General features: G+C 43.7%; 1 protein-coding gene, 1 pseudogene and 2 gene segments (V, D, J or C); 2 read left to right on the top strand and 2 right to left on the bottom strand.

Annotated features, from left to right (window-relative positions):
* The first annotated feature begins 31,285 nt into the window (after positions 1-31,285).
* LOC127576466 (uncharacterized) lies at positions 31,286-34,847 on the top strand (annotated as a pseudogene).
* Positions 34,848-41,676: 6,829 nt separating this feature from the next.
* Positions 41,677-42,227, bottom strand: LOC127576465 (T cell receptor alpha variable 1-1-like). The segment is given in 2 exon segments: positions 41,677-42,077; positions 42,173-42,227. Coding segments are annotated over 2 exon segments (456 nt in total).
* Positions 42,228-56,807: 14,580 nt separating this feature from the next.
* Positions 56,808-57,378, bottom strand: LOC127576464 (T cell receptor alpha variable 9-2-like). The segment is given in 2 exon segments: positions 56,808-57,247; positions 57,333-57,378. Coding segments are annotated over 2 exon segments (486 nt in total).
* A 6,946-nt stretch (positions 57,379-64,324) lies between these two features.
* LOC127576463 (uncharacterized) lies at positions 64,325-67,756 on the top strand. The gene is given in 5 exon segments (XM_052026955.1): positions 64,325-64,397; positions 64,522-64,685; positions 64,687-64,813; positions 65,940-65,990; positions 67,323-67,756. Coding segments are annotated over 5 exon segments (849 nt in total).
* Positions 67,757-72,089: the final 4,333 nt, after the last annotated feature.

Genomic DNA, 72,089 nt, shown 5'->3' with positions numbered 1-72,089 from the left:
TCAGAATGATCCATCGGGGAACCAATTACGACGCATGTTAACGTTATGACACATGTAATGCTGGTCAGATCTTGGAGTTGTTGGGTCGCAATCTCTGGCGTTCTCTCCCTGCACAGTGAGCTGGAAGCAGCTCGATATTTTCTATGGACAGAATCCACAGGTGTTTCCGTTCAGTTACATTTGAGCTCCTACTTGGGCAGAGCTGTAAACTGTACGAGACAGGCCAGAATATGGGGGAGGCAGTTGGTCTGAGATGCGATTGGAACAAAACTAAATGCCAGATCATTGCATTTGTTCATGAAGGAGTCAGATATATCACCTGGGGCTAATAGATCAGGGGATATGTGGAATTCACAGAGGAGACGGAATTTGGACGATCGGCCATTTATAAGTTGAACAGGGACGATTGCCCTAACCAGCAATGTTTCTTATCACATCAGTATAACTCCATGTATATATCAGACCCGTAAATCTCCCACTGCCTTCTGACAATCGGACAAAACGTGAAATAATGGTATATTTTAATTGTTATATTAACACCTTTTACTTCAACTTTTCGTTTATAATTTTACTGCACTGTGCATGGGATGGCCAATTGTCCTACCTTTGATGTGATTCCACGAGAAATGCATCGGGAAAAGTGTGATGGTTAATGGCATGATTACATTTAATATTATACCCATCCACACTCAGTCTGCATCTCTCCTTCATATTCAGTGGCCCGGGTCTAATATTTCACTGTCAGATCACGATGTAACTGAAAGGAAACACCTGTGGATTCTGTGCACAGACATTGATGAGCTGTTTCCAGCCAGCTGCTCAGGAAGAGAAAGTCACCGGTGGTGAAAGGTACCCAACAAGAGAAAAGTCTGCCCAGCAACAGATGTTTCATACTGCCAGCAAACGTTCTAATTGGTAACATGGTACATCATTCCAATTGGATTTTTCAAAGTATGAATTGTGAGCGAGTGGACACTGGGCAGCTGGGATTCATTGAGATCAACCAGCAAGGGTATAATGTATATCTCAAGCTCAGATGCTCTATTGAGTCCGAGTTCGGAGATGATTTGACATGGATCCAGAATGGAGCTCTGATACTGCGAATGATTGGGAGTCACGCATCACACAGTCAGGGTACCTTCCCGATGTTTGAAGGCCGGAGGTGTCCACAATCGCTCCTCAAACGTACATTGACCCTGTGTCAAGGGAGTCAACTTTTCTGTGTGAAGGTCATTGGGCGAATGCAAGCACTTATATGTGAAAATATGAAATATGGCTTGAACGATGTCCCTCAACCAGAGATCACAGCGTTTTTACGATCCGAGCAATGCAGGGTCAGCATGTGCCCCGTGTTCCCTCCTGAAGCAGTCACCTCTCAAGCACCACTGATTACTGAGGTTCAGAGGAATGCTCCATTCGCCCAGAATCTGCCTTCACGCGTGCCATGAACCTAGCAGTGTGAAAGATTTAATTCCATCCCACAAATAGAAATTAAATTGAATGCTTTGCTTTTGGTTGGCCATTATATGCCACAACATTCCAAAAATAAAATCAGTTTGATTGCTACCAATAACATTTATTGGGAAAAAAAAAGTTCCTGTGAGACAAACTGAGCGCACTCATCATTTCCACTGCTGTCTCTCCGAGGGTGATGACAGCCCTGGTGAAATACACATCGATATCCATTAACACTTTTCCTTCAAATACTGTTGAGTCAGCAGAAGAATTGGTGAAATACAGAGCAAACTTCTCATAACTGTATTCCATAAAATACCTCAAGGGCACGGTAACACTTGATCAGAAGCAGAGAAATGATCCATTTACGTTGTCCCATGAAACAGGCCTCGGTAGGGGCAGTTTCCTCAATACTCTCCATTAAATGTAAGTACTGCCGGCAGGGTCATGACGCATTCTATTCAGAGTGAGGCTCCCCCAAATGTCCTTTTACATATCAACTAAATTTGATGCAGGAAAGATGCTGAATACTGTGCTTTCCATGGTAACTCAACATCATTAACATGGATGGCATACAGAATAAAACTAAGTCTTCTATGCCCGGAAAAAAGCATTGACAGGGCAGATAAAGCGTGGCGGTAGAAAATCTTCATTTATACCGTCTCATCAAGCACTCGGAGGGCAATTCGAACATGGGTCACATTGTTGATTTTTTTTCGTTTGATCATTGAAGACATCGTTCACATATTCGTACAAATATCTTGCAATGCACTCCCATCATTTCTGCACATGGGCTGAGATTCTTGCCGACAAATATTTTCCTCAGACATTGACATCTGACATTTGAGGAAAGGCGTTGCTTAGGCGCATGACAGGTAGGCCAATAAAAGGGGGGATATAGAGAGCGCGGTGCATACAGGATGCCTCCATGCACACGTTTGCGGTATGTTCCCATTGCAGGTGCGTATTGGGAATTTTACGCAATATGAACCGCACATAATATCCATGTGATTTTCTGTCAACAGAAGAATATCTGAAACATTAACTCTTGCAGCTGGATCGGTTCAAGATTTGCATTTCACTCTCTGTACTTCTGCTCTGCGTTGGTGGGGATAATTCTATTCTGTTTATGTATGTCTGTGTTCTAATCTCAGGTTTCGATTCTATTTCTGAGATTATTTACTGCAACTCTTCCGTCACGTACAACTGTGCTCACAGTAGAAGTTTACCCATCAGTAAATTTCATTTTTGATTTGCCTCCACTGACCAGAAGGGTTGTTTCATGGTTATTATCAACTGGTGCAAAATGACCTGAGATTCTTCGGGCCGCAACATCAGATTTTGATCAGTGTAACAGAATAAACTGTGGCCACTCCTCCCCCCCCCCCCCCACAATTGCGATAACCGCAACATTAAAGGGTATTTTTTGCGAGTTCCCCAGCCGAAATCAATGCGACAGCTCTGAACAGGCTGCTGTTCCACTGGATGTCCATTTACAGAAACCATTACACTTTTAGACTCGGCAACTTCAATCTTTGCCAGTGCAGAACCGTCCAGGCCAAATAACGCCTCAGCTTTTAACATCATAGATTGTATTATAAATGTTAACATTTGGAAAGAACGTCTCAAATTCGACATGCCTCCAATGTCCAAAAACAGTCTGAAGCCACTGCGATGTTTCTTGAAAATTGTCGGTAATCAGAATAAGGCAATGTGTTCTCAGCAAGTTCCCATAAGCAATATCACATTTGTAAAACGGACAGCTATCGAATAAGTTTTCCCGACGACACGAAGCAACTGGCTCAAATGGACATGTAAAAATGGCGATGGTTGAGTACAAAAAAAAGTGGAACAATCTAACATAGAATCCTTGCTCACCGCTACCGTATGTCTGTGTCACGGTTGAATTCAATAGGCACATCTTATTGCGGCATGGTAACAGTGTGACAATGGGGCTTTCGACCGAACTCGTCCATGCCTAGGTTACTGCGCAAGATCTTCTCCTTGCCGATATAACACCTGGCCTTTGCTGAATTCTAACTGAAGTAGGACATGCGATGATGACACTTGACGTGGTTGACCTGCCTGTTTCTAATAGGGTTTTGACTGATTTTTTTCAACAGAACTAGACCTTGCCACTCTTTATATTATAACAGGCTTCAATTGAGTTATCACTGCATTAAAAATTGTTTGCAAAGGTAACACAGTCTATGAATATACTACTGGGCACCGAGTCTCTCATTCCTCAAACATGTCCCGGACATCGTTTAAACCTTGTTTCTGGTCACATTGCACATGACCCTTGTTATGTTTTCAGATCAGTCTATGGCACTGTTAACATTATTCTCCATCCAGCAGCTCTTAAATATGTACCTCTGGTGCAAAGTTGACTCTTTCTTCATGTGTATTAACCTAGGCGCTATTTGCATAAATTACCATGTTGTTAAATTTCACTGGACCCAAACCTCTGTAAATATTGTGTTGTCTATGATTATATTTGCGCCATTATAACAATTTAACTGTTTGTTTTATTGTGTTTATTGGTTTTCAAAATGCTTGTTGTGGTACCGTTTATTCTCGACCAAGCCATCTGTCTTTCAGTTATACCAGACTCGCTTTCTTTTTAAATTGCACTATCTATTCCCTGCTGGTAAGTATCCTCTTGACCTATCATCCAATATAATTCCCTGTCTGTGCGTATAACTGAGAAATAGAGACGGCACCAGAATAACATCGACAAGATACCAAGACCTTGTCCAGCAGTATCGTCGCTGAGGCATGAGCCTGGTTTCGGTGCTCCATGACTGGGAAATGGAGCACACGATCCTAGCCGAACTCATACTAACTCCGTCCATCTCCATATACCATTTCAACGTGCCATTGTCAGTTCACTCATGACTTCCTGTTTATATCGGAGTGTTAAATGATATCAGTCAGCAGCAGAATCATATCAGGTCCCGATCCTCAACGCACATGCAGTGTCCAGCATCCATGTTTTCATTCTTTTCCCCATTGTGTTGTCAACACATGATCCGGCATTATGTCGGAAGTTGCAGAGGATTCTCACTCTGGTATCATTGAATCAAACAAAGTCTTTGTTATTCAGTCAGCAGCTCTTGTCTCTGTTCTTATGAAACTTGTCCCTGACTTCATTCTAAACTAATTGGGGATCTGCCTCGAAGGCACTCTGTTGGGTGTGACTGATGATTGAAGTTACCCCATGATTCCGATTGCAGAGCTTGTTTCTTCTACAAATACTCCAAAACCTGTTGCCGTGGGTATTCAATGGCTGCATTTTCCCAGGACCACCCCTGCCTCTGTTCGACTTGTACTAGAAAAACGAATATTGCAAAAAGTACTAACTTATCTTCCGCTTGTACTTAAACTCACAGCCACCGTGACATCGAGTGTGAGAAGCTCTTTGTATTACATTAGGCCCTGTCTCTATTGATATTGAACCATACTCTGTATGTGCACATCACACTCGGTCCTCTCCAACGTACTACACACCCTATCGTTGTCCATATCTAACCAGGGGCTTTCTCAATTTACATCCGTTGAGTTTATTGATATTACACCAGTCCTTGTTTTTATTGACAAAAATATTTGGCGTATTGGATTTTTCTGCTGATATGTCTCAATTTCCACATGTGGTCTTGTGAAACATGCAATGAAACCCATTCCATTATTTTTTACTTATTATTCAGAGCATACTCGTGCGGAGATGGCGTGAGGTGGGGTGCGGGTGCACGAGTTGCAACAAAAAAGATATTCTCCATTGTCAGTATGTGGTCAGTTCAAATATCCATCTATTTCGTCTGCGTCTTCCAACAAGCCCGTGCTGTGGGAATGTTATCACACCATGATGCGAGGATGAGGTCCTGCGAGTTCTGAACATGGTAGAAAGCTCCCATTCCGAAATCTGGCACAAGGAAGCCTGCAGCTGCGCCGTCTCGTGTTGCGAAACAATTTGAAAGGAACCTTGGCAATAACAATATCTACATCACAAAGTAAATGACTTGGGGATTGCAGTAAAGTTTGTAGAAGTAAAATGCTACACGACGTATTTATATTTATAAATTTAACTAATATTCATGCTATTCGTTAAGTCTGGAAATATAATCTGAACTGTTACATTTCGGGTGCTTATTCTTTTAGGTGATTCTGCAGCTACGTGTTCAACGAACTGTCGCTCTAATGATTGTTATTGGTGAAAATCACATGGAAACAAACACCTTTGTTGAACATTCCGCAATAATTTCCCCTGGGAAATATCTTGGTTGTGCTTTCGTATTTTACTTTTATTTTAATTATCCCACTGTTTAAATTGGTAAATCGGTTTGTTATTGTCACTTGTACCGAGATACAGTGAAAAACTTTGTTTAGCATGCCAGCCACACTGGTCATGTCATCACAGTTTTGCATTGAGTTTGTACGAGGGGAAGAAAGAACAGACTACAGAATAGTAACTCTAGATATTGACTGTCATCTTCTTACTTACAATGCCAAATGAGAAATGCTGTCAGAACTAACTTCAGAGAGAGAAACTCTAAATTATTCAATTCCGGCAACAATTGGAGTATCCGAAAAATCATTCACAACCTGTAAAACCGAATTGATAAGGCCAGGAATTAAAGTGCGAATTGAAAGTGGAAATGAACACTGATTGAGGCAAAGAAGTGAAAAACAGGATACATTTATCAGGTTAAGTAGTCTGGGAAGAGTGCATTTTTTAGAAATATATGCATCATCATCATCCATCAGAATTGGCTGACAGCATTTTTCTGTGCTCGAAACCATTATGGCGTTATTGGCATAGTCAAAGGAGCTCACTAGCGCTCTGAACTAATTTGGAACTTGTGAAAAGACACGGACAGACGTTTCTGAAATGGTGAAATCCTGAACAGATTCGTTGATAGTTATATTGGAGGCAGATGTTGATCCTTCTGTGAGGGACTTTAACGAACTCAGGTCACAAGATTACCGCATTAATCCTAATTTCATGCATAAAATGCAAGTAATAGATATAGATATCAGGCAGACAGGCAGACAGAAGGACAGATATCTGATTAGACAGACAGATACATAGAGAGCGAGATAGATAGATGGATAGATGGATAGATGGATAGATGGATAGATAGATAGATAGATAGATAGATAGATAGATAGATAGATAGATAGATAGATAGATAGATAGATAGATAGATAGATAGATAGATAGATAGATAGATAGATAGATAGATAGATAGATAGATAGATAGATAGATAGATAGATAGATAGATAGATAGATAGATAGATAGATAGATAGATAGATAGATAGATAGATAGATAGATAGATAGATAGATAGATACTTCACAGTGCGGCATCTGAACTCCTTTGTTCTAATCAAGTTTCTCAATAACGTACAAAGATTGAATCACATTTTAATGTTTTGATGGTGATCGACAGGGACTGTCAAAAGTTGATTCCGGATGGACAGCTGTTTGCAGGTTAAGGGACGTCTGGCAAGCGGGAGGCTTTTGAAAGTGAGAAAGCAAAAATTCGTGGCCAGCATGTTCCTGCTGGACTGAAGGGCACGGCTGGCTGGAGCAGGATGCCCTGGATTACAAGAAATTTTGATGTTTTCGTTAAGAAAATAATTCAGCATATGGAGGGAATGGGTACCTGGGATCAAACGAATCCTTTGGCGTGCACGGGGTGCAGGCGTACACATATGAGTGGAATTAGGAGGGAAAGAGGGACTTGAGATAGATTTGGCAGATAAATCAAAGAAGAATCCAAAGAGATTCTCTAGGTATCTTAAGGGATAAAGAACAGCAAGTGAGAGAAGTGGGCCCCTTAAAATCAGGGAAGTTATTCATCTGTGAAGCCACTGGAGATGGTTCAAGTCCTTGAAAAACTGAGTAATAATTCATTAGCATATTACCGGGACTGGGGGATTGAGTAAAACGGAGAAGCTGTATAGCCTACGACTTCCTTTCTCCAGGACATTGGAGGATGACGGGTGACCTTTCAGAGGTGTATAAAATCACGAGTCTTAGATAAGGTGGATGGTCACAGTATTTTTTTTTTCCCAGAGCAGGAGAATTTAAAACTAGAAGACGAGGATCCAAGGTCAGCGAGGAAAGATTTAAAAGGTATCTGAGTGGAACCTTATTTTCACATAGAGGATGGTGAGTATATGGAATGAACTACCAGAGAAAGATGTAGAGGTGGGCACAATTAAAATGTGAAAACGATATTTAGACAGGAACATGGATAGAAACTAGTTTGAAGGAAATAGGCAGAAAAGAGGCAAATGGGACCAACTCGGATGGAAATGCAGATTGGCATGGATGAGTTTGGCCGAATAGCCTGTTTCTGTGCTATGTAACTCGATGACACAAAATATTTCCATCTGTATTTACCGTGGAGAAAAACCTGAATGTTAGGAAACTCTGGGAAGTTAATAGTTTTGTCAGGAAGAGAGTTCACACCACAGAAATCGGGGTGCTGTTGGTCTTAAATCGCATAAACTAAGTTAAATCCCCGACACACTATCAAATGCACCAAAGAGGACAACACAGGTGTTCCAAGACCAGAAGCCATGGATGCGTCGGAAAATTCACGGCCTGCCGAAGTCCATGACTGCAGCATTCAAACCAGGTGACCATGTCCTTGACAGGAAATCGAGATACGACCTCCATAAAGCCAATAGCAATGCCATATGACAATATTCGGCCAAAATTATGTCCCAGACCAACAATTGGGTGTGCCAGGGCTTACTTGCTTTCGCAGGCTGCAAAGTTAAGTCGGGCAGCATCGCCGACAACAGCGGGTCCTTGTCCAAGTACCTCAACGCATCAAATGCAGGTTTTGAACAGCAGGATTGTGGTCACCCACCCCGACAGCCTCAAATTCATCTGAACCCGTGGTCACCGTTGAGGACGTAATATCCGTCTTCCAGAGCATGAATCCGCGTATAGCATCTGGCCCGGATAGTGCCCCTTCCCTTGTCCTTACATCCTGTGCTGATCAGCTGAACGGGGTATTGGCAGACATTTTAACCTCTCCCTGCTTCAATCTGAGGTTCTCATCTGCTTCAAGAATATCACTATCATCCCGGAGCCCAAGGAAAGCAAGGTAATAAGCCTGAATGACTACCGCCCCCTGGCTGTGACATCCACCTTCATGAAGTGCTTCGAGAGCAGACCATGACACGTATTAATTCCAGCCTAGCAGAAAACTTCGACCCACTGCAATCCGCCTCCCGCCGAAGCAAGTCTACTGCGGATGCCATCTCCCGGGCTCTACACTCACCTCTGGAGCATCTTGATAGTAATGAAACCAAAGCTAGACCATATTTTTTCAATACAGCTCCGCCTTTCATGCTGAAATTCCAAGCAAATGCATCTCCAAACTCCGAGACATGGGACACAACACCTCCCTCTGCAACTGGATCCTTGATTTCCTGACAAACAGACCGGAATCAGTGAGGATAGGCAGCAACACCTCAGGCACGATTATTCTCAAAACTGGTGCCCCACCAGTCTACGTCCTCACCCTCCTTCTCTGCACCCTATATATTCATGACTGTGTGGCGAGATTCTGATATAACACCATCTACAAGTCTCTAAATGATACAAGCTCAGTGGGCCGTATCTCAAATTACGATGACTCAGCGGATAAGAAGGAGATGGAGAGCTTCGTGACATGATGTCATGACAACAACCTTCCCCTCAATGTCAGCAAAACAAAAGAGCTGATCATTGACTTCAAGAAGTTGGTCGGAGCCGATTCACCTGTCTACATCAATGGTGAGTGTTGACAGGGTTGGGAGCTTCGTGTTCGTTGGAGTGAACATCGCCAATAGCCTATACTGGTCCAACCACGGAGTCGCCACGTCCAAGAAAGCTCACCAACCCTTCCACTTCCGCAGGAGGTTAAATAAATTTGGCATGTCACCTTTGACACTCAACAGCTTTCATTTATGGAACATAAAGAGCATCCTATCTGAATGCATCAGGGCTTGGTATGGCAACACCCCTTCCCGGGACCGCAAGAAGATAGACGAGGGCAGCGCGGAAGACGTTGTCGACAAGAACGTCTGGTAAGAGCTTTGACAGGGTACACATGATCAGCTGGCCAGGAAGATTTGATCACATGCGATCCAGGACGAGCTGGCTAATTGGATGCGACTTTGGGTTGATGGTAGTCAAACAGAGGGTTAATACCATCCAGAGGCTGGTGGTAGAAAGTTGCTTTTCAGACTGGAGGCCTCTGACCAACGGTGTGCCGCAGGGATTGGTGCCGCGGCCGTCGTCGTTCTTAATTTATGTTAACCATTTTCATGAGAATGATCGTAGTATGTTTCGTATGTTTCCGGTTAGAACTACTATTGGTGATACAGTGGACGAAGAATAAGGTTCTCGAGGATTATAAATGGATTTTGATCAATGGGGCCAGTGGGTCAAGGAATGCCAGCTGGAGTTTTATTCGAATACATGCAACACGTTGAATTTTCTGAAGGCAAACCAGAGCAGGTCATGCACAGTATGTGGTAGGACACTGGTAAGTGTTGTGGAGCAAAGAATCCTTTGGATGCAGGTACACAGGTTCTTGAAATCGGCGGCACAGGTTGACAGGATGGTGAAGAAGGCGTTTGACACGCTTACTTTAATCGGACAGGGCATTGAATATAAGTTGGGATGTTATGTTACAACTGCACAAGACGTTGGCCAGGCCATATCTGAATTACTGCCTACTGTTCTCGTCGCACTGCAATAGGAAGGATGTCGTTAAACTGGAAATAGTAGAAAAAAAGATTCACCGGGATGTTGGCGGGTCTGGATGGTTTGTGTTATGTGGAGCAGTTGGATACGCTCGGATTTCCTTTCCTCAAGATTAAGATGCTGAGGGTGAATTTTCAGTTGTTTATTAACTCATAAAGGGCACTAAGTCATTCTCCCAGGGTATGTAAGTACAAACACTTGAGGGCAGGGGTTTAAGGTAAGAGGGGGGAATTTAAAAGAGACCCGAGTACCCACTTTTTCAAACAGAGACTGGTGCCTATACGGTACGAGCTGCCAGAAGAAGTAGTAGAAGCGGGTACAATTAAGACATTGAATATTTCGACAGCTACATTTAAAGGAAAGGTTTAGAGCAATAAGGGTCAAATGCAAGGAAGTAAGACACTCTGTGTTAGGCAAATTGGTCGTTATGGAGGAGTTGGCCCGAAGGGCCTATTTTCCGTGCACTCTTGCTCTGTGACTCCAGACCTGGCTCCCAAAGCCTCATTTTCACTCTGAAATTCCAGTCCAAATATACTTCCATCCCCCATCAGGAAGACCTCAGCGCTTTCCTTTTCCCTCTGGATCACAGACCCAACCATTTTCCCTCCACCTCCACGCTTTTCCGTTTGGCAAAACTTGCACTTACCTACAACACCTTATTTTGGCTCCTCCCACTTTCTCCAAATCAAAGTGTCGCCATGCCCACTCGCATGGATCCCAGTTATGCCTGTCTTTTTGTTGTCTACGTGGAGCAGTAGTGTTCTAAACCTACCCGCTGACCACTCCCCAACTATATTTCCGCAACCTCAGCGATTGCGTTGGTACCACTTCCTGCACCCGTTCGGAACTCATCAGTTTTATCAACTTCGCTACCAACTTCCACCCGACCTTAAGTCCACTTGTTCCATTCCGACATCTCTCTCTCCCTTTTTGGTTTCTCTGTATCCATCTCAGTAGATCGGCTGTCCACCGACAGCTTATTCAACCTGACTGACACCCACGGCTAAATTGACTACGTCTCCTTCAACCCTGTCACCTCCAAGGACACCATTCCACTTTCTCTGTTCCTCCGTCTCCGCTGCATGTTTTTCCGAGATGAGGCTTTCCACTCCGGGATATTTGAAATGTCCCCTTTTTCAGAAGTTTCTGTTACCCCACTGGTAGGCATGGAACGCTGAACCGCATCCCGTCTATTTCTTGATATTCTGCCCTTAACCCACCCCCAGAACAAGGATAGGAGATCCCCTGATCTTCGCCAACACCCCACCGGCCTGCTCATCCAACATACCATTCTCCGCAGCTTCCGCCATCTCCAAAGCGTACCACTATCAACCACTTCCTCCGCTCGACTCCTCTCTCCCATTTTTCAGCGATCATTATCAGGTGCCTCCCTGTTACGCCCATCTATGCCCAACAATACACTCCCTCCCCAGGCACTCTCCCCTTCAACAGTAAGAGGTGTAACACGGAGAGTACCTGCAATGAATTCTAGTACCGTCAACGCCCCCAGATACAGACCTCCTCCCTCAGCACACTCCAGGGAATTATATAGCCCTTCCAGGTGAGGCAGCTATTCACAAGCATATCCCCGGTGTCATTATTGAAGCAGTTGCTCCGGTTGTGGCCTCTTCTGCATCGGTGAGACCGGACGCAAACCGGGCGACCACTTCTCCAAGCACCATCTCTCCGTCATCCGTGGCAGTCTGGATCTTCTCGTTGCCAGCCACTTTAATTCTCCTCCCCATTTCCACACGGACATGTGTATCCTCGGCCTCCAGCACTGCCAAATTGAGGCTAAACGATATCGTGATGAACAGCACTTCGTCTTCCGCCTGGGTAGCAACGTTCCGGCGGTATGAACATAGAATTATCCAGGTTTCTGTAACTGCGCCCCCTCTGTCGCTTTTTTTCACCCCGCTAAGTTACCTGAGCGCCATCATTATTTTGCTTTTCTTTCCCCCAGACTCTCCGTCTGCCCATCACCCACACACTCCTCCCACAGTTTACCCTCTCCAGTACTCCCCTCTTTCGTCCCCACTTCCTTACCTTCATTCCATGCTCCACTTTCTTCTCCGCTAAGATTTCACCGTCATCAGCCCTTTGCTATTTCCGCCTGTCACCTTCTACTTTCTGATGCTATTCCCACAGTCCCCTCCCAATCTGCCTATAACTCGCCTCACCCTCCACCCCTTCCATCCACATTTGATACTGTCTATCTCCTCTCTATCTTTCAATCCAGATAATATGCCTCGACCCGACGTCGACTAAAGATTTCCCTCCATAGATGTTGCCTGAACTACTGAGTTCCTCCAGCGCTTTGTGGACAGGTCCACATTCCTGCAGACTCTTGTGTCACCAAATCAGACTGTCCGGTATAAGCTGCTTTTTTAGCATCACGGTCATGATTCGAAGTTTTCTGCCACCATTCAAAATCCCGATCATCCTCGGTTACAGTGAGCAGACAAAACTTCCCTCCTCATCCACAGTCTGTGATCGCGGAATTGTCTCCCTATTGGAAACTGCCTGAAGTCCAGCTCTTGAAGTTTCGACTGGCTGTGAACCCTACCTTCAGCCTCAGCTTTCACGGCATCAATCAGCACACAAAAGAATCAAGCAGAGCATCCTGAGACCTGACCGAGTTTCATTTGAGGAGGGGATCAGGCAGAGCGGATAAACACACAATGCATCGCCTCAACCTCTGCGTAATGTGCGAAGCACTTCTGACAAGCAATTCTTCATCCATCTTTACATTTCTGCTCTCCTTTCTCAATTGAAATTCAAATCCACTCCAGTATATTTTTTCCTTCCCTAAGTATATTCATTTCCTAGACCTGAGCCACAGAAATTCTTAACAGAGCCGCTGTCCTCAGCGTTAAAGACAAAATGAGAAGCAGTGACTTCAAACTGAAACTATGATACCTCCGAGAGCGTCTATAATCTATTTTGCGATTGACAACGCCCAGTGTATTCTGCGGAAATCGTCCAGCAACTATGAAGATAAAGCTGGATTGCTGAAACCCGTTTCCCCGCCGAGCTTGACACCGAAGCTAAGTTCACCAGTTTGACCATCTCGGGGCTGAAGCTGAGGGACTCTTCAGTTTACCATTGAGTCCTGAGCCGTAAGGTGATGGAAACCAGATTAACCCTAGTACATAAACGTCAACAGCTGTTCAGATCTCGGCTCTGCCTGATGCGGCAAATATGTCTTCACGCTGCGCTCTTTGTGGTTGCACGTATTCCTGAGAACTAGCCCCTAAATCTCTCAGTTGTAGGTTATGTTCAGTCTGTGCAGGTGTCGCCGTGGTTATACAGTTCCTCACTGCGAGCTGGCTTTCTTAAATTTCTATCTTCAGATTGTTGCGCGTTTTATGCACAGGGACTCAGAGCTCTTCCACCATGTGGCACCGGGTATCGGAATAACGATGAGAAATCTTTACTGAATTGAGAAAAAACATTTCCGCAGCAATAGCATTAGGGATACAAAAACAATAAAGCGAGCGACAACCGGAATACATATATGGAATTAGCATAAGCGTCAATACAGTTAGGAACAAGGCAATCGGGAATTGCGGAGTAATCCTGATTTGAAAAACTGGACAGTAACCCCAGGTGTACAGCAACCACAACCGCTAAAGCGGGAAAATATTGTCGCAAATTGTCTTAAGTGTTTTCACGTGAATGGGTAAAATTTAAAACACGTTATTACGCCGTTTCGCAATATATATCTAACAACAACAAATGAGAAGGCTTCACAATGCACGGTGAAGTGCACAGTGACCGGCAACTAAGGCAGGCCGTTAACACGAAGTTTCGTCCTGCACTGATGTTATCTGAAATGATCGTATTTCCAGACCTTGTTGCATTCTTTCAGATTTTCAGGATCCGGGCGTTATCGGAGGGGTTGTTGGGAGAGGTGAGCTGAAGTGCGGTCAAAGGGTTAAATGTTACCGAGGGTGTTGAAGGACAGAAGAGAGACACGGAAGAGAAGATCGGAGAGAGGCCACTGACAGAGCGAAGAAAATCAAACTGCTGGAGGACTCAGAGGGTTTAATAGCATATCTGGAGGCAGTGTGATGAGACGATTCAAAGTTGAAAGTTGATGGGACTTCTTGTATCTGATGAAATCAGTGAATCAGAAGACAGCGCCGGAAAATGGCGTTGATGGAAAGAAACAGTCCATCTACACCAGAAAGGCAAATCAAGTCCCAAAGATCTATCCATGCTCCCAAGTTAAATTATTTTATTTCTTCATTTCGAAGCAGACGTCAGTTTGAACTGGATGGCTGGGTTGCTATTGGGATTGAAATGATTTTAGCTGGATTTTCTGATACTCCTGATTAGAAAACCAAACCAGTGGATGTGTTAATAACGTTTTTGGGGGGATTGGTCAGACTTCAGACTCCATGCATTGAGGGGAAAAAAAGAGTGAATGAATATTATGATTGAGACAATTTGGAAAATCTCTTTCCACGTGTTCCGCTTTGAGACAAAACGTATGGGACCGCCAGGACAAAAGGCAATCCCTATCAAAATCTATGAATTACTATGTCAGAGAGCCGGAAGATCTGGTTCCGTTAGAGTTCCGTTAAAAACTGCACAGTCCAGTGAATGAGGCGTTGGGCAGAGGTCTCTTGATGGGAGGCGAACAACCGTCTCCAGAACAATTTAGTATTAAGGCAAAATGAAACAAATACTCCGCTTAATCAGGGGATGGAATTTGAACACAGGCAGGCGTGAATGAGTTGAAATTCCCACCAATAAAATCGATCACTTGATGATCTCCACCCAGCAGCTGGAGGATTCAGCTGTGTATTACTGCACGCTGACTCTGCGCACAGTACCGCGACCCGGAGCAGGGAGAGCGCTGCTCAACAACCTCAATCCACCTAGGATCATGCACACACAGTGACAAGGGGAACTTGTAGAATAAATCAACTTCTGCAAAACTGTTCCCCTCCTCATGGTTCAGCTTAATCTCTCCACAATCAACACTCGTGTCTTTTGAAATAATTCCCTTGGTTCTGTCAGTCCAACTAAACGTAATGCTCAATTTAATAAAATATATAAAACGTATCTTCTATGGAAAGATTCTGAGAAGAAATCATTTCCAGTGGAGAAACCAAATGCAGATAGCACGAACATTTCGCGGAGCGTCTGCACTAAATTCAGGATGGACTCAAAGTTTCCGGTTGCATTGCACTTTAATTCTCAATACCACTGCCGTCCCGACCTGTCAGTCTGCGGCCTCCTCCACGGTTACAGCAAATTCCGAAGGAAACACAAAAATGGGGAATAAAAGGACAGCATATCCTCGAATTTGGACAAAAAAACCACTATGATTCTGTAGGAACTAAGCAGGCCAGGCAGCATCCCTGGAGAAGTGCAGGCGGTCAACGTTTCGCGTCAGGATCTTCGTCAGAACAGAAGGTAGGAAAAGGGGAAGCCCTATGTAAAGGAATGAAAAGCAGAGCATAGATGGGTTGACACAAGAGGGGACGCGGGTTTAGCACAAGGTGGTAATAGGTAGATGCTGGCAAGAGATAGTGATAGGTAGTTGCGGGAGAGGAGAGGAGAGGAGAGGAGAGGAGAGGAGAGGAGAGGAGAGGAGAGGAGAGGAGAGGAGAGGAGAGGAGAGGAGAGGAGAGGAGAGGAGAGGAGAGGAGAGGAGAGGAGAGGAGAGGAGAGGAGAGGAGAGGAGAGGAGAGGAGAGGAGAGGAGAGGAGAGGAGAGGAGAGGAGAGGAGAGGAGAGGAGAGGAGAGGAGAGGAGAGGAGAGGAGAGGAGAGGAGAGGAGAGGAGAGGAGAGGAGAGGAGAGGATATTTTCCGGGAGATACGTCAAAGGAAAGGAGAGAGAAAAAGTGGGGTAGTGCAAAGAGAGAGAGACCAGGAAATGGGAGAAAAGAGAGGCATGGTTGCGTGTGTTTTTGGGGTGGGGGGAAGGTGAGGGGATTACTTAAAGTGGGATAATTCAATGTTCATGTCGTTAGCCTGCAAGATTCCAAGACGGAAAATGAGGCGCTCTTCCTCCATTTTGGGCTTAGACTCGAAGTCCGTCATCCTATCATCCTTCCAAGCTCTTTATAACCTTCTGGTATGAACAGTGTATATTCCAAGTTCAGTCAAAATCTGTATCAACGTTTGCCGTTAAATTGGATCTTTTCCTTTCCTTTATTTGGGATGTAACGCTGCAGGAAATGTTCATTCTGCTCATTACTTGATCTGCTTTTACATGTCTCCTATCGTGCACCAGGTCTGCTTGCAAAACCACCGGCTCTCCAGTTTCTCCCACTCCAGTTCTGAGACAGGGTCAAGGGCCTGAAGCACGTTTCGCTTTCCACAGATGTAAAATTAATGTAGTTTTTATTTACTTTCCAGTTCTGATGTTGGTCAGCCTGCCCTTATTTCGCCATGTGTCCCTCAGTGACACAAGATACAACGACTATCCCGTCAATACTTTGATCTACCAAGTGGTGTTTTTGAAGAAGAGACCTTTTCATGCTGAGTGATAAATTAATGTTGCCGTTGTTGTTGTTGTTGTTGTTGTTGCTGCTGCTAGTCCACATTAAGGACTGGTGGGCAGTGTTAAGATGGATACCGGCCATGATCTAATTCTAAGGCTGCTTGGGCCCCACAAATTTCAGTCTGCTCCTCCGTGCCCGTGGGTTTGTGACAGGATGCTGGAGAAATAAATAAGAGCAATTTTGATTGTACTGAAATTAATCTGGGAAAATAATTGATCCATCCTTAAAATCGGATGGCATTTAAAATATTGCTGGGTGGATAGTTTATTAGTTCGTAGTAAACGCTAAAAACATAAATTATTTCACTGAACAGATTAAGGCTAGTCGCTTTTGGTGCCACCATGAACACTGTGTAAACATTGCTCCGGCGATTGAAGGCCACTCCAGCGTATAAACCCTGTGTGGCCATATTCTGCTCTAAATCCATATGCAAGTTTGCAGATGATCCCATTATTGCAGGTCGTATCACAAACAACGATGAGTCGGAGTACAGGAAGGAGACAGAGTGTTTAGTGGCATGATGTCATGACAACAACAACATTTCCCACAATGTCAACAAAACAAAAGAGCTGGTCATTGACTTCAGGAAAAGGGTTGGTGTACATGCACCTGTCTACATCAGTGGTGCTGAGGACGATTGGGTTGATAGCTTCAAGTTCCTGGGAGTGAACATCACTAATAGCCCGCCCTGGTCTAATCACGTAGATGCTACGGCCAAGAAAGTTCACCAGTGCCTCTACTTCCTCAGGAGGCTAAAGAAATTCGGTAAGTCCACTTCGTCGCTCACCAACTTTTATCAATGCACTATAGAAAGCATCCTATCTGGATGCATCACGGCTTGGTACGAAACTGCAGAGAGTTGTCGAAACAGCCCAGCCCGTCACGGACACCAGCCTCCGCTCCTTAAAATCTGACTTTACCTCTCACTGCCGTGGCGAAGCAGCCAGCATAATCAAAAGCTCCACCCACCCGGGTCATTCTCTTTTCTATCCTCTTCCATCAAGTACAAGATACAGAAGCCTGAGTGGACGTACCACCAGTCTTCAGGACAGCTTCTATCCCACTGTGATAAGACTATTGAACGCTTCCCTGATACGATGAGATGGACTCTGACCTCACGATCGACTTTGTTGCCACCTTGCACCTTACCGTACTCTAATTTAACTGTAGCCGTGGCAATTTACTCTGTACTGTTATTGTTTTTACCTGTACTGTCTCAATGCACTCTGGACAAACTTGCAACTGCACTGTGTAATGAGTTGTCCTGTACGATCGGAATGTAAGACAATTATTTTCACTCTACCCAGGTACAAGTGACAATAATAAACCTATGCCAATACCAATATAAAATGGAATTTCATCGTTGTTATTTTAATCCTCTTCTTCGCTCTATATAATTCGAAAAAAAACAACTTGAATATTTCCAATGAGGATATGTCCCCTCCCCCGCCCACCACCCGCTTTCCATCCTCTCTCCCTCTCTTCTCCCTTTCAAATTTTCTTGGTGCGTTTGCAGCTTACAGCAAGCTGAGATTTCTGTACAGATCTCTTCGTGTTCTGTGTGGATGTGTGTCAGCAATCTTCACCGCACTTAGTTTTATGAGCGGCTCTCTCGCTGCTGTCTCATTGTGCTGCTCGAGAACTCAGTGCACAGTAATATACAGCTGAGTCGCTCAGTTGCAGATTGGAGACAGTTAACCTGCCGATTTTCTTTGCTTGATCGAGTGAGGCAGAAATTCTGACACCGATTGAATTTTCCTCATTCTCCTCTCCATGCCATTTTCTCTGCAAAAGGTATTTAGGAGCCTGCCCTGGCACCTGGCAATACCATTGTACTGTGTAGAAACAGACCGCGTAATATTCGCAACTCAAAGCAGCTGTTTCACCGACAGTAAACTTTTGAACTTGTGGACTCTGCGACACATTAAAACTCGCTGGCAGATCTGTAAAGGAGAGATTGAATAATATCATCTTCTTAATTACATTGCACATTGGGGGCGTTTAACTTGTGGAAGTACAGTTGCCTGTAGCGACAAAGTTGTTCTAAGTCAAAGGATTTTCAAAATTCGACTCTGACATATTGGTTCGTTCTTTGATTATTTTAGGGTCAATGTCGAACATCGAGTGAACTTAGAAGAAGCACGTTTTTTCCCTTACGGAGGCAGGAACTGCGCAAGAAAGTTTGACTGATATGCTGGCGGTTGTGGCCTGGCTTGCGAACCACAGCATGATACAATATCCAGCAATAAGACATTTCATCGATGCCTTCTGACACGAATGTGACCCGCATTCCGAATTCCACACGCTTCGTAAATCGGGAAAACTGTCATTGAACATCTGTGGGTTAACATTCACTTCATTCTACCTGAGGATATTCTCTCACACAAGTTCCCAATATTTCTACATGTTCGGTGGAGGTTATTTTCTGAGTTTCACTCCAGTTTGTAAATTTTATAGTGGTTTCATTATTTGATTCTTATCACATGCTGATAGCGGTTATTTTATTTTGCCAGACGGGAACCCGTCACACAATTCCGCAAATGACTTTAGGCCCCATCATGCGAAGTTTACAGAGGGGCTTAACTGCTCCTCGCTGGGAAATGCTCTTCCGGCTTCCTGGCAATGCCCGGCCTTTCAGCTCATTGGCTGAATTTCCGTCATGTTATTCTCGCCGTAGTCCCCTGTGCTTCGTCTTATCTATAGTCTCCAGATCAAAATCAGCCCAACTGTTCTCTACTGGTATTTACAATCCACATGAATCTGTTTTCTTTGGAACCAAGTGCTCCATTCCCCTCCCGATCTCTCTCCGTCCCTTTCTGGATCTATCAGGAACACCTCCCGCCCACACACACACATGCATCCGTAACGAATCCAACGCAACACCATTGGGCTCTCTGTTTTCACAGTTCCAGGTGGCAGAAAAGCTCAGGTTCAAAGGTAAGTTTGCATTACTAACTTCCTACCGATAGCTGCACTTGTTCTATTGTTGATTATCACTGATCGACCGCCGCTCAATCCGGATTCACATTCAATGCGAAACAAATCCCCCATATGTCCCCTGAGGAAATGGTTACCTCTTCAATAACCTCATTCGGATCACTTGGTATCTGCCATCTGTTCAATATTCCGTGATCTGTGTGTGTGTAGGGTGGGTGGAGGGAGAGAAATCGCCATCGAATTATTTTCCTACCGACGATTGTTAGCTGAGAACATGTCTGCAGGTGAACCGCGGTCTTCGCATCAAGTAAGTCCAACATTTGGAAAGAAAGTAAACGCTCCAAGGGAGCAGCGAGAGGGCATAAAGTCGCTGGAGCTGGGTCCAGCATTCGACACAGTTGGTCATTTCTGTAAAAAAAATCACACCTCGAAAGAATGCCAGATGATTTGATTCACCTTAATTCATCGGTGCATTTTGAGTTGAGCCTCTTAGTTTACTTAATTTCAATGCTCGGACAATGCGAGCCTCCTCTCCAAATTCTGTATCGTTGACACGACTCTCAACCCTCTAATCTACCGCTATATGTTTACAACGACATTTGAGTTTCGCGCCGCAAACGCACGAGACAACCAAGCACGACCTCCTGAACCAAGGCGACGTCTTTGGACGGCGCTCTCGCTCTCTATCCCATGAATTATTTTTTGTTGTCCGGAAATGACGTTTTTTCTCTCTCTGGTTACTTTCCATGAGCATCGGCACACTGCATTCATTCGCGCCCAAACGTGTTCCATTAACAGCAACGTTGTGTGGGGAGAATAGGCCAAAGCTCGATCCTTCGGATAGGAATGTCTTTTGCAACGGTGAATTATATTGAATGTAAAACATGCGCCTATTTTGTCCATCTGGTCTATCCCCGTTATTACAACGCAATCTTGTCAAATAAATTCTCATCCTTGCCACATCTTTTCCCTTTCCCCTCCTCTTTCTCTTCAGATTTCCCATTATGGTTTCTATGTGCTCCGCCCAAGGTAATCCATCTAGTAGCGATTCCCACATTCTCCAAGGGAACAAGGTTCTCTTGAGGCAACGATGAAATTATATTCAAAGTAAATCAAGGAGTTAAGCAAAATTAACAGTTGATCGGACGAACAATGCACGAAAGCATTCGGACAATCCCGTTGAAATTCCTTGTTGGTCATAAAGGAAATGGATGAAAAACAGTCAGTGGCTCCACTTCGTTGGAAGTTTGTTAACATTCGTTATGTCAACAAACACTTGAGTAAATTTCGACAGATGCACGGTGGAGAGCATTCTGATTGTTTTATTCATAACCTGGTATGGAGGCTCCAAAGAACAGGATCGTAAGAACTGCAGAGGTTTGCAGACTCAGTCAGCTTCATCACGGCCACAACCGGCCCACCATCGGGGACATCTTCAAGAGGAGGTTTGCTCAAGAATGTGATCTCCATCACTGAGGACCCTCACCATCCGGGACATGCCCTCTTCCAGTATCCGGAAGGAGGTACAGGAGTTTGAAGAGCCACACTCAACGATTCATAAACAGTTTGTTCCCCACCTCTATCAAATCACCGAACGGTGCATTAACCCAGAAACACTACCTCATTATTCCTTTTATTGTATGATTTCTTTCGTAATTTATCGTAATATCATGTCTTTGCACTGTTCTGCTACCTCCAAACAACATATTTCACGTTAAAAATAGTAATAATAAACTTTATTCTGATTCTAAGAGAAATCATTTGAATCACTCTCTCATCATGAAACGTTGACCTCCAAGTTAGTCTCTGGGAGATCAAGCTCGGCCGCCTGTTACTCATCTTTCTGCCGCCACATTCCATGCTAATCGGCGATAGTCCAGCAAGATACCCCGCACCAGTCCTTCTCTCTACCCATTCCTGTGGGCGCGCAGCCTCCTCACTTCAGCTCAGACATTGACTCGAAAACCAGCCAAGAAACCCAACGTCTCTACGCCACTGATTCTGTGTCAAGTTTTGATCGTGACTCTTAAACGATGATAGGTAGCGCCCCGTTACAGAAATTTAATGTTAAAGGAAACGGGTGATTCTGTTCACAATGCAGCGCGAGTTGTGACCATCAAAAGGGACGCGTTTTAATACAACGAGGGAATGTTGTCACTTACCCTTTGTGATTGTTACCACCGTTCCCGATCCCTGCACAGTTTGCTTGCTCACTGCGCTCTTTCCGTAAGTCTAACCTGTACAAAAACTATATTTTTATCAATCTGGCGGACAAACCTTACCAGAGAGACTGCAAATTCTCAGTTGTCTCAATGATTTACAAATAGTGATCAACATTCTTTTTTTTCAAAGTACCGCTCGGCTCAACCTTTCGATTGTAACACACAGGGCTCTCAGTGAATAGACACTGGGCAGGCCACAGGGACGCCTGTGTGTCATCAACAGAGGGATCTGGCAAAGGAGGGTAACTAACATTTATCCCGATTCCGGACACAGATCCCTATTCCAGCCAGGATACCATCGTTCAGATAAATTGGTATCCAGGCCCGGTGAATTTATATTTCAGTTGTGCTCTGGATTTTGCAAGGCTCTCCAACACTGTGAGTTCCCATACCTCACACAGTAATTGATGGCAGTATATAATCCCCCGACTCTTTAATGAGATGGGAGACCTTCGTTGACGGGAAAAGGCAGTGGTTTCCCGTTCCAGCTGTTGGACCAAGACCACATCTGTCCTTTCGAGCAGGAACAAGAATTGGACATTCCCAATCGTCATTGACATCAGTCCCGTGAGTAGCGTCACGATCTATTTTTGCTGGGCCTGAAAAACAAACACAGTGTGAGCTGTTACAATTCAATCCCGTTATAATCCAGACCGTGGGATAGATCTGGCGAGGCGGGACCGTAATTTATATTTTATCGGCGGAATCACAGCGATTCTTCACCTGTCAATGGGATAATCTGTATTGAAGGATTTTGCACCGCTGGAAGACCAGTCCCGTTACTGTGGAATGTCCGTGTACACAGCTTGACAATAATAGGTGGCGCTGTCTTCAACTCGCAGATTCCAAATTTTCAGCGTGAAGGACTTTTCTTCTTCATTCGTGCTCGCAATAAATCGTCCACTGTTGGTGATCCGCTCCCACTCTGACCCGGTCTGAATTTCTTTGAAAAACTCTCCAGTCAAAAAACTATCCCAATAACCGCCGTGGAAATGGCACGTGAATTCTAGAGACTGACATTCTTTTTTGATCACCGCTGTTGGTCTCTGGGTCACGGACTGACTGAAGGAGCCTGGATATTAAACATGGAGAGTTGACTGGGGACCAGAGGCGAATTATGGAATGGGGAATCATTCTGAATACAATTTTACATTAAATCCGCACATTATGTGTGTGTATGTGAACGGTACTCACCACGTAAGCAGAGGCAAAATGTGAAAACTAGAAGGATTCCCATCGCTCTGTCTCCGGAGGCGATAGTTTATCTCACGGGCAGCTGGAGCTCGCGGCTCTGGACTGCACCGGCAGACTGTCCCCCACAACTAGACTGGGACACTTCAACAGCTCTGGTTGGTTTTCACCAGGCCGTGTCCCGGAGATTATTGGAAGGCCACACTGTTCCCGGATAACTGGCTGTGTGATGTATGAAGAAAGGTCAAGTTCAAAGAGACGGGTGACTGTGCTGATTCTGCTTGGTGTCTCTGAGACGAATGTGAAAGATCCTCCCACATGCTCTGACGTTCACTGGTGTGAGCAGTTGTTCTGTCAACAGGGTCTGCCGGGCGCTTTTACTTCATTAATCACTTATGCAGAAGTATTGCAAGCTCAGGGCCACAGCACATTTCCATCGTATTAAGTAGCCAATGTTGTGCTTTTGTTCAAGAAAGCAATTGGGGGATAAATCCATGGAATTGTCGGCCGGTGAACCAACATGAGCGGCAGTGAAACTTTTGGAGAGGATTATTCGGGATGGAATTTACGCGCATTTGGAAGGGGATGGTCTGATTGGGGACTTCCAGCATGGCTTTGTGAGAAGCAGGGCACCTCTTCCAAACTTCATTGAGTTTCTTGAGAGGTTGACGAAGGTGATTGATGACAATCGAGAAGCGAATATTGTCCATGTGGTCATCGGTAAGGCATTCTGCACCATCGCCGAACGAAGTTTGATCCAGAAGATTGAGATGCGTGAGATACATCGCGACGTGGTGGCTTGGATTCAGAATAAGCTTGACAATAGAAAACAATGTCCCTCCATGCCACGACCCCCCATTGTATGTCTCCAACTGCTTCCCAAACGAAACTTTTGTACCTGTGTCAACCATTTCCTCTGGCAGCTTGTTCCATGTACTCATCACCTTCTGCGTGAAATAATTGCCTTTCAGGTCCCCTTTGAATCTGTGTCCTCTCACCACAAACCACTGCCCGCTAGTTTTGGACGTCCCCTAGCCTGAGGTGAAGGCTGCTACCATTCACCTTATCTATGCCTCTCATAATTTTAAACCCGTCTACCATGTCACTCCTCATTCTTTGACGGTATAAGCAATAAAGACCTAGCCAGGCGAAACTCCCAATAACTCAGGCCCACTTGTTCTATCAACATCCTTCGAAATCCTTCCTGCACTCTTTCCAGTTTAACGGCGTCTTTCCTATTAAAGGGTAAGCAAAACTGCACACGGTTTTCCAAGTGGGTTTTCACCAACGATTTGTACAACTGAAACATAATGTCCGAACTTCTGTACTCAAAGCCCTGACTAATAAAGGCCAGCGTGCTAAGCATCCTTATCACCAACCTCTCTACCGCGCCTCTGCTTTCAAGGAACTTTACACTTGTACCCTCAGCTACCAAGTTATATTACTCTCCCGAGTGACCCACCGTTCGTAGTATATGTCCTATGCTGGTTTGACTTTCCAAAATGCATCACCACACACTTACCTGTATTGAAATCCATTTCCCACCCCTCGACCCACTATATTAACTCATCAAAATCCCCCCATAAATCGACTTGAAACTTCTTCATTATCAATAATATCTCCAAATTTGGTGCCATCCCAAACCTGCTGATCAAACCTTGCGCAGCCGCTTCCAAATAATTCATATAAGTAACGAATAACAAGGTCCCAACATAGTCCTTTGCAGCACACCAAGAATCCGCAGCCTCCATTGCCAGAAATAAATTTCAACAACCACCATCTGCTTCCTACCTTCGAGCCAAGTTCGAATTCCTCTAACTTTCATGCGTCTCCCTGGATTTCATAGGATCTAACTTCCCAGACCAGCCTGCTGTGCTGGACAGTGCCGAATGCCACGCTGAAGTCCATATTGACAACATCCACCGTCTTACCGTGATCTACCCTTTTGGTTACCTCTTCAATAAGTCTGACAGATTCGTCAAGCACGAGTTTTCCATGCACAAAGCCCAAGTGACTCCTCCCAATCAGACGTCTTCCATCAAAATGCTAGAAGATCCAGTTCCTCAGAATTCCCTCAAGTAACTTGGCTTGTCCTTATTCGTACAACGCTTTTTAAATAACAGAACAACTTTAGCACTCTCCAGTCTTCGGGAACTTCAGCAGTGGCTAAGGATGAAGCAAATATCTCTGCAACTCCCTCTATAATTGCTTCTATAGCATCCCAACAAGTATGAGGATGCACTAGGTCATGTCCTGGGGATTTATCTATCTAAGTTCGCTTCAATACTGCAAATACCACTTCTCTGTTAATAGGAATGTTTCCAAATCATCTCCACATGTTTCCCTTATCTCGTGAGTAAACGCTGAGGAGAAATATTAGTTAAAAAAACACCCATCTCCTGTGGCTCGAGACATTGACGGCCCTACTGATCTAAGGGCACCTACTCTCTCCAAAGCCACCCTTTTAAAAATCTAGAGAACCTTTTAGGATTTTCTGTAACTTGACCTCTCAGATACATCTCATAAAATCTCCTTGTCCTACTAATTTGCCTTGTATGTGTATCTGTAATCTGTTTATCGCCATCAAGGGATTGAACCGTTCCCGACCTCCTATAATCATATTATGCTTCCTTTTTCTTGATCAGAGCCTCAATATTTCCTATCAGCCAAGATCCCTAACCTTTCCATGATTATCCTTCAACCGAACAGGAACATGGTTCCCCTCGACTCTTAATAGCACATTCATAAAAGCCTCCCACTTCCCATTCATCAACCACCTGAAGTCTGCACCGTAGGTGTGAGAAGTCTCATCAGTGATACTCGGAGCACCGCGGATGGTCCTGAGTACATCCATCGCTAGCTCCAGTTCCTTTACCCTGTTTGACAGGAAAATGACACCTCTCCTGTTCTTACCTGCTGCACCCCTGTGCCTTCTCGCAAAAGCTTCTTGAGCCAAAGCCTCAGATCACCACTCTCATACTGGCAACTCTAAAAATGACCACTCAGCCAAACCTTACTTTTTTTTCATTGGCTAATGTTAATTAGCCCATTAGGATATCAACTAGACATGCATCTTTTCAACCCTCTCGCTCCAAGTTCCGACGCCTGGGAAATGAAACTTACAAGCACCGAGACATATGATGTAATTTAAAATGTAAATACCCTTGTATAATATCAAAAGAAACTGTCAAATTGAATATAAACAGCGGACAAGTCCAGCGTAGGTACTGGTCCATTTGTAAAAGCAGCTGGTCAAGGTGTTACTATAAGACAAGCTTCCAAAATTGTCCCTTGAAAAATGAAGGGTAGCTAGTCAATCCTCTTCATTCTTTTGATGAAGACGTTCCCACATGTTTTGAGGAGGGGGTTCGGGATTTCCACGCAAGCAATGTAGATAATTTTCCCATTCGGTATATTTCACAAGAGGTGGAAGCTGCAAGTTGTAGTGTTGTGATGAGAGATTCTAGGTCTGGAAGGTTATCTATGACTCCCCGCTTCTCTCCTTTCAGAGGGCGCTTGACCTGGGCTCTTGAATATCCGGTCCATTCTTTCCTTGTAACTTCAGTCTTAGTCACTGTTTACTATAACCTGTGTCCGTTAGCCCCAGGCCCTTTGACAGTTCATATTGCATTGGACAGCTTAACACCAGGCCTAGTCACAGTTGATACCACACCATGCCTCATAAAACCAATCTCAATGACTGTTCAAATTATATTGGTCCATTGAAAAGTCGACACATTCAGTCACTGTTTGACCATGGCCCTTAGAACACGCGATCAAGTCGCTATTCACTTTATATTGAGCCCTAGAACACCAGGCCCAGTCACTTTACGTATTAGACTGTGACTTAAAACACAAACCCAGTCATTGTTCATATTGCACTGGGCCCTATAACATCAGGCCCGTAAATCCTAATATTTATTTGGCCACTATAATGCAAAGCACAGGGTCAGTTCACATCACAATGAGTTGTACTATTCCAGACCCAGCCACACTTCATAATACTGGGCCTCGTAACACACAGTTATTGTTTGTACTGAACTGTGACCATTAATACAAGGTAAAGGCAATTGCTATTACTGCAGGCCCAGGAGCTGCTAATATTACACTGGTGTTTATAAGGCCTTGCCCAGCCACTGCACATGTTGCAGTGGGCCGTCCAACACAAAGCTCAGTCCCTGTTCATGTCACACTGGGCTCTGTGAAGCCAAGTCATGACACCGTTGATATTTCATTGGGCCTTACTCCGCCAGGTGCAATCACTGTTTATCACCCAGTGATTCTTGCTTTTCAGACATAGTTATTGTTCACATGACACTGGGTAATTATAATACGAGACCCAACCACTCACTGGATAAAACTGGGCCCTACAGGCCCTTTCACAATTCATATGAATCTTTTTTCCATAATACCAGACCCGCTCCCGGTTCATATTACATTGACACCTTCAATACCAGGGCCAGTCATTGTTTACATTACACTGCGCCTTTTAACAGAAGGCCAGGCCACTTCAAAATAAAGTGGGCAGAATACCACAAGGCACTGGAGCTGGACATATTTCACTGGGCTGAATTATTGCCGTACTGTTCCTTTTAAATCGTCCCATCTAACACTTGTCCCAGTCGATTCTCATATTAAATGGAGCCCTACAGCAAATATCACTGGTCACATTCAACTAAGCCAGGAAAATTAATGTGTTATGTTATTTGGTCGGAAAACACCACGTGCAGGCTACTTGCTTCCATAACATGTGGCCTAGTCACTGTCCATATTACATTTGGGCATGATAACACCACGCGTTGTCACAGTCTATCTCTCACTGTGGTTATTAGACCAGAACCAAACATGATTCATATTTGACTGGGTCCAAACGCACCAGGTAGCGTAAATGTACATATTGAAAGGCGCAGGTAAAGAGCATGCCCAGTCTCGATTAATGAAATTGTCCACTCAATATCAGACACAGTCACTGTTAATATCACACGAGGCCCGATACAACCAGGTCCATTCACTGCTTGTATTATTCTGGGTACCATGGGACCAGAACCAGTGACTCTTTATGTTGCATTGGGCCATTGTAACACAATACGTACAACATTCATTGTGAGGGAGCCTTGGGCAAGAGAGCACACTTTAATATGAACAGTGACTGGGTCTTGTGCAATTCCTGCCTTGGATGGGTTCCCACCAGAACCACTGTGAGGGAGATGGTCATTGCAGCCAGCCTAAGTCACTGTTGCACTGTCTTGTCTCTCCGGTTGATTATTGACAGATACACTGAACAATGGGTGGATATCTCGAAATAGTTTCTGGCGCAACAACCTTGGTTGGAAGACGAGATTTCCTCTGGTGAACAGCCAACGGCAGCTTATCGGTAATTTGGGATTGATGTAATGCTGTGTCAGCGTAAAATATCAGTAGAATGCTGAAAGAAGTTCATTTATTTCCCCTTTGGAAGAATTTTTTTAAGCATTTATTTTTTTCGAAAATGTGTCGGCAGGATGTTTACTCCGCTTAACATTTGTAAATAGCTCGTGTGTGTGCGTGCCTCGTGATAACGTTCAACTCAGGTTTTGTCCTGACGCTGGACTCATGGTTCCGGCAGCAGCTAACTCGACAGTGTATTATTATTCCGTCGCCTTGTAGCGATGAATGTCTGGCATGCAGTGCTGGATTTTTACAGTTGCTGTCAGCTATTTGAACGTGATGTCAGGTGTATTCTCTGGGTCAAAGAGGAGAGGCACTCCGTGCGTTGGAAAGATCCCCGCTGAGGGAATTCAAAGCTGTGGCGCTCAGGAAGCCGCTCGGTCCTAATGACCACTGGATCGGAGGCATTGTAAAATTTGACACGAAACATTGACTGCCCATTTCGCTCCATGAATACTGGCTGATCAGCCGATTTATTCCAGCGTTTGGTGCTTTGCTATATATTCCAGCATCTGCAGTCTCCTGTGTCTCCGCAATGTAAAAGTCACCTGGGTCGAGAAAACTAACTTGTAATTTCAGTAGTCTGAGAAAGCCCTCCGAATTAATGATGATGAATACAAACTGGAAACACAAGGTATCATCATGTTTATTGTCGCCTTCCGTTATTTTATTGTACACACTGTCCTTGAATCCCAATAACATTTATGAACGGCAAGCTCCATATACTCTTAATAACCATTCCTCGCTGTTATGAACAACATGGATTTCTTGCTCTCGTCCACGACGTGCTTCACGGTTTGTCTCGTTATTTCAATAAACGCTGGACTGTTTTCTTGATTAAGTTTATTTTGTATTAAGTTGACCTTTGTTGATTGAGTGATGTTTATTATTTATCATTTTATGTCAGTAATATATGTGAAAGAAGTCTGGTTCAATCCTGAAACTGAGAGAGAAATCATCAAAAGAGAATATTTGAGAATGAAAGCAAAGTCGAAGATCCAGGAAATCCAAAATAAATGCAGCAACTGCTGAGCTCTCTCACCAGTGGAAAGGAAAAAAAAAGAATTAACCACTGTCGACAATCTGTGTTGTTATGAATCCCATTGGTTTGCACATCGACGCCAATTTGAATATGGAAGGCATGGTGCCTATTCACCTGCCGTCGCCGGAACTGAATTTGTAGCGGTTAGGCGGCCCTCAGTCCGGGACTGTTTCCACAAAGGGCATAAAACCCCATTTTCCCAGATCGGTAATCGAAACCGTTCAGCCGCGGTGAAAGCGTCGTTTCCTGACCTTTAGATCATCACGGATACTGGGGAAAGAATTGACCAGATTTTCTGGTGAAATCTGTCGAACTAAATTTACACTGAGCAACCGACTTTCCGACCGAGGAAACCACGCCTCGCCTGGGCTTTTGCTGCCCTCTGGTGGAAGAACTGAGTGACACTTTTGTCCAATTCGTTGAAGAAATCATTGCCAGTTTTAAGATTTTGAGAAGTAAATTAGATTCTCGATGCATGTGCGAAGTCGACGATTTAGTTTGAGATGAGGGAGAGAAATTGAGATTGTTTAACAATTGTGTGAAGGAGATATTCTGTAATTTATTCCGGTACCGGCAATCCCTGGACACACAGGCCGAGTTCATGCCAAGGACGTAATGGTGCTCATTCATGTTCTGAGAAATACAATAAGAGTGGAGGGATATTGACAACGCGGAGAACCGTTGATTACGTCACAGGCGACAGGGGTTTGTGGTTGTTTAATATGTTGAAATAGGTTTTATATTTGCCCCAACTGCGATCCTTGTGATCAAAGGTTTCTATCAGGACACGTTATAAAACCAGGGGGAATCCGCAAAGATCAGTGGAATGCAGTCAAATTCATTCATGCACTTCCAATTATGTATAATCTTTAACCAACCAGTGATCTACTGCAGCAGGACTGACTGGATAGACTGACTGATCGAGTCGGCAGACGCATGGCAGATGAGATTTAATGTTGAGAAATGTTAGGTAATATATATCTTTAATAAATCAAATGGGAGACGGTTTAGACGAAATTATGCCGTTCAAAAGGATCATTGTTCAAAAGGGGCGTGGAGCTCTGACGTTGGGGATCATGCGTACCAACCATGGAACGTGTTAGGACAAGTTGAGAAATCAGTGCGGAAAGCATTCGACATGTTGTGCGAAACCAATCGAGTCGGAGAATATTAAAAGGGTGGGGGGGGCGGCGGAGAAGTCCTTCTGAGTTATCCAGGTTCACTGACCTGGCATAAACTGGGGTGCTTAGCCAAATGCTGGTCGTTAATTTTACAGCTAATTTCCTCATGCACTGTGTTTCAGCACGTGAACAATGTTCACAACTGCAGAACTTATTTTTCAATTACGAGACAAAAGTCGTTTCCGGGCGAGCCCTGTTCCCCAGCTCCAGTACGAACTGTTGAGCTCAGCTTAGTGATGTGAGTCAAAGGCAGCCGGATACCCACCTTCCAGTTGACTGTTGTGGGAGGGGCTCCCACCTCAGGCTCAGACAGCCACTGAAGTGCCAAGAAGTCTGAAGGGATGGCTCCTATTTCAAGCAGTCACACAGTTTTTACAGCCAGAGATCCAGGACCAGGTGGCACATCAAGAACATCGCTGGTTCAGTCACGTGGGCCTCATAAAATATTCAGATGAGATGATCAGTCTCCTAGAAAGCAGCTGACCTCAGTTTGCCGCACCCCATCGGAGAAGTTATCAGTTTCAGGCGACTCAGCGATGAAGCTCCTCTTCCTTGCCGCATTGTGTGTTCGGTTACCGAGTGAGTGGTCCAATTTCCTTCAGTGTTGGATGTTTGCCCTGTTGTTGCACGGCATCTGCCAGTCAGCTCAATCTACTTAAAGTGTCACACAGCAGGGAAATAAGCCCTTCAGCCCATTAGGTCTGTGCCAAGCATCAAGAACCAATTCACATGAATCATATCTTATTCTCCACACATTCGCATAAACACCCCGCAGTTTGTACCACTCACCGACACATGAGGGATAATTGACAACGCTCAATTAATCTGCCAAGCCACAAGGCTTTGGGATTTGGGAGGAAACCCGAATACCCGCGGCAAACCCAGCCGGTCACAGGAGTACGTGAAAACTCCACAGACATCATCCGAGGTCAGGATTGAATCCGGTCTCTACAGCTGTGAAGCAGAGGATTTACCAGCATTTTTAACGGTATCCTCTGTCCCTCAATTGGTATTTTGTGTTCAAGGCGTGACTTCATCCACAGCAACCTTGGTGAGCGGCTCCCCCTGTGTTTAATTTCCAGGCTCCTTCAGTCAGTCGGTTACCCAGAGCCCGACGGCGGTTACCAGAAAGGAGTGTCAGTCTGTCGCCATCAGCTGTCGATTCTATAGTGGATTTTGGAGCAAAGATCATTTCGAAGGTGGGAAATTCTTCAGGAAACCACAATTTGGAGCGCAACTCGAAAAGGTCCTCGGCGGAGGACGATTTATTTTGTCGATTAATAAAGAAGAAGAGATGTTTACGCTGGAAATTAGGGACTTGCGAATCGAAGACACGGGCACATATTTCTGCAGGGCGTCCTACAAGTATCGAGGAAGTTTTGAAACGCGGGACCGCAATATGTATCATAGCGAGATAGATGGGTCAGGCACCTTGTTGACTGTCACAACGGGTAAGTGACCTTGCATTAGCCGAGATTGAAGTTAGTTAAATTCAAGAACATTTGCAATGCATACCGTCTTCCGCGTCTCTCTGGGGAAAGTTGCAAACCTTTAATATTAACATTTAAACAGAAACACGCGAAAAGTCCATCAGTTGTAGTTTTCAGACATCTTCGTTTCCTGAGCAGATCTGTCTCCTAATTTCCTCTGCCTATTATAGGTTAAAATAAGAGGAAGCAGAATTGAGGACACGACACTCATATTCATGTATGTACCGTCGATCGGGACATTCGATAGAACTGCTGTAGATTGGACACGACTTGTTTGAGAACCAGACAGAAAAGCGGAACATTCGCTGACCTGCCGGGTGTCAATACATCTGTCTAATCACGGTCCCATTGAATAGGATGCTCCCCGAAATATCCAGTCACATTTAACTGCGGAATGCCGATGGAATTGAACAACGCAGAGAGATCAGAAACGAAACTATTATTGAGTAATATTGATATATATCTGCCTCTAAGGTGCGTGTAAATAGGTAATATCATTGCACGTCAACCACATTGAGATCACCGAACAAACTACAATGATTGAATAAAAATGATCACATGTAACAATCTCCTACATTGTGCACTGATCCGCAATCATGATGAAAAGGAAAGTATCTTAACTAAGGAACATTCAAAACCACATTTTTTTTCCTGCAGACACTGCTTCGTATTTAATCGTGTCCCAAAGTACGCCTCTTCAATCTCCTCCCACTTTTGATACAGTCACCTTAAGCTGCGAATATTCTGGTTTCTGTCGGTACGAGATTCATTGATACAGGCAATTCCCAGGACAGGCTCCAAAATTCCTATTCCAGACACGCACTTCAGGAGAGCAAGATAGGTAAATAGATAACTAGATATACAGACATACAGACAGACAGACAGACGCACAGACAGACAGACAGACAGACAGACAGACAGACAGGTGTCAATGCTATTCCGCCTGCCGTGGTTGAATATATAAAAGTTATGGACTCACACTTATTGCTCGGCTGTTCTCTTCCATAGATAGATAGATAGATAGATAGATAGATAGATAGATAGACAGACAGACAGACAGACAGACAGACAGACAGACAGACAGACAGACAGACAGACAGACAGACAGACAGACAGACAGACAGACAGACGCACATACAGATGTCAATGCCATTCCGTCTGCCGTGGTTGCAAATGCCATTTGGTTCCACAGAAGGCACAAAAAATCATTTTCCATTATTAGGAATCGAAACCGGGTGTGAAAATACATAATATCATCTGCACGTCAGCCACAGTTAATTTACTGGTTGTCTTGATCTTGGCAAGAAAATCAGCCGGTTAACGATTTCAAAATGCAACTAACGACTCAGCTGAGCATCACTGTGCACTGAGTTTCCGCACAGCTTCTTGTACAGACCACGGAGGGCGCTGTACAAGATGGGGAAGATGACAGATACACAGCGACAGGGATCAAAGAGAGAGTCGGATAAAGACCTCAGCGTGATGATTGTTGCAGAGCACAGGGATAGAGAGACCGTGAGAGAGAAAGAGATAAGGCGGGAGAGAGAGAGTAAGAGAGAGAGACAGGCAGAAACACAGAGAGAGACAAAGAAACAGAGAGAGAATTGGGACCTACGGACACACTGTGACATGAGGAAGGGAGAGTACGTACACATATTCCACACCAGTGCATTGCCCATTGCCAGAGCAGAAATGAGCAATTATTTAACTTACTCTGCTTGTTCCACTCTATCCTGGAGAAGCAGAGTGACTTAAAAATAATTAAATGCATTACAATGCAGATAACATTGTGACGTCGGAACGGTGGCAGGAAGTTTGTTTTCAGTCGCTTCCACAAACAGAAATGTTGCAAGAAGCAGTTAACACATTTCAAGATGTTATTTCAAAATTCAATGTTGCCGGCACGCTCCAGTTAATGGGCCTGCTCTTGGTCGTATCTATCCCTTGCACATCCATACCCCACTCCTGCACTGTCTCTATCTATTCTGAACTCTTGCAGATCTACAGTCTTAAATCTCCAATAGACCAGTTCGTTCAGCTGCTTTCGCTTTGTTCATTCGAATGACTTGCCAAACTGTCCATTGACCCCTGTCTCTCTTTCATCGCTCAGCATGCAGCTTGATTTAAAATAATGAACAACGGAATTCCTTACGGATATATTTTCTCTGATCAGCTGTCGGTTACAAGTAACAATTTTGCAGTCTTCTCTTTCATAAAACATGCAATACTTGAAATATGTTGATGATTCTCCGCTGTTATTGATACTTGACTACCGCAGTTGGAACATTCCCCGACTTATGTAAATTGAGCGTGCACAAAAACATTCAACATTTCAATTTAACGTGTTTCTGGCGAAACCCGCGAGAGAATTGTTGAAGGTTCAATGTAAAGGCAGATTGGGCTGTGTTAGCCAACGCCAGAACAAGAGCTGCAAATAAAATATTACATGGAAGTAAATGTTGATGATTAATATTTCTGTTCGACCCATCGTTAGCAGCAACCTCATTGAACACATTTAAACTTCAAGAATTTGTTTGAAAACTTGTTCTGCAGTTCCTTTGTCCTGCAGGTGCTCAGCTGGTGCATGTGCAAGGAGCGGTCGTCCTAAGGAGTCTGCTCACATGGGAGCGAACGCTCATTTGTTCAATATTCCATAATGGATGTCCGCGGGGAGGTGATGTCATTTTCTCTTGAATCTTGCAGTTTCAATATAAATATGCTGCTGTTTTACTTGAATCGGTGACTGTTGTGAGATTTATACTTCTTTACTGTGTCCGCTTTGACGGAGAAATGAGTTTGATGTGGCACGTATCCATTGAATATCTTTACTACCCAATTCTGGCAGTAATTGGGGTACCCGGTAGGTCACTGACCCATTGGCATGTGCCTGAAAGATGCCGGGTTCTGTGTTCGGAAACTGCAGTGTTGAAGATACAGCGAAAATAGTGCAGGAAAATCTCGGAATGCCAGGTTGCATCTGTGGGTTGTGAGGGTGGGAGGAGTGAAGTTGCTATTCAATGTAAGTTTATTGCATCTGATGCAGGCGTCGACTTGTATGGTAACTGCCGCTACCAGTGTACCGCGTACACTCATAACCCGGAATTATTGCAGCTTAAAGTGACGGTATCGACAGTCTGAAAGTTAATTTCAATTCCTCAATGGTATTCTGTAAAGTGAAAACCGATGCAAGTATTGTTTGAAAATACAGTGATTAACTCATTTTAACTTTGAATTTATTCCAGTAAGTCGTCGTGCCTGGATATGTTTCTTGTGAAGCAAAGGTGGTGATACCCACAGATTGTAGATGATGTTAAGGATATATTAATCGTTGCAAATGAACTGGACTTTGTTCCGCTCAGATTTACACTTTCTGAAATTATGCACAACACAAAACTTCGCAATGTTGTGACCTGAGAAGAGGAAGATGTGATTTTACAAAGGGGTATTATCAGGTTGGTCGGACTTGCAGGAGCGTAACAGTGACGTTCACTCAGGGAAATCTGAGGCCTGTATTTGGGTAGGGAGATTGAGAAGAAGAAAAAAGAGGATAAAAGATATTTGCAGAAAATGATTGAAGGAGCCAGGTACATGGGGGAACGTGAGCTAACATAAATGGCAGGAGAGGTTGATAGCGCTCTGACAGAAGCACACAGAGTTACTTTATTTGTCATTACAGCCACACAACTTAAAAAGCCATGAAGTACTGCTTATTCTTCTGGGGGAACTGCCTGGCCTAAACTGAAGTGTGGCGTGTTGCCGTTATGGTTGCCTCACTTCTTAGGAAAGACGTGAAGGCGTTAGAGAGGGCTGAAGCCTGTTTAGGAGAATGGTTTTGCTGCTGAGGTACGATTGTGTAAAGAAGCAGGGACTGTTTTCTTCAGAGACAAAGAAAATCGTAGGGAGTACAAACTCATTGGGACAGGTGTTGTTGGAGGGTTTCGGACAGAGTGGATAGGTGAAAGCTGCTCTCTTTTGCGGAGAGGTGGTAAACTGGAGATCCCAGAAATCATGTACAGGTTGTTCGTGAGAGTGAGGTCAGCAAATGCAGCTTTTTAACACCAAGTGTCTTGTGGATTTGGGACGCATTTCCTGCAGTTATGGTAGAGGCAAATTTCTTTGTGTCGTTTGTGAAGGAATTCCATAATTAGACGCAGTCGAAGAGTTGGCACCGCGACAGAGAAAGAGCCGTAGGTGTATCTAGAGAGCATTTTTGATGAAAAAGCTGCAGTGACCACGATCGGGCGAAAGATATCTTTGTGTTGTAACCGCACCATGATTCTATCACAGAGCGGGAGATGATCACGCCATGTTGGAACTAATTGGTAATTTTAACTGTAAATGGTAACTTTAATAATGCAGGCAGATACTAATCATTCAATGAGATACATATATGTCGACGGACTGTAGAATTTCGCACCGTGTCCTTTCCTTATTTTAGTTTCAATAAACTGCATGTATACCATCGCGCGATTTCGATCTGGTAAAACGAGGTATTCACCCCAGCCGCAAAATTAAATGTTGATACTTTATTTGTTTTGTTTTTCATTTGGACTAGTACTTTATTATATGGACCACAACAGTAGGGCGGGCAACCGTGTTGTCTCACTGTTGCACTTCAGTTGTTACTTGAGGTACCATAACTGTGAACGTGATTATGTGTAGAACAGCACAGGGACTCAATGGACAAAGCGGCATCTGAACTGTAAACTAGCATCCATTATTTCGGCGATTCTCCTCTCTGAGCTACAAATGTTAAATCTCATTTTAACTGGAGTCCTTTCAGAATCCCATTCCATGGCGCCATGTTTGGGAAGAGGTTCCCAATGTTGCACTCTCAACCGGATCTCATTAATTATTCACGATATAACTCCATACCTGAGCGACGTTTTAGTTCATCTTCTGAAATCAAATAGCTTTTATTGTAAAGAATATCCCAATTATACTGCCAGCGTAGAAAATCTGAAACTTACTCAGCTTCACTCTACACAATTGATCCCTGTCTGCTGAGCACTTCCGGTTTTCTCTTCTTTAATTGCACATTGACAGTATCCGAATTTCCTTCTGTTTCCAGCTGATTCAGTCCCACCCTTTATGGCATTAAACGTCCACAACATAATTGTTCCTTCATTTTTTTGTGATGATATACACACATTTGGCAATTGCTGAAGATTGAAAGTCGCCGTTTTGAACCCTTGCAGACCTGGGAACCGAATGCCGTTCAGAACGGCATCGCCGCTAAACACTGACTTCAACGTTCTCATGCATATTTTGTGATATTTTGAAGTCTACGGTTAACTGATTAATTCACTATTAGCTGATATATCAGGTGAACGGATTATCATTTAGCACAGGGTGAGAAACCGCGGCCAAACAAACAGAAAGCGCCACCCTTCGAACAAAGCGACTTCTGACGAAAGACACCGACCCTTGGTCCAACACGAAGTGTCTCCATCACTTATTTACTATTGCCTCTTTCTCTCTCCCCCAGTGAACCTGGTGGCGATTGTGATTCTGTACCGCGGAAATTGCGGTCTCTCCAAATGCATCACCCGTTACCTGGTGGCAATGGCAACGGCGGACCTCTCGGTGATTGTCTGCAATGTGATCTTGTACCGGGTTGCCGAACTTTATTGGTGGGGCTCTTTCATGTTGTACACTCCCGTTTGCAGGTTCATTCACTTCCTGTCTCCCGCCGCAATAGATTGTTCTGTTTGGTTCACGGTCGCTTTCAGCATTGATCGATTTTTGGCCATTTGCACTCAGAACCTGAAAAACAAATACTGCACCGAGAGAACCGCGCTCGTGGTTATAGTGACCGTGAGTACATTCTTCTGTTTAAAAAACATTCCTTGGGTTTTCGCGTACAATTATTATCGAAGGAATAATGAGGGAGAAATGTGGGGTTGCCGACTTAAACACCACTTTTATACCCTTCCCGAATGGATGGCATTCTCTTGGACTGAGCAGCTGTTAACCCCAGTGCTTTCATTCGCTTTGATTTTGCTGTTCAACGCGCTCGTCGTCAGACGCATTTTGGTGGCCAGTGGAGTCCGTAGGAGCTTCCGAGGTCTCAGCTGTGGAGAGAAAAGGAAGGACCCCGAAGTGGGGAACCGCAGACTGTCCATTGTTTTACTTCTTGCAATAAACATCAACTTTATACTTCTCTGGGCTACCACGGTCGCATATTTTGTTTTCTATCGAAGTGTGAACGGATTTTGGTCGAGAGGTTTGAGGAACACATTTGCAGCATTTGAACAATCTGGAGTTAAGCTTCAGCTGCTGAGTTCCTGTACAAACACGGTCATTTACTCTGTGACCCAGAGGAAGTTCAGAGAGGAGCTGGTCTACATACTCAAATATCCCTTTATCTTCATTAGAAAACCTGTGAAATAATGTAACTATGGTTTCAAATAACATCATGACAGAATTGCGTCCGATTGGACCACCTATAACATGCGTAGGAAAGAGGCTTTGTATAAAAATGGTTTAGTGCTGTCTTTTGGTTCCGACAAACAACGCCGAAATAACATTTAAATCCGGACTTATCTTCTGCTCAGGAGGACAGGTTGGCGTTCCAATGTACACTTTTAATTGTTGTGGAATAAAAAATTGACCCTAGACCTCCAGGCTACCTGAGTTATTTTCTGATTGCCCTGTGTGAAGGGCTGTCATCCGGAACCGGGTGTTCGTTTCCTCACAAAGACACTGAAATAACTCTACGTTCTTGTCCCCCCGATCTAGTCCCTTCCCACCTACATTCCTGACACGTCGTGTATTCTTCACCAATCAGATTTCCAGCATCCGAAGTATCTCTTGTTTCTCTACTTAGTTTCATCTTGGCTGGACTCAAACGTTTTGCACAGTTAAGTTCTCTGTTAGCTGTTTCTCACTCCTTGTCCTGACCCAACCTCGTGGACGCCAGGGACAACAAAGCTCACCAGTGCCTATAATTCCTCAGGAGACTAAGTAAATTTGGCATGTCCCCTTTCACACTCAATAACTTTTATCAATGTACCATAGAAAGCATCAAGTCTGGACGTATTACTGCTTGATATGGCAATTGCTCTCCCGGGACAGCACGAAACTGCAGAAAGTTGTGAACACCGTTCAGCACATTACGGCAACGACTCTCCCCTCCATGGACTCTGCAATACTTCTCGCTGCGTCGAAAAAGCAGTCAGCATAATGAAAGATCTCACTCAATCTGGTAATTCACTTTTCTACCCTCTCCCATCGGGCAGAAGATACAAAAGGCTGAAATAACGTGCCAACAGTACTGCCGTTCTTGCTCGACATCACAGAGATTTATTACCCTTCAGCTTGTCCACCCAGTGTCTCGGGGAAGCTCCGAGATATTTAGTGAAGACATTCAGTAAGGGCGGGAAGGAGTGGTCTCCAGATATCCCTCCCCGCTCTCTGGGGACAAGGATGCGGATCAGAAACTAATTCCTCTGACAGTCTCCGGGGCCCTTGCCTCAAATTGCCACGTATCACTGCCTCTGAACCCTATATAGTGACATGTGCACCGTCAGTCAGTTGAAGATCCAGCGTAGGCTGCTTACATACTCTCAACAGATAGAATATGGGCCCAAGCTTTTATCTGATAACAGGACGTGAATCAAAATCTGCAGGTAACTTGGAGGGAATACAGATTTCACGTTGAATAATTAGTATATAAGAACATAAGAACATATGAAACATAAACAGACTGAACACATTTCCTTTTATGCCCCCTCGACCATTAAATTAGTTACTGGCTGAGCTTTCAGTTTGGTGTTTTATTGCGACACGAACCTCAGACCCATTGATTTCGGAAACATCTCGACATCTATTGATTTCGGTCTTGAACGTCATAGCCCAGTTGGGTGGCGAATTGCAAACAATCACCAAACACTCGATGATGGATTTACCCTTCATCGCAGTCCTTAATATCCAGTCATATATTATCAAGCCGTGTCTCCGGGTTTCAGATAATTGCTCCAGGTTGAAAGAGTACTATATTTTGTTGTTCTCAGTGATAACTGTTGTATTTTTTTTAATCAAAAGACAAACTATTCATCCAGGAACCAATCTGGTGAACTTTCGGTTTTCTTCTTCCTGAACTAAGGGGACCAGACGTACAAAATAATCTTGATGTGGTGTTGTCAGCGATTTATCTAAGATGACTTGTTTTCAAATGCTTATGCAATAAATGAAAATAGATCGTTTGTCCAATGAATTCGGCCCCATTGGCTGCCTCTGCCATTTTATGAAATTCCGTCCCCCAGAGGGCTGTGTGTGGCTCTGATTGTACGTCAGTGTGTTTTTTGTAGGAGGCCTGGATATGCACACCAGAAACACATTGACGGATTCCTCTCTTCCCTCCACCAGCAAATCCCCACCACAAGTGCAACATCTCAATTTGATAAAAGGTCATGGACTTGAATCAAGGTCTGTTCTTGATCAGAGGTCCGCCATGTATATCATTTGGCTTTCAAGTTTAATTTCCGTCTGTACCCTTTTTAGAAACGAAGAGATATTCGCGGACCACACCCCCAGTCCTTCGCCATGATTCCTTCAACAAAGGAGTTGTAGGCGGATTGGCTACGATGAGAAATAACGAGAGTAGCCCAGGGACAAAGGAGCTGTGAGCTCATTGGGAGAACTAGAGGACCAGTCAGCTGATTAGTCACCACTTGCTTAGCCCCATTCAGTAGTGGGGCCGCATGTCACTCAAAATCCAGCCGAACTCAGTTCTGCTGAAACCCGCCATTAACTTTATGCGAACATGCACTGTCTATATTTTCTATTCACAGCTGCGGCTCTCTTAACCGGTGAGTACACCAGCTGCACATAACTGCAGAGAACAATTGTATGACATATTATATTTAAGTGGTGAAGTTACTGATCCTCGGAATAGCCATATCCTGGGGGACGATTCTGGGTACAGGCACTCTGACATGACACGAATTGATTTTATCGTTCTCTAGACACTTGCAGGACCTTGTCTGAGAGACACCGTTTCAGAGTCATCGGCTGCAGCCACAGCGAGAGAAGGGGACGTCGTTCAGTTACTCTGCAATTATACAGCGACAGTAACTCTGGTCGTTATCTGTACTGTTACCATCAATAAGCCGGCGGAGCCCTGGATTTTCTGCTCTGGAAAGATCAGTACAGCGAGAAGAAGAGGAGCAGTGCAGGGGACCGATTCTAAGTCAACATCGATGGTTTGAGCCGAACCCGTGAAAATGGACCAACGGGAATACATAAAACGACCGCGGGTTATGTAGCAGTGTCTCCTCCACTTACATATCTGCAGCACCAGGCAGAGGGGAAAGATGTTCAGTTTCACCGAGCAAAACACTCCTGGGAATTACTGTGTTCAAGATAAAACGGTGGACTGTTCGCATCAGAGCCCTGACTGTGTCGAAAACCCAACTTGGAGACTCGGTGCTGTATTACTGCGGCCTGAACCCCGCAACGACGCAGAGCAGGGCTGAGCCTTTACAAAAACTCTCTGCGTAGGGAGAGGTTTTTGTGCAGGGACCGTCACGGTCCCTAACAATGTGAGGCTGTGTCGCGCAGTAATATAGCGCGGTGTCCGCGCTCTCGGGGCTGTCGATTATAAACTGGCCCCGTTTGTCCGCAGGGGATAAATCCAATTTAAAGCGACCTTTGTTCTCTATCCCAGCTACTGCTCCCTTTAATATCCATTCCAGGCCCTTCCCGGATTTCTGTCTGTACCAGTAAGTGTAGACAACGCCGGCTGTGTCATAGGTGCAGTTCATCCGTACGGATTCTCCGCTGCGGCTGGTAATTGCAGGTGGAGACTGCAGTACTCGTCCCGAGATACATCGACCTGAAAACAAAACACAAAATAAAGTCCCGTGAAATTGGACCAACGGGAAGAAATAAAACGACCTCTGATTATTTAGCAGCACAGAGTATACTTACATATCAGCAGCGCCAGGCAGAGGGGAAAGATGTTCAGCTTCACCGAGCAAAACATCCTGGAAATTATTGTGTTCAGTAGAAAACGGTGGACCGCTCGCATCAGAGGAAACTTAATGAGTGAAGGAGTTGGACAGACGGATGCTGAACGGAAGCGATGCGCTCACGTGGAGTTCACAGCTGCGGTGGCATTTGTCAAAACATTACTACCATCTATTTACACTCCAGCAAACGTCAACTTCAGAATGTTGACTTGAAAGGATATATTTATTTGATGCCGGTTGAATGGAATGGGCATCTTTTCCTGTTGCGGCGTGCGGGGTGAGGATTGGCGGGAAGAAGTCTATTTCTCGAAGCAGAGATCAAAGTTCCCTCGCGATAGTCGGACGGAAGATAGTGAGAAATCTTGGAGGCATCTTACACCGCTCAGCCTCATGCGGAGTTACGAAAGAGCAAAACGGCCGAGACAAAGTAAAGAGTAGTCTGTGGAGAAATTGTCCCATTTCTTTGTACAGAGGACTGGTTTCGAAGTGAAGGGATGAGGAATGAAGCAAATATATAGATCTTTGTACGCATGTTCACTGAGCAGCGTTTTCCGACTGACACCCACACTATGTCGTCCTTCCTGATCTACCTATGAGACTTCCCTTTGGTAAGTTTGGTTGCAGTCACTGCATGATGATAGAACGTGCTTCAATCACTATATCTTGAAGTGCATTATCGATTCTAATGTCTTTGAAATAAAATTGCTCTCTGCTGTCTGTTTTCTCAGGCTTTGAAAATCTTAGTTATCGGGATACTGGCTGTGGATATTCACCGTCCCCAATCTCATACGCATTAACTATTTACCTGATATTCTTCTAAATCTTTGCTGTCAGGGCCGCGAAGGCGCTTCTCACGGTTTCATAACAGAGATGAAGCCCCTCACAACTGCTATCGTTGTGCAGAAACCATCCAGTGCAACCACAGGCCCTGTCATTATTTAAAATAAAACTTCCTGTATTCACTATCAGCATAACAAAGTTGGCGTCCAACCAGGAAGTTACAAAATATCAGTATTACTTTCTCTCCCAAACGCAAGAAGCAAATTAACGGGTGGAATCAGCTTCAGTGTCGACTTTTCTGAGAACGTTTCTGACGCACCAGTTTTGAAGTACCATTCATGAGTTCGGGCTGACAACAATTTCGAATGCATTTTCCATAATAGACCAATAGAATGCGTCAAAAGTATTCACTGAATTTAGAAAACCACGAGGTCAAAATGCATCAGCAGTCCGATTCCCTGCCAAGTGATGTCATGCTGGACCATCTTGTGGAAATCTGTCTTTAACAGACGAAAGAATAGTTATTTCTGATATACCTTCTCCAGATGCCCCCCCCTCCCCCACCATGCATGAGTTTCATCTGTACGTATTGCGTAGACTGTTGGCATGCATTTTGTACGGTAACCGACTGATTTCGTTAAATAAAACTTGTCAGTAGTTTGAGATAACTAGCTGCTGAATCGCGGTTAGGGATTCAAAGTATCTCTGTGGTGGTGGCGGATTAGATATTTTTATCTGAATTAATTTTGGTTAAAGTTGTACTCAGGCGAACAACTTACTTAGATTCCTCTCCATTTTATAAGTTTTTCTGTTCCGTTGGGAGAGTTTGCCCTCTGACCATCTCTCGAGAGATTGCAATGGTTGAGTTTTTCTTCAGGTCCACTACATTTCTGCAGCAGTGTGAGGTTCGTGGCACCGAAGTGCACAGCGGACTCGGAGATCACGAACTCACGGAACGTTAGTTTGATACTTTTGATCGATATCTCGATATTTCGAGCACAGTCATTAATCATATCTGAATTGAATTACTGGCAGACAGTGAAAACCACCAAGTTGCATCAGGCACTTGATAATTCCCGGTTCATCGCTGCACTGCAAGAATGCAGTTTTCCAAGAAATAATAATTTTAATTGGATCGGTTCCAGTGGCGATTTTGTGTGTTGGCGGTTTGTATTTAGCGAAGGCGACACTGAATTGTATGTAACATTGCTGGGTAGAAAAATAAAAACAGAGACATAAGAAATTGCAGGTGCTGAGATCTGGAGCAATAAAGATCTGGTCTAGAAGTTCAGCGGGTTGAGAAGGTTCTGCAGGGAAAAAGAATTGTCGACTTTACAAGGCTAATTCCTTCATCAGGACATGGAGAGTCTCACTCCGAGACGTCAACAATTCATTTTCCCGTCGCTGTTGTTGCTCGACCCATTGAGTTCCTCCAGCAGTTCGTTATTTGCTTGCGGGAAGAAAATAAGATCCATTCTACCAGATGGCAGCAGAGCTTCAGTCAGCGCTGACCTGAAACTCCTATTCTTAGTATTGGTTTTTGTTTATTATTGTCACTTGTACCGAGGTAGAGTGAAAAGATTGTCTTACAAACCGATCGTGAATGTCAATTCATTACACAGTGCAGTTACATTGAGTCAGTACAAAGTGCATTGATGTAGTACAGGTAAAAACAATAACCGTACAGAGTACAGTGTCACATCTACAGAGTGAGTGCAGTGCGATAAGGTGCGAGGTCACAACAAAGTAGATCGTGAGGTGATAGTCCATCTCATTGTAAAAGGGAACTGTTCAACAGTCTCATCACAATGGGGTAGAAGCTGTCCTTATGTCTGGTGGTACGTGCCTTCAGACTCCTGTATCTTCTACCCGATGGAAGATGAAAGAAGAGAGAATGTCCCGGGTGGGTGGGGTCTTTCATTATTCTGGCTGCTTCACCAAGATAGCGAGAGGTAAAGAGAGAGTCCAAGGAAGGGAGGCTGGTGTCCCTAATGCTCAGGGCTGTGTCAACAACTCTCTGCAGTTTCTTACACTCCTGGGTTCTTGTTTGGTTTTCAGCAGATGCATCCTGATATGCTTAATGTTCCCAATAAATTTCTGTTTAATCTTTTTCGGTCAGCTAGTCCAAAGCCGACTCTCAGGTGATTTAGAGATCGTCCCTTTCCCTGGTCGACGGAGGACAAAACGCCCATTTGACGAATGTGTTTCTGATCAAATTAATCATTTTGTCCGGATATCAAGTTGTATCTCAGGTCTCTGAGGACAACTATTCATTTCTTCTTTTTTTAGACTTTTTACTTTAATCAACGAACGTACTGTCTGAATTTCCAGAGATAAGCCCACGCCAACATCTGGGAACGGGAAGTAGACCACTATAACGGAATCGTAACGACGCCAACTTTCCAATTGTCTTCGACCGGAAGTGACGTTACACTGTTGAAGGCGGCTGTATACTCTCCCTCTGATTCATGATCGACAAGTCTCTGAGACACAGAAAACTCTGGCTATTAGGAGCAATAACAATGCGACTCCCTACATTCGCTACTCTGTGGGTGACATTCACCATCGGTAAGAAGACAAACGTTTGTAAATTTCCACTGAAGTGTTGTGGTATATTTAACAGGCCAGGTCCCCAATCTTTGAGTCTCAGGGAAAATACATCTAACGCAAATCTTAAACTGGCGAGATTATAAATGTCAGGAAAGATTGATCGGGATGATCTACTTACCTTAGAAGAAGGAGACCAAAGAGATATTCCAAATGTTGAGGATGGAATAGTCACCAAGAGGAAGATATTCACATCAGGTGGGCAGAAGTATTGGATCAGTGTTCGCTGACAAATTCGATGAAACATTAGGAAGAATGTCCTCCATCTCAATATGATGAAAACGAGGAACACGGTATCAGATAGAGTTGTGGAGCCTTATTATACGTGTTTAAAACACATGTTTTATGTGTTAGAGAGCAGAGAATGAATGTCCCACTTTATTTCCCCATATTCCAGGTCTGACCGATGCAGATACCGTGAGTCAGCGGGAGCCGTCTCTCGCGCGGACAGAGGGGCAAGCCGTCACTTTAACCTGCACCTACACCACTGCTGCTTATTATGTGTTCTGGTACCGTCAATACCCAGAAGGACGGCCCGAGTTTGCCGTCCGGAGAAAGACAGACGGCGGTAATGAACTTCAGGCGGATTTCGCTAAAGGCCGGTTTGCTGATGTAGTCCAACGGTCAGAGAGAGAGTATCGGTTGATCATCCCGGCCGTACGTTTGTCTGACACGGCGATGTATTATTGTGCCGAGTCTCACAGTGAACGAAACGTTCAAAGTCCTCATACAATTACTGCCGCGGGTTTCTGGGGCACAGGTGCCATCTGTTGCGGCCTGTTTCTAACAACGGCTCAGACAATGACACGGAAGCCCAAACACTCAGCGTTATAGGAACTACTCAGGAGAATGCAGTGAATAGCTTGAATATGCAGGTACTAGTGTCACGCAAAGACTGTTAATATCTGAGGATAATTATTCTCCATTAGTTGGAAAATCATAATGATTTCAACATCTGCATTTTCTGCCCCAAATTTGGCTTCACCTTATGTAATGTTCTCTTGTATAACATCATCAATATTGCATCTGGTGTTGTGGGAATCAGGACAATTTGAACAGTGACAGTTTCTATGGCAATGTTTCCCATAGTAGCATGAAACAAGTTTGGACATTGTCTCATTGGAATGACATTATTTTAGCAGCTACCTGTATCAAATTAGTGTGCAGTGTTAAATGACAAGTGAATGGGCCTGGTGATGATGGACGAGCAGAATTAGTGCAGTGACTGAGTCCAGTTTCAGAGCAGTTACTGTGATCCGGGCAGAGTGTGGGCCTCGTTTAGTCGGGGCCGGTGTTATTTTCGCAGTGACTAACGCAGCAAGTCTAAACAGAAGCAAAACAGCAGGAACAGTGATTGTGCCTGTTGTAAAATTGAGGGTGCAGTGCAGAGCATCAACATCGCCCGGCGTAGTTTGGGAGAGAGTACAATAACTTCGGCAGTAGGACTTGGTGTAATATGGTTCAATATGGAACGTGTTCATCAAGGAAAATACTGCAGATGTTTGATATCTGAAATATAACAGAAAATAAACGGAATAACGATAAGTTGAGGCATCATCTGTAGAGAGATAGGCAGTTAAGACGTCAAACCATTTATTTTTCAGCACAACAGTGAATTCTCCTGGTGTAATGAGTGCAGATGTAATATGTACAGTGACTGACCAAAGTGTGATGCGGTCTAGTGAAACAGAAGCAAGTAAAACACGTTGTGCAATTTACAGAGTGATTGAGCTGAATGTACAAATATTTTTTTATGAATAAACAGCCATAACGTCAGTAGAAAGTAAGTGGATATTCTGTTTAGTATATTTAGTCTTCCAGTTAAAACGAAGCAGTTCCCCGTCAATTGGTGTTAGCCTTGAAGTGAATAATTATCCACGATTTAGAAAGGATTATTTAAGTTTCTACTGAGAATAATGTTCTTCCTTTGTTCTTTTTATGAATCAAAATCCAACGATTTGACGGAACATGCAGACAAGAAGACAAAATTACCTCAGAGCTTTTGTTCACGTCATAAAACTTTCTCCTTCAGGTGAATCCTGAATAGAATCTTAAGACATTCACATGACATGGAAAAAGAAGAAAAAATCTCCCCTGTGAGTAGGTCTAAAATGGCGTCCATGAGCAGGAAGGTTTGCGAGCATTTTCTGATTTTCACATCCTAATCTGCCTCTTCGTTTCAGAAAAACGCATTGAGTGCAATTGAACACATTCCGCGTTCTCTCCCGAAAGCTCCTCCAAAGCAACTGAAACCTGAACTGTCAGGCTGCTTTCTTTCTCTTTGTATTCAACTGATATCCCCTACATCGATGTTCTGGTTCTGCCCCTCCGATTGGCCACTGCAAAGAAGTAACCAATGAACCATACGAATGAGATACTGACGGAGAGGCACAGTGAAATCGGTAACATCAGTCCTGGATAGAAGAAATTTGCTGTAAAAACCTGGGATGCACTGAAAGTATCGCACTCGTTCGGAACGGTATTGTTCTGCGAGCAGATTGTGACACTTCATCATGTTCTGTTGTAAGCTATATACTCATCGCATCCTGGAGTTCGTGTAATAAAATTTAAACGCGGCTCGCAAAAAGTCCAGAATGTAGAAACACAGCACACAAGAGAAATTTCGAGTCCAAGGACTGGCTCATTCCCATGCGGCTGTTTCCTCCGGAACAGAATGACAGATTTTTCTAAATCGGATTGTTGCAAAAAGAAGTCACAAGTGCACCCCGTCCTTCTGCTCACACCTGCCCTCTTCCACATTTACGATAAAAATAAGCACGGAATCAATCCAATATCAGGGCCAAAAAATTGGCAACGGATACAATTTCAGAATGCATTTATTTATGAATCTCTTCGCACAGGAGGACGTGTACATCTGGAATAAATTACAATCTTGTTTTCCGAAAAGACATACCTGACAGGCCTTCCTTCTGTGTTGCTTTTGGGCTGAAGATTGGGCTGTCAAATCCTAGCCAGTCCCACTACTCGATATCTTCTCCAGCCTCGCAAATACTCCAATTACTGATATGTATCCAACTCCATTTTGGTAATTACCACTCTTCCACAGGAGTTAACGTAATAGCTCCACCGAACAAATTCGTCCTATTTTCTCTATCAATAGTATATACTGGGTCAATGATTATTGAACTTACTTTCTTGTATCTCGTTTTCCCGTCTTAATAATCTCCGCTGGAATCTCATTCCCTCACCCCTATTGTATTGTTAGTTACAATTTGATGTCTTTGTTCATTCATCTACTTTGTTGTCATACAGAAAAGTTCATACACACCGAAATAATAACGTAGACTATTTGAAATTGCGTAATCTGCGATCGCTGGATCAATTGTTTAAGTCAGGGATTTCATCCCAGCCTTCAATTAACTTGTAATAAACGGAAGACTGACTAGTTGTTATTTAATCTCTTCTTCTCTTTTACAGCCAACTTGGTGACGATTATGATTTTGTTGAAAGGAAGATGCGCCTCTCCAAATGTATCACTCTATACCTGATGCCCTTGGCGGAAGCGGATTTCTTGGTTATCCTCACCGCTGTAATATTAAGACAGTTTCGTGCTATTCATTTCCCTGTTAGCTTGCTCTCCACCACTCAGTCTGTACTCCTGGCGTTTCCCTCAAATGGGCTTTCAAAGTCATGTCTGTTTGGTTCACCGCCGTTTTCATCGCCATTTGCTGCGAGCAGCTTAAACTTAGACATTGCACCGACGATGCCGTTAGAGGGTCGGTATACTTGATAGGCTATTTGAATAACGTACCCCTTTACTTAGTATTTAATCCTTTGTATGTCTCAGAAAATGTATCTGCATCATTAGAGAATACTATTATACTTCAGCACTGTGGAAGGTTTATGAGTCTTAACTACAACGTGATTCCATGCCTCCTGTTCACGTTAATTTTGCTGCTCAAAGTTCTGACGGTCAGACATATTCGAACGGCAAGTAGAGTCCGCAGGATTCCTGGTGGATACTACGCTGATGATTTACAGTTTTTCATTTCTAATGTTGAGACCTCGTTACCTTCTATGCTTTCCCTACTTTCCCGTTTTAGCTAACTTAGGATATAAACTGAATTTACACAAGTGAACTTTACCCTTTGAACAATGTGATGTTATTCGATATTAACTTCCCTTTTAAAATTGTAAGAAATAATTTGACCTATTTGGGTGTAACAATTACTAAAATTATAAATATTTATTTAAAGAAAACTTCCTTACTTCATTGAATTATGTGAAAAGTGTCTTATTAAGTTGGTCACCCCTCTCTATATTGTTGATTGGCCACATTAATTCTATCAAAATGAATATTTTACCAAAATTTATATATCTATTTCAGGCCTTACTTGTTTTTATTCCTAAGTCTTTTTTTTTTATTCTCTTGATTCCATTATATCATCCTATATATGGAAAAGTAAACATCCTCGATTAAGTAAAGTTCACCTTCAGAAAGTTAAAAATAATGGAGGCTTTGCCTTACCCAACATTAGGTTTTATTACTGGGCAGTAAATGTACGAAATCTTTCGTTTGTGATACATTATATTAATCATGAGGCTTGTCCGGTATGTGTTTCTTTGGAAGCTAATCCTGTTAAAAAAAACATGTATTATCTTTTTGCTTGGCACTTCACTCCCTTTATCATTAAATAATTTAGCTGATAATTTGGTAGTTAAACATGCTTTGCGGATTTGGTTACAATTTCGAAAATCTCATGGTCTATCGAGATTTTCTTTGTCTAGTCCCATTTTTGCTAATTTCTTTGTTAAACCTTCGATGACTGACGTAGTTTTTAAAGAATGGTATAGATTGGGTATTACTTGTTTTCAGGATCTTTTTGTTGGGGGAAATTTCGCAACGTTTGATCAATTATCAATTTAATGTCATTTAATATAATTTACGAAAAACAACACTTTTTTCGATATTTACAAATCAGATACTTTCTCCGATCTACATATGTAGTCCTGTTAAGAACTTACTAGATGCAATTTTTAATTTGAAGCCTTTTTTCTGATGGTTCAATATCTAATATTTATGGTAAGTTATCAGGAACGTGTAAGATACCTTTAGACAAAATTAAAAATGCTTGGGAACATGATTTGCAGATTTCAATCTCTGAGGAAACTTGGAATGAAATTTTTAAATTGGGTAATACTTTTTCATTACGTGCGCGCCACTCCCTCCTTCAATGTAAAGTGGTCCATGGAGCTCGCTTGTCTAAAGACAAGTTATCGCGTTTTTATTCGGATATTCCTCCTTATGGTGATAATGGAGAGGCTTCGTTAATTCACATGTTTTGGTCATGTCCGAGTCTTAAATAAATACTGGATAGAAGTATTTAAAACTTTCTCTGTGCTTTTTAAAATAAAATTTAAGCCAAATCCTTTAACTGCATTATTTGGGATTGTTGAAGAAAAATATATAATTTTTGGAGTCTTCCAACTTGCACATATTAGCCTTTATTTATCTTATATCCAGGAGGGCTGTGTTGCTTAAAAGGAAGTAAGATACTCCCCCTACTCATGTTCAATGGCTACCGGATGTTATGTCATATATAAATTTACAGAAGATCCGTTGTTCAATATTTGGATCTAATCTGGACTTTCAAATATTGTGGGGACATTTTGACGTTTTTTGAACTACTTTCAAAACCATTGATTTGGTGCTTAACGTACAGATATTGGCTAATACTATTTTGTCTTCAGGGCTTTTTCTGTCTTTTTTACCAAACAGCTTCGGTCTTGGTAGTGGGTTTAGATTTTTGTTATAATAAATTTATTCCAATTTATTAATATTAATTAGTTATCATTTCTGTTTATCAATATGAGGTATTGTGATTTAAAGTGTGATTCAATACAATGTATTTTCTAACATTTTGTATTTTCTTTCGTTTCATGTACTTTGTACTTTCTATCTGGAATTAATAAAAATATTGTAAAAGAAAAAGGAAGAAAACGTACTTGGTTTGCAATTCAACCTTTCTGGAAATGAAGTTATTTGAAACGATTTAGTCGTCTGAGCAGTTATGAATGTCACGCACAATACAATGTCGGCAAGGAGTCGCATTTCGACTGAAGCTGATCGGAAATCCCTCTCTCACTCAGTTGTTGGTGTGTGCTTATTTCCGAGCATTCACATAATAAGGATGCACCATGATGAGTAAAGGGGACCATTGTAATAAAGAAATCAACATAACCTTCAAACGACCAGAATTTTTTTTTGGATAACCAAGGAGGATGACCGCTAGTTGACTCGATGGTTTTCTTGATCTCCAGTTGGCAAGGGAGATCTCTGTTCAGTAGTTGCTGTCGTTGACTATTGTTATCACAAGATCAGTCCGGTTAAACAGAGCAAGTGAAATTGAATTCAATTGACTTGTGAGACAGCTTAATATACAAATAACTAGATCAATGTGTTTCACCAGCGTGAACAATCCTGGAGAAAATCCTTTGGCGGCCCGTTGAGTACAGATCACGGACAATTGCAATGAGATATATAATGCCCATGAGATTGTTCACAACAAATCTCAACGGACAGAAATGTCAGTGTCCCGAGCACTGAGACTTTTGACACATGACAAAATAAAAAACAGAGAGCACATCTATTTCAAAGTGGTTAACGATCGATAACGCATTTCTAGATATAGCGTGTTACGGACTCGGTGAATGTCCCTTTAAGAGAGAGTTAGTTGTGTGTGTGTGTGTGTGTGTGTGTGTGTGTGTGTGTGTGTGTGTGTGTGTGTGTGTGTGTGTGTGTGTGTGTGTGTGTATGTGTGTGTGTGTGCGGGGGGAGTGGGTGGGTGTGGTGTGCTTACGTCAACAAAAGATAAAGGACTTAATGACTTTGTTGAAGAGGTCAGTCGAAGTCAGTCAGAGGAGAGAGATAGAGAGAAAGGAGAGAGAGAGAGAGACACCAGCCTGCTAGTTTCTCTATCGATGGATGAGAAACAATAACTGTGTCTGTTGCTACAATCCACGTATGGAAATTGGAGTTCACTTTGTTGCTGACTTGTCGAAGGAAACAGTCATTTGTGTGGACGGCCACGATTCGGATGCTTTTCGGGGTGAGGAAGTCACTACCGAGTAAACACTGAGGTTTTGTTTGTGTTCCATCGTGGGACATTTGGATTTCGTAATTATTCTCTATATGTTCTCTAAATCTACGTTTTATCTTCAGACAACGGTGGTTGTTGAAGAAGCCTTTGCTCATGTTTCACCTCATGGCTTGCGGAACTGAACTTAAGAACCATTCCTGGACCTGGAGTTTGCGACTTTGCCACACACACACGAAGAGTTTAGTTTTGGGGTTAATGTTCAAGGTTTATCATTTTTACTTTTAACGTACTAACATTTTTACTTTTATTTTTCCTATTATCATAAGTAGTTATTAATAAAGTAGTTTTTAACACTGAATCATACTCAGTGTGTTTCTTTTGTTGCTGGTTCGTGACAAGCCGAATAGGCACACTCGGTAATAATGCTGTGAAAATGAGCAGTGTTCCGAATGTAAAGTCTCATGAGGAAGAACGATGTGGTCTGTATATCGGTCGGCAGACGCTGCTCAATGAACATGCGTACATAGATCCACATATTCCCTGTATTTCCTGGTCACTTCCTTTCGAACCGAGTTGATTGCAGAAGGAACAGGAGCTGTTTGTAAACCCATTTCTCTTCACCAAATCTCAGCTATGTTCTTACCCGCAGCTCCAGGCGATGTTGAGCGTTGCCACACCCCCACGCATATCCCGTGGTTGCCGGACCAATTGTGACTCTGGTTCAGAGCTTAAGTTTCTCCCTAATCATTTTGATTCATTGCATCGATTGCTTACTCTGATCCCAGGTTGCCCTTGGTCTGTTGAGCAGGGCCTTGTGGCAAGGATTGGTCTTTATGTTCTGACGGTGTAAGACACTCAGCGTCTCTGACCAATTAGGTGTTTACACCACACAGTGACGTTGTCCATTGCAAACAGCCCAGAAACCAGAGTTATCATAATTACCATTTAGAGTAGGACAATTTCTCCTTACAACTTTTTGTGTTGTGGTGTTCCCTGTTTACAATGCTGACATTTTCTTTTAATAAAAACAATCAGCTGAATGTTACTCACTGACATCCATATCTGAAGGCCCACGCAATCTCGTCTAAGGCCTTTAAGCCAGCTCAGTTTGTAACCTGTTAAACATACCGTTTTCGCAAATCAGGAAGAGAACTACTACTTTGAGGCTACGAAAATTTCAAGGAAGAAATATGGGATGGTGCCGTATTGTCCCGCGGTGCCGCTCCGCCAATCACCAAGGGCATGGCTGAATAGATTTGGTTTTAGTCAAAATCCTGCAAGCTCCCCAACAACTCGTGATTCCGCTCCCCCCCCCCCCCCCCCCGCCTATTCCAAACGTCAATGTAGATTCGACTGTGTTTGCTCAATGACTCGGTTCTCGTGGATATAAAGATTTACCGCCCTCTGTGTCTCTCACTTTAGGTACTATTTATGAAGGCAGCAAAATCGTTCTGCATTATTCCAAAAATTGTAGAGCGCCTCACTGTGGTCTTGTTCATCCAAGTCACAAATAACCTTTCGACTGAAATTGGTCTCCCGCTCTTTTCGATGGATTTAAGAAATATGCTCTGTCAAAGAAAGCGAAACGTTAACGGTAGAGTTTTGACCTCTTCTTCGAAAACTCAATTGCTGTCAGATTCAGCTGTCCATATGTGATCACCAGATTTCTACCACGACAATGAGCGGCCCAGTCCAGTGAGCATACATGAAATAACATGTAACTTTCAAGCCTCTATGCCGACGTAGATGTTTTCGGACGACAACACGCTGGAATGGACTTGTTCAGCCAATATCCGAGCTGCTGTGCACACCACGTGGTTGAGACCACTGCAGCGGTTCTGTACCCTCGTGGACCCTTTGTCCTGAACATGTTAATTCCAAGGATGTTCTGTCGGTGCAACTGAATCTGATTTCTCCTCTGCCTGGCGCTGCTCATTTGAAATACCGTGAGATTTTTTTTTCCCAATAACCCGCAGTCGTTATATTTATTTCCACTGGTCCCATCTCTTGTGAGTATCATTTTGTCATTTTCTATAGCGAATATCTCTCGGAACCAGGCTGTCATAAATTCCCGGTGCGTGGAATTGACACGGATAAATTGCACCTGTGACACACCCAGCATTTACTCCATGCAGTCGCACATACAGCGGGATAGGACTTGGAGTGGGGAAGAAAACGAGCAGAGGCCGGGAGGGAGAATAAGCTTTGCTTTACATTAGATCTCCGCACTTCGGACAGATGCGTACAGTTTATCATCCAGAGCTCCAAGGGTGCAGAAACAGCGATGTATTTACGGCGCAACACATCAGCACACTCAGACAAAATGCGACGGTTCCCGCATAGCCACCTCCCTCCTGTTCACGGCTGCCGTCGTGTCGAATAGCGCAGACAGTTTTTGTACAGGCTCAAGCCCACTCAGTATCGCTGTGGGTCTCAGGGCGCAGTAATATGTGGCACAGTCTCCCAGCTGCGTTTTCGACACATTCAGCAGGACTATTTGACTTTTGTGATCAAGTGTGGCTGAGAATCGATTCGCTGGATTTCTGTCCTGGTTGTCGCTATATCGGCTTTTGTGCAACAGAAACTCAATGGAACCACGGGAATACTGACGATACCAGAATAAGTTATGATTGTCCACGTTTGCATTCGTATAGTTACAGCGCAATTGGGTGTTGTCCCCTTCCTGCACTGTGACTGCCGTAGGTGTCTGTAAAACGGAGTCTCCCCGAGTGTGTCCTGCAACAAACAGAGCGATATTAATTTAAGCAATGTCATGGCACTGTGCCTATCCCTTCGAATCTGGCCCGCACTTGTCCCATTTTGATGCCGAATGAACGGATCGCTGAAATGTAAATACTGGCACAATCGTGTGCCTTCGTGTTGTGCACTTGGTGAACTCACCGATTAAGAGAGCTTCCGCTAGAATCAATGAATAAACACCAATCATGTTCACAAAGAGCTGATAGCGGATTTCAACAGATCTCTCCGGCACTATGCTGTCTTCGGTCGGATGCACTGTGACATCCGGCCTCTCTGACGATATAATTTTCTCCGACAATGTGAACAGGTGACATCGAATAACCTGACTGGGTCTTTCTTCTCCAATTCGTCCAATCGGTTCACTGCTCCTTTGTTTGTAGATCAAGGACATCAGAAAAGGGGAGGAGCTCGCGATGATATCGTCACGTCACAACAGTGAAGTAGAGTTACATCTAAAATAAATCAACCGCAAGTGTTGATCATCCTAAATAATATCAGAAAGTTATTCAGTTCAATGACCTTTACACAAATTAAACCTGTCATTTCGGTCGGGTCAATTCGACTGTGGAGTAAACAGTGGTCTTCATTATTGTGGTTCCAGTCTCGTTCTCCGGGACTCCAGCGGTAAGAGATTCTCTCTGAAAAGACGAACATGTCGCCTCCGATGTCATGGAAGGAATTTGAGAAAATGTTTCCGAGACATTGGGAAGGACAGTGGCATAAAAGAAAGTTGGTATTTTTGGCAGTGAAATTTGAGAAAAGCATTGGGCACATAGAATCACACAGAATCCATGGTGATATTGCATCTGACTAATTTGGGCAAGTCTGTTCGCCCTACTTTAGGAAGTACCTACTTCTAGAAGGGACGATTAGGAGTATGGTCACCATTTGATTCCTGGAATGGCTGGTTGGTCTTCTGTGTTGAGATTATGCAGGCTGGACCTGTGATATCTATAATTCAGAATTTAAAAAAAAAACGAGAAGGAATCCTTTTGTTACACATTTAATCCTTAGGGAGCATAACAAGTGACGAGATATTTGATGTGGCGGAGCTGCCTTGAAGGAGAGGTTACCGTTTCAACACAAGATAACGGCTGCTGAAGGCGAGGGTGAAAAGAAAGCTCTTCACACAGAAGGCACTGAATATTTGTTATTCACCACCCAACGGGGTTGAGCAGTTTCAAACGCTGAGTCTGCCAAGACAGAGAATAACATTTGTTGAGGTATTCAGGTAATATTGGATAAAGCTTTAGCACCTCTAAATGACGTTGACGTAGAAGCACAGAAAGGCTCTTATTGAATGACGGAGCAAGATCGAATGTGAATAGCCTTGGATATCCTCTGTTGCTTATGTAGTTTCATGTTTGCCAATGTTTGTCATCACCCTTATGTGATATGTAGCGTTTGGTTTCTTCTGTGTGACTTGGTCACCAGCAAGGCCCTGGATTCGATCCAGTGAGAGGAGGTGAGAGTCTCCGCCGGATTTTGTACGGACAGGCTGTGCACCTGCCACAGTGTGGGGCTCAAAGCACAGTGATACACAGCCCCGTCTGAGACGAGAGCCCCGGAGATCATTAGGGACAATGATTTCTTATCCGTGTCTAAATCGGCAGAGAAGTGGGGAGACGAATCTGGAGACCGAGCATTCCCATCCTTGCCGAATATCTTAAATAAATATCTCAGAGCTTTCCCGGGACGCTGGATGTACCAGAAGAGTTCGGGAAATGTACGCGATGTGGAGTAAGTGCAGTTCAGTATAATGGTCTGTCCTTCCAGAACCACTAGTTCTGGCGGATCCTGCGAAACGGTATCTTGGCCACTCGATGCTGCAACAAAACATTGAGAGTTCATTCAGTGTAGGAGTGTTCCTGACACACGGGACACACACTGACCATTTAAACAGAAACTCACCGGGCAGCAGCACTATCACTATCAGCAGTGAACAGGAGGAGCGCATCGTTCCTGGTGGAGAGTCGGACCGGATATAGATTTTAACCATGTTCACTCTTAGGAGTGAATTATTGAAATCAAATCAGCGGCAGGCTTTATTGATTGGTATAAGTGTGGTCGTTAGTCACACACAGGATTGGCTCATCGCTCAGAAATTCAAACAATTGCGAACCAATCAGCTGCGTGCCGACTATCTCCAAGTCTCCGCGCTGAACCCTTTGTGGACAGTCGATTTACGCAGAAAAATATCTGGCCCTTTGACAAGTGTTCTCGGGAGAAATGCGCACCGAGGCGTGGTGCATTGGAAAAACGGGGAAACTAAGCCACAGGCACACACCGAGAAAAAATATAAAGTCTGGAAGTGTTGCAAGCACTCATGGGATCAAGCAGAACGTGGGAAATTAGAAATAAAAGGATGAGGTTTTAGATTGTTAATTTTTTGTCAGTAACAGGTGAACACGTGCGAGATTATTGTGCACCACATCTCAGATGCTTCAAATGAATGGGATCTCAGACGTGACGCGAGAGCGACATCTTGTGTCGCTTGGCGGTTAGAAGGAGAATTACAGTGAACGAAAAAGAACGAAGACAAATTAGGACACACAAACCCTGAGCTCACAGAAGCACACAGGCACGGAGCCAGTTGGAGGGAACGACACAACATGCACAGAATATGCGTGTGTCTCTATGCACAGACGGACAAGTGAGCAGACAAAGACACAGCGATTCAGTCGAACAATGGGAGGTGGTCACGTGGAAAGAAAAAAGAATTCGAGAATCCACATTTGCTACCGGTAAATTCTGAAGCGTTCTTTTTCAGCCACGAGAAGCTCACATGAGGAAACCCACTCCCACCCCCCCCCCAAGCGTTTGCCCTTCCGCTGTTATATTCCGTGATACACCTGGGAGTCCATGGTCCTCGATATCACTTCCGCGAAAGTCCCCCGAATATTGAATAGAATCAAATGGCGGTAATGTGGGAATTATAACCTTGTTTTGTCCACAGTGACTTGAGTAGTGTTGACAGTTCCGCTCACTATATCGCACGAAAATGTGAATGCTCAGGAGGGGGAGCAGACGAAATACACGAGTGTTTTGTTCAACCTGGAAAATTTCAGAGGATTGAAAGACTAGATCGGGTTGCAATGTTCTCTTTGAAGACCAGAAGGCTGAGGGAAAAGTCAACGAAAGGATTTAAATTTAAGCACGAATCACAGAAAGTTAGTGGAAGATATTTATTCCCTGACTTCTATGGTTTATCGAATTAAGGGGAACATTACAGAGAACACAGGGAAAATGTTTATGTCCCAGTTACCAATCACACTGGAGTACGGACCCTGTTACCTCTGTCTCGGGATGGCGGGAAAAGAAAACACAACCTTCAGCGTCAGTGGGGGGAAGAGCAGATCTATATGGTAGCCGGAACATTTGGTCAAACGTTTCATTGGTTTTTATCACAATGAGGCTTTGGGTGCAGAAACAGTCTGCAGAGCCGCTCAGCTACAGCTCGGAGACGGCAAAACTGGTGAACGTATCATCGTTGTCAAAGCAGGCTTTGGAAAGAATTAAAGGCAGATTTGTCGTTCATACCCTCCACCAGAGGGCAGCAAAAGCCCAAAAAACGTCTGGTTTCCAGTGACTGGTATTTCGGCTGCTTAGTTTCGACTGTTTTCACCAGACCATGTGGTCAATTCAGTCAGCAGTATCCCTGATGGCCCAGCGGTCAGGATTCGGCGCTTTCAACACTGCGGTCCGGGTTCGATACCCGTGCAGGAAAATCGGGAGTTAATGTACTTTGTTGAATTAAATGTTGTGTCCCAGACTGAGACGCGGCCATCCTCCGCAATTTCAAAGCCACCGCGGCCAGGTGAAACGCTACGGAACCATCAATCCATACAATGGGGTCTCTGTGCAAACCAGTGGGAATACAAACAACATGCTTTATCGACAATAGTTGGTTTTGCTTCCTTTTGCACAGGAACTGACTGACCTGTTGAGACTCTCCTGTATTTTCTGTTTTCAGTTCGGATTTACATCAACTGTAGTTTTGAATTGCGTTTCAAAGGTTCTTCTTTAGTTAATTATATGCATGTACTGGGATTAGACCACGTCCGAGCAAGTTTCATTGTTCTTTCACACATATTTCAAAACTCAAAACAGAAAAAGGAATATGACTCAACGAAGGAAGGTCAAATAAGTGTAATAATAAAATCTTTGAGAAAGCAGCTGGGTATCTCATGAAATAACGAGACAAACTGTGAAATCTGAGCTGTCGTAAGCAGGAACTCCATGTTGTTCCTAACATCGATAAATGTGTCACTGAAGGGAACATGGAGTTTGCAATAGATATGTGCTATCAGTGTTAAAGGACTATGTATAAATTAAAATAAAGAACAGCGGAAATAATTATGATGACAACTTGTGTTTCCAGTTTGCATTCACAACCGCTAATTCCGAGGGCTTGTTCAGAATCCCAAAAATACATTTGTTTTCTGTCCAACCAGTTGAGTTTGACATTTCCATTGAACAGCGTGGATTAGGACCCAGCGGTCGCCTAACCGGTGGGGCATTGAGTTCCCACATCCGGGATCTGCCAAATGCACAGAATACCGCTCTGCTGTCAGCCGCAGCATGGACCAAAGTGACTGACAAGAAGTTAGATCATAATCGCACACTGGAGGCCAGAAAATCATGGTCGTTTGGTGACGCAACAATCCATGCTGTCGAATTGGCTGCAGCCGGGTCCATGTATCTGCATTGTTACCTGCGTCGGCACAAACACTGAAGTATAAACTGTGGCGACACAAACATACGGTCACAAATGAGCTATTTCCAAATTCCAGCAGGATTAAATGTACTTTCTGGACATTTCTGGCAGAATACAAAGCTGTAAAGTGTACACTTTTTCTCTTTGGATTTTATGTTTACTCACATATAACACTAACATAATACTACATCATTCCGTAATTGAAGCGGAGCTGCGGTGGGCTGTTCACCAAAGGAAACGTCGCCCTCTACGCAAAGTCTTTTTGGCAGGAAAAATCCCGAACTGTCCACTCGTTGGGGAGCGTATCAACTTACTAACCCACCGGCTGGAGAGGACAGAGCAGCAGTGATTCAGACAGTGTGCAGTGGGGATCTCCCTGACACCAGTCTTGTTGGGAATTTATCCAAGGCAGGGTCCCGCGCTAGACTTGCAGAGGAGACGCCCGGTGTAATATGAATATCGGCAGAGAGCAGTGAAACATCTAATGGGAATGGGCTGCTGCATAGAGAGATGCAACTCTGCTTCAGTCAAGAGTAACTGTGTCCAGCGACGTAACAACACAGAAAGGAGCCCGTATAATCAAAACTGAGACTTGGTAAAGGGCAGATCATAGGCAACATCAAAGGAAACGTAACCATGTTCGCCGTGCAGTGTAATGTCCGTATCAATTGCACAGCGGAAAATATAATCCGAGAAACCAAGGATGTGTTGAAACTTCTGTGAACAGAAGCACGTGGTTGTGCTTTAACAGAGACTCTGGGTGATGCAGCATGATCACGGAAAGGTTGCAATGAAATATGTACTCCGTTCTTCAAATCGGGCCTGGTGTAATGTAAATAAAAGGAAGGTAATCTGTTATTCAGACAGGGAAACGTGTCATATACGGTGACACATGGTCCATTCTATGATTAATAAGTGACACAGTGTTGATCCAACAACAAACAGATACAAAGTCCAGTGGAACAAACATAAAATCAGATCATCTGCAACATAGTACTCGATCAAACAACACAGGACCTGCAGAACAATTCAAAGGCAACCATACTGCACCAGAATCAAGGGGGAAGATCCCTTGTCACACAACCAGAAATCAAGTAGGTAACACAACAAACGACAGAGTCAGACACGTCCGAAACATTTCCAATTGGAACTAGTGAAAATTATGATTTAAAAATAAATGCTCTTATATGTCCATGAACAGCGAGCGGGCTTGTTGTGATGGTACCCACAATAATATGAAGAGTTATGGGACTTGTGTTATTGCATGCAGTGTAATATAAACAGTGACTTAGCCTGGTGTTATGAGACACAGTGTTACATGAACAATTCTGGGACTTACGATATGGCGCCCAGTTAAACATGAACCGTGATTGGACCTGGTGTTGTACAGCGGAGTTTCATGTGAACAGCGAAAGGGTTGCTATTTGTCCCAGTGTAATGTTAGACTGGGCCTGGTGTTGTGGGACCCTTTTCAGTATGAACAATGACTGAGGTTGGTGTTCCCTCTCCCAATGTATCAACAATACTTTGTAGACCCGATATTACATTGTACAAAGTATTAAGACGAATGCTTGGAGTTATTGTTCTGGGCCGAGAGTTGTATGAAGAGTGAACGCTTACTATGCCTAGTCTTACAGCATCCAATTCATAGCTCCACTGCGGCCTCGAACTGTTCTTCAAGCGACAGCATTGTATAGTTCCCTTCCGCACGCTCCAGGAAAATAATTTCAACCGCGGAACAAACTGGTGATCTTCCTTTTGATTTCTCTCTGTATCATGGAAGTTTCATTACGGTGGGTTGGTGCTTGAGACCCTAAGTCTCCCCTCCCACCGAGAACATTTAACGGTCACCCACTTCAAATAGACAACGTAACGTACGGCCGCAACAACTTGACACATGCTTACGGCAATTGGATGATATTATTTCGGCAATGCTGAAATGACGTATGTGCTTGCATTTTTTTGGAAACGCAGTCCGCGTAAGACGCTCGAAAGTCAGTTTCGACCTCTTCTGCCCTTCTAATGCCAGACTCTATCCGTGTCAACCGGTGGGCTATGAATCCTTGAGAATTTGTGGACCGTCTCGACAGAAGGCTATTAGCCGATAGGAAGTTGCTTGGTGAAAGTTACAATGATCTTGTCAAAAGGAGTCCATGGTTCTTCCAATACATACATCAATGTTTCACACCTTGGATATTTATTGTCAGCATTTCAGACATGTACCTGATCCCAGGTTTAGTGACTGGAATTCATAAACCAGAGGACTTCATCTGCAGATCCTTCCCATAGAAACACTGACCTCAGCCTATCAGAGACATGTACTTGTCCTATCAGTCCCTCTCTTCCTTTACTCTCTCTGTTGCTTAAACCAACCTTAGTATTTCTCTTTTCCTGTCATTACCAGAGATTTAGAACTGGAAATTTAACCCTGTTGCTGTTACCCAGACTTCTGAGCATTCCCTGGATTTTAGGTCTATTCGTAGCGGGCATGCATGTCCGCAGGTAGGGGTATGTGCAAAGGAGATAGGCGGGCATTGTTTTCACACAGACTGTGGTGGGTGCTTTGCATGCGCTGCCAGGCGTGGTAGTGGCAGCAAATACGAAGGAGAAATTTAATAGGCACCTAGATATGCACATTAATGTGCAGATAATTGTGAAATATGGATATTGTGTAGACCGAAGCGATTAGTTCAGAGAGGCGTTGAATTACTTGTTTAATTGGAGCGGCACAACATCATGGGCTTACGGACCGTTCCTCTTATGTACTGTTCATTGCCCTGTGGTCTATTTCTTGGTTCGTGGGTGATCCCGTGTGTCTGGTCTGCAGGGCTGGGGTGGGCGGAGACATCCGTTTCAGCACAGAATGAGAAAGAGGAACACTACTTTTTTTTGTGTCCTCTGCCCCGGAATCCGAGCAGGAAATTCCTTGTTTGTGAGCAGTCTCGAGTCAAGTAGCCAGCAGGAGAGTGTGTTAATCCAAAAGGTGACCATAAAAACTGACTGACATGCAGCGAGAAAGCACACGGTTCTTAACTGGCAGCAGTTCCCTTCCTTTCTCTCTGTGCACTTTCTGCCCAATTGAAACCGCGCCCTGTGAAAACGCGCAATAAATTATTAGGTGTGGAGATTTTACCTGCTTTCTTCATGAATACCGCGTTCACCATTGAGATCTGAGCACAGAAAGGAATGTGGTGGGAATTGCACTGGAACTATGTTTACCCTGTGGATTCTTCGTCCACCCCAGTAGTAGCTTGATAATAAATAGCGAGCTTTTAAGCGGTAAAGTCTTTGTTTCTACCAGACGCGGGCAGCCTGTTTCCAAACAATCGTCATTCAACAGATTATCATCTTTGACTCCATTCACATTTTTTATTGCGATGCGTGCCAACAGAAAATAGTACAGAGGGAAAGACGGACAAAGAGGGAAAGAAAGACAACATAGTTCAAATTCTATTACCATTTGACAGCTTGCCGGGATATATGTCGAAGATAATATTGAATGTTAAAAGAGAAGGAGTGTTGGAAAATATGCAGACACACATTGTTAGGTTCGCAAAATATATAAGCTGCTTCTCTGACATGATTGCAGATGGTGAACATCTGAAAGAAAGACGGAACGATGCTGGAATTACTTAGAAGGTCAGGCAGTATCTCTAGAAAGAGAAAGAGAGTTATTGAAGTCCGTCATCAAAATTGGAAAGTGGGAAATGCAGTTAGATTGCTCTTGCAGAGAGAGGGAAGGGGGCGGATTACAATAATTCGCGTCTAATTAGCCGTCTATTTGGTCGATTAAGAAGGGAAGCTGTGGAGACAAAGAAAAACTGTGGAAACTAGATTTGTTCCGGACAAGTATAGGCCTCGGGGTCAGAGATTAAGGAGGAGCAAAGGGGAGTGGCGGCCTCTGCGAAAGAACAACTCACACCACCCACCGAACGTCAACGAAATGCAGGAGAAGCTTTCACATCGGGCTCAAAGACGCGACGAAGAAGCAGAACAACATACTCTCCTTGATTAAATCAGTCGATTCTTCACAGAGCATAGAGGCACTAGCAGGGGAACTGTACGGCACTTCAATCATCTCCTAGACTCCGCTCAGTGGAAACCAAGCCATTCAGAGGTGCCAAAATAGCTCTTGAGGTACAGTCTGCCGGATCAGTCCAGGACAGTGGGTTCCCGCTCCCGTCACATGAACCGTCCACCCGCGGACACAGATGTGATGGAAATCCTGTGGGTTTTCACTGCGTCCGTCTGCTTACACCGTGAGTACCGTTCAGACACTTTAACATAAAACTGCACGAGTCCATTCTGAATTTCAAACATTGTCCATATTTTGGCCTGGTGCAAGCATTGCCCATTCACCTCCGCCTTATGCTTAATTTCCAGGGACTTTCTGTCGGTCGGTGACCCAGTCCCCGACGATAGTGAACAGGAAGGAGTGTCAGTCTCTCACCATCAAATGCCGTTTTCAGAGCGGTTTGGCAGATAAATTTCAGACTGGTCATTTCTTCAAACAGACCCAGCCCGGAGCAGAGTGGCAGCGGCTCTCTCGGGGGGGGACGATTTGTTACGTCGACGAATAAAGCAGAAATGACTTTCACGCTTGAAATTCGGAATCTGAGAGTTGCAGACAGCAGCACCTATTATTGTCAGGCTGAGTACACGTGGAAAACACAGTGATGGACCTGGGCTTGCCGCAGTACAAAAACCCTCACTGCAGTTTTCCCAACAACAACTTACGGAGAGAAGTGAACCTTAAGGTGAAGCTCTCGCTCCGTCTGCTCCCGAGTTATAACAGGATTGGATTCTTGCACATCACGCATGGGTTTTCTCACTGCCTGGAGTGCCCGGATCGTAGTCGCTTTTCTAGAGTCTGATATCAATGGATGAAGACTGAGAATCACCGATCCCACTTCTTACTTCCAACTCCAGATTCTGCTCCAGCAGCCATAAGCGGGAATCGCAGCCACTGGCTTTTAACTCCTTTCGTTTTCTATCTTTCTATTCGTTTCCAAATTGATGCAGATTAATATATAACATCTATGATTGTACACATAATACAAAGACATTAAGAGAACAATCATGGCATAGATAAACATAAAGAATAACAAAATGTAAAAAAATATTTAGATCTCACGATCTCTTAGTAGATGAATATAATATAAAAGAAAGGAAAGAAAAAGATTTAATGTGTATATAAAAGAAAAGAAAAAATCCCCAAATCAATAAAAAAAAGTAAATAATCAAACCAAACTAAAGAAAACATTTCAAAAAAAAGACAAAAAAAAAACTGGACTGAAATTTCTCAATAGAAACAGAACAATATTATGTCGTTACCTCCGGTCCTCTAAATTGAAAAGTTATTGAAAAGGGATCTCTATCATATGAAAGTATTGAATAAAAGGACTCCAAATGCCTTCACATTTAAGCGAAGGATCAAAACTAGCAATTTTTTTACAAGTTTAAACATGAGATAGTTTTAGAGAATCATTGAAAAGTAGTAGGCAGTATTGGATCCTTCCTTTTAAGCAAAATGGATCGTTTGGTCATCAATGTGACGAAGAAATCATACGGTAAGCGGAAGCAGAAAAATGGCCAGATTCTACCTTGGTAACCCAAACATTCCAGTGACAGGGTGAGGTTGTAAATCAACATTCAATAAAGTTGAGATAATGTTAGAAATGTTTTCCAAATATTTTTCAAAAAGAGATAGTAAGTCTTTTAACTCCTGCACGCATGTCTCGCCGAGAGCCCGCGGATTTGAGAATGACATGAAACACCGTGTGGGATGGGATACTACGGCGGGGGTATTTACTATATGTATGGAACTGGGTCTACGGTGACTGTCACATCTGGTAAGTATATGAAAAGTTCTACCTGTCTCCCGTGCTCCCGGGGAATATTCCATGTAATTTACTAATGAGATCGCACGACATCGATCTCGTTCAAAGTAAATAAGGCCCAATTGCGAAACTGGTTTTTGCAAAGTGGCTGTGAAGCGACCCGGGCAGAAGGAATTACACTTCGGTTTGAATCCAGAGAGACGAGATGCGAGGTAGCCTGGGAGCAGACGGTTTGTGAATGGTGATGAACAATAAATGCTGGTCTCGCCAGCGATGTTGACATCAGTAACTATAAATAAACGTGAAGAAGAGTGAAGGGGTGTAGAATAAGAAGAGGTGCAAGGATTAATTCACGGAGGCAGCTGCCTGATTTTTCCTGCAGGTGTTGTCAGGGCGTGGGAGGGAGAATATGGTGTCAGCGCTGTTCACGGAGCAATTAAATTATCTGCAGGTGTGAGGGGATTGTCTTGCGGGGACATATTTAGTCGGATCTGTCCACACTCTCTCGGTGTTTGAGGACTGAGAAGCAAACTATTTTCTCGTCACAAAAACTACAGAGGGAGATTTACAGGAGGGATGCTGAGCTGCGAGTGAGTGAAACACCTGGTGAAGCCATACAGTCTGAACCCACCCGACAACTGACAGATCGTCGCAACCGTTGAAAATATGAACCGCAACCAGCAAAAACCGAGCCGCATAGGTCTGAAAGACAGCCAGCTGCAACTAATTGAAATGAAAGTAAAATTGATAAAGACCTGTCTCAATTTGTGTAGAATGGGAAGAAGAGCTTTAATCCCAAATTGTGATAAAGTGCAGTGAAAGGCTGACCCCCGTCTCACACACCTTCAGTGCTGTTGGATCTCATTCCTTTACCTTGGAATCTTGCAATGTAATGGACAATATCCAAGAATTGACACATTTATAGAAAGAACACCCGTTGCTCAGGAAAATAAAACATATTGCTCAAATAATTCTTCCAGTTTGTCTTTCACGAAAGTAACACGAAAGACAACTGGAATTTTAGAGAACAGGGAAAAGGTAATTTGACGGACCTGGATACCGGCTCTTTGATTTTTCATCACAGTTGTTCTGCATCCTCTAGATTCATTCCCGTTGGCTTAAAACTTCTTCAATTTCCCTTTGATAATCATAGTGTCAGCCGTCCTCTTGAAGTTTTCTTCCCAACCGCTGCAAGTCGCTAGAATAATTACAAAGAGAAATTAATAAAATTTGCACCGATTTTAAATGAAGAAACTTTTGCGAAACCGAATTTATTCCTGCGTGTGACACTGTCTCCGCTAATCAACAGTGACATAATCATGATTTTCTATTTTCATTCCGTAGGTTCAATTTCCTCGCAGTCCCAGAGATTACAATATTATGCCGGTGACACCGTCACCTTAAACTGCGAATATTCCGGATTCTGTCCGTACACAGTACATTGGTATCTGCAATTACCAGGACATGCTCCGAAATTCCTGTTCCAGAGACACACTTCAGGAGAGCAAGATAAGGAAAACGTGCCCGGAGGACGGATTTCTGGTTCTCTCGATTCCAGCGAGAAACTCAGCCGGTTAACGATCTCCAAAGTGCAAGTGAACGACTCGGCTGTGTATCACTGTGCATTGAGCCCTCGTCCCGCACTGCACAGTCATACAGAGTACGGAGAGAGCCGCACAAAAACCTCAGCGTTGTGGATTACAAACACACAGCACTGCAGAGCGTGGAGAGCTGTTCAAATCCCAGGTGAGTTCGAGTACAGACACCCGACGAAATAGAGCACGGAGAGAGGTGTAAAAAGTTCACAGTGTGGCGGGGATTTATTGCAGATTGAAGGGGAAGGAGATAAAGAGACAAAACTACATAGGTAAACTATATTAGGACTTTCTATCACACAATGACACGGGGAATGGAGAGAGGTGATACCTATTGCACATAAATGCATCTCTGGAGCAAAATTCACTTTTGTTTCAATTTGCTGTTTTCCTCTACATCAGGGCAACACAATCCAGTTTGCAACCAATTTAGTGCAATTGATTTGCGGATATGGTTTAGATGTGGCGACTGCGACAGGTAATCGGTTTGCACAGAAATGTTACAATGTCAAATGATAAGTTCTGATGATGTTAATTAGGACTTAAGTACTTGGTATCATGCCACGTTAACTGGTCGTCTCGTTCGTATCCAAAGTCTCGTCCATCCTCCCAAGAGAGAAGAGAGAAACTCCAGTGACGTCAGAACCCAGCGACGGATTAATCTGAGAATGTGTTGTTGAACGGAAAACGACTCAAGTCATGAATTATGCACTGTGTTCTTCTTCTCTCCAGCAATTACTTAATCTTGTTCCACTGAACCCCAATCATTGGTTGAAATCGTTATTTCACACTCTCATTTACCCGGCGGAAATAAATGTGGCAGGGGACGATGGAGACAATAATGCAGGAGGTGTTCATGGAGGCATAAAGAAAAGAAACTGACCCATCAGCGCCGATTCCACGCTGAACATCAAGCACCTATTTACACTAATCCAATTTTAATCTCCCATATTCCATTCATGTATCTGTGTCACTCATCTGTCGATGTGACAAATTTTGGACTACACTTTTCAGGAAGGATAGATCTGTCCTCTCGGCTTTCGTCATAGTTCATGGCAGGAATAAATGATGGCCGGGGTGATCAATCCTGCTCGGAACAGATTACATTAAGCGATGGAAAATTTGAATTCACTGCACTGAAAACATTCCACCTTCGACAAACAACCATGGAAATGAAGATAGATAGGACCAGAGGGATAATACATACGCAGTGCTGGAGGAACTAAGCAGGTCACCTACGGAGGGAGACAAACAGTGGACGTTTCGGGCCGAGGCACTTCATCAGGACTGGAAAGGAAGAGGACAGAAACCAGAATAAGAAAGTCGGGTCGGGGCAGGAACTCATGTTGGCAGGTGATAGATGAGTCCAGGGGAGGGGAAGGTCGGTGGGTGGGTTAGGGGGAAGATGTAATTAGCTTATATCTGATAAGTAAAAGAAGCAAAGGGCTGAAGAGGGAGTAATAAAGGAAAGGAGGTGGGGAATAGATGGGCAGGTCATGAGGGCGGGACAAGGGGAACGAACAAGTCTGGGAGACACAGGAATGAGGGAAGGACGGTGGGATATTTTAATGCAGCAGAAATCAGTCTTCCAAATGAAAGCTGAGTTCATTCGAGTCAATTGGAAAATGATCAACTTTATGACTTCTTGCTGGTAACCTGTGTCAAGCAGAATTATCTCTATTACTGAAAAAAAAAACAGAGCTTGAAAGATCACATGGAGTACATGTAAATAGGGAGTTGAAGTTTTACTCAGATCAGCCCTTGATATTAGTGAGAAACAGGGCAGGATCAAGGAGCCGAGTTGCGGAATCGTGCTCGCAATTCAATCGTGCATATGTTTGTACGACCTCATGAGCCGAGCCACCCAGGAAGATCGGATGCTCATGGGAAATTAACATATCGTTTAAAACCATTTACTGGCATTACAATCCTGATGAAAGGATATTAAAGTACCTGAAGCAGCTCCTCTCTGAACTTCCTCTGAATCACGGTGTAAATGGCTGTGCTTGTGCAGGTGCTCAGTATCTGAAGCTGTCAGAAAATTCTTTGAAGTTTCATCATGGCTGACATGCGTCTCATTAACTTTCACGCCCAAACATCTTTTTATCGTATACTTCTGTATTACAAACTTTATCGAATTCTGACGGAAATGAACGATAGGATGGTCACCCTCACATCTCTGAAGTTGTGTCTTTATTTTAGAAATATATGTCGAGCTCGCATTGAATGCAATTTCAATAAAGACAAAGATTAGCGTCGTGATATACGAAATTGATCTCTTTTCCATAAATTACGGTCTCCATCAGATTTTCCCTGCCACCACAGGTGCGGAATAAATTGCTAAGGGTAGGAGACGCAGAGCTCCTTTGTGCAGCCGGTCCTGATGCGATGTGCCCCGGTTGTTAACCGGATATTCTGAGGGTATCTCTGAGTCTGCCCTGGAGAAATGCAGATGGGTTTCAGCTCGATCTGACCGCAATGAAACTCGGACCGCGATTAGTCATTCACGAGAGGAGCGTTGGTTTATCTCACTGTGCGCTTATAGACGGGTCCAAAACCCAGAAATACAAAGCTCTGTCGCTAAAATGAAGCTCTCTCACAGTTATTAGAATCGCTAATTACAAAAGTGAAACGACCCGCTGTGAATATCTGCCCCATTTCCATGATCACATGCGGCCCATCGTGAGAAACATAATCTTTCTGAACCCACACTGGTGAAACCATGGAAATTTCTGAAAATGTTGACTAAATCAGAAAAAACAAAGTTCTTTGCGATACAAACTTTTTGTTGCCATAATGTTGAACGACTTAAAAAGATGTCAAGCAGAAGAACACAGTGAAAAGAATGAATTTGAAAATACATGACAATCTTGGAGAGCCAAGCAAGAGTGAACCTCGTCGGTCCAAGTAACTTCCAATTCCCTCTCTCTTGTTCCGAATATGATCGAGAAAATTGCAATAGTCATGACACTGAAGCAATAGGCAACTGCAAATCACATACACCCCATTCATCCAATCATAACTAACCAACGGCAAGTCCCTAAATATAATATTGATGAAAAGAAGAGGTTAATTTATGCTTCCGGTCTGTTGTGCACACACCTAAAGGATAGATTTCACAATTCTAAGTGCATGAAGATTGTGGTGGAAGGTGGCGTCACGATGACTCCAACTATCCCTGTGCGGAAACCGGATTTTCCAGATCCCAGAAGATACCGCATGAACCGAGAGACAGTGAAAAAACGTTGTTCCCCATGCCATCGAGGCATATAATTTCATCCCATCAGTATATGGATGGATACATCAAAAACAAAATGCAGAATATAGTGTTACAGAGAAAGTGCTTTGCATGTAGCCAATAAAGTAAAAAAACACATGGTGTTTCAAGAGATCAAGAGTCCACATTATTGTAGAAGAGAATCGTTCAATGTTCTTATAGCAGTGGGACAGGAGCAGTCCTTGAGCCTGGTAAAACCTGATTTCAGGGCTTTGAAATTTCTGCCGGACGGGTAGGGGAGAAGAGAAAATATCCGGGGTGACAAGGGGTCTTTGATTATGTTGGCTGCTTTACCGAGGCAGCAAGAAATGTAGACAGAGCCCACAACTCTCTACGGTTTCTTGTGGTTTCGGCAAAAGCAGTTGCCAAAGCAAGCCGTGATGCTTTCAGACAGTAAGCTTTGGACGGTGCATCATTCAAAATCGGTGATTGTCAACGGGATCCTGCCGAATTTCTTTAGCCTCCTGAGGAAGTAGAGGCGCTGGTGTAACGCTTTCTGTTTAGCGATAACAGAGGATTTTCTGCCATCTGGCGGTATGTATATTATTTTCATTCCGCAAGAAGACAACATACTGCTGGAGGAACTGAAGGGGCCGAGTAACATATGTAAAGGGAATAATAATTCTCGACGTTTCGGAGAGAAAGTATACATGTATTGATGCAGACTTCCGACACGAAAATTTGATTATTAATTTCCCTCACAGATGCTGCTTCACCCGTTGAGTTCTTCCAGTAGTTTTTTTTTTGGCATCAGATTCCAGCATATACAGTTTCTTGGGTCCTTCTTTAATTTGTGTCCTTCAAGGAAGTGCTACATGCAATTCAGTGCCGCCTTCACTTCTTAATGATCTCCAACACACAACATTGTACTCGCATTAATAATTAAGTTAATCAGATGAAAACTGTATTCTTGCACAGCGAATTGAGTACAGATTGCTATTAGCTCTGTTGTTGTATGAACGTCCATTTTGTGCTCACTCTCTCTGCTCGCAGTCACCTTATTAGTGAGGAAGGTGGATTTGTTCACAGGCTTCTCTTCGACAACCACCAGTCCCGGCGACAGCAGGGGTGCTGTATTTTTCTCGCCCTTTCGCGCAGTCCAATCAGTTTGAGATAGTCCCGCCCACATCTTACGTTCCTTGTTCTCGTTCTGAGCTCTCATTCTGCCGTCTGCAACTGCAGAGTTGTTGCAGCAGGGCGCTGATTCTGACTGGTTAGTTCAACAAGGCGCTGGAGGCT

This window comes from Pristis pectinata, chromosome 12 (genome assembly GCF_009764475.1).
Source record: "Pristis pectinata isolate sPriPec2 chromosome 12, sPriPec2.1.pri, whole genome shotgun sequence".
Lineage (NCBI taxonomy): Eukaryota > Metazoa > Chordata > Chondrichthyes > Rhinopristiformes > Pristidae > Pristis > Pristis pectinata.
This window is presented reverse-complemented; position numbering and strand designations above follow the sequence as displayed.